Source organism: Procambarus clarkii, chromosome 68 (genome assembly GCF_040958095.1).
Source record: "Procambarus clarkii isolate CNS0578487 chromosome 68, FALCON_Pclarkii_2.0, whole genome shotgun sequence".
NCBI classification, from domain to species: domain Eukaryota; kingdom Metazoa; phylum Arthropoda; class Malacostraca; order Decapoda; family Cambaridae; genus Procambarus; species Procambarus clarkii.
Window position 1 is genome coordinate 18,399,125 of NC_091217.1, and position 72,089 is coordinate 18,471,213.

Below are 72,089 nucleotides of genomic sequence, written 5' to 3' on the forward strand. Positions count from 1 at the left end.
TAAAAAGTTATAAACTTCAGCTACTGGAATAGGGTAGTCTGTGCATTAAGCATTTGGCACTGAGTTTTCCCATATAACAGGAACCGATGAAAGAGCATCCGAGGTCCCACACTATCTCATCGCCTGGGAGAGGATTGGAATTTCTGGTTGGTTAAATACCCCAGAATTCCTACCTCTCTTAATGGCTTTGAAGTATAGCGTAGTGGATACAGCATGCAACTGCCACCTTGTTGGCCAGTGTTCGAGTCTCCTGGTGGGTTGAGTGTCTAAAAAGTTATAAACTTCAGCTACTGGAATAGGGTAGTCTGTGCATTAAGCATTTGGCACTGAGTTTTCCCATATAACAGGAACCGATGAAAGAGCATCCGAGGTCCCACACTATCTCATCGCCTGGGAGAGGATTGGAATTTCTGGTTGGTTAAATACCCCAGAATTCCTACCTCTCTTAATGGCTTTGAAGTATAGCGTAGTGGATACAGCATGCAACTGCCACCTTGTTGGCCAGTGTTCGAGTCTCCTGGTGGGTTGAGTGTCTAAAAAGTTATAAACTTCAGCTACTGGAATAGGGTAGTCTGTGCATATATATATATATATATAATGTGTGTGAATATTCTCGTGTATATATTTATTTATTTGTTTATTTATATATTAGAAGAAACATTGGGTTGAGAAAGTAAAAATGATAATATAATGATATAAACACCTTGTTACAATATACTGTTTCATCTTACATGATATATAAGTGTCATTAGTCTCGTAAATAAAGTTCTTATTTTGCTGGAGATACTCTTATTATTTAGTTAAGAATTACTGAACTGTAATTACTGTACTGTAATTACCTACTGTGTATTTAGTGTGGTGCTTACCAGTTGAAGATGCTAGGAGTTGATACAAGAGTGTGCAGAGAGAGTTAGCAATTTAGCCTAGCAGGAATTCATACCTGTGATATTGTACAGAATTATATTACTGTACCTGAGTTTACCTGAGATCCAGAAATACTAGTGGTCTTGAAAAAGACTGAAAGCCAGCTGCTTGTAGAAGGTCCCCTCATTTGCCTTGATGATCTATACTTTAAAAGTTAGTAGAGTTTTGCCATTTACGTATTCGGCGGGTAGGTAGTTCCATATGTTAATAATCATGTGGGTAAAAAAACATCTCTTGTTCTCAGATTTCTCCTATGTTGTGGCTTTTAATGCTTCAAACTGTTTTATCATATTAAACAGTTTAAATATTAAAATGGTATATATATGTTTTTTAGAAATCTTTCTCAAATTATATATTTTGAATTTTAAATTTCAACCTCCTTAAATACAACTAGGTGACTACATTACAACTAAGTGAGTACATTTTTTTGTACATGTATTAGCATGACTCTGGCATTTATTAACCTGACTCTGGCAGTTATATTAATTTGACTCTGGCATTGATATTACCCTGAATCAACACTGGCAAATATATTAGTCAGACTCTGGATATGAATTACTGTATATCTGTTTATTATTTAGTTACGACCTGGTGCTACCTCACTCAGCTAATTTAGAACTTAAAACATGACATTAAACTTCAACAATATATTTACCTGAGTTTACCTGGTAAATATATTGTTTATAGTCTATTATATCAATATTATATAACTCCCACTAATACCTCTGATGTTAATGACATTATTCATTCTCTTAAACCAAAGTCAGGTGCCCTGGCTGAGATACAAACTGTAACTTACAAAAAAAACTCCTGATTTCATGCTACAGCCATTGCATTGCTCTACAACAAATCACTTGAACTCCACACCTTTCCTGATATTAACAAAAAAAAGTTAACCCAGTCCCTAAAAGTTGTGATCTCACTTATGTCAACAATTACAGACCAATATCAATCTAGCCAAACTTGTCTAAATTATCTTAACAGTTAATATACAAGCAACTTTACTCGTATGTATCTAAACACAATATGCTCTTGCCAATATGGCTTTAGATCCAAAAAACGCATCAATGATGCACGGATTAGTATGAACTTGGTACATGCTGCTCTTGATAATAATGAGTACCTTGTTGGGTTATTTCCTGACCTATGTAATGTTTTGACACTGTTAACCACAATAACCTCGTTCTTAAACTACAATATTATAGAGTCAGATATCACTTCCTGCAATACCTTCAATCTTACCTTAGTGACAGGCTACAGTCACTAAGGTAAGTATCTTGTATGTTTTTGTGAACGAATTGAATTCTCCCACCCTACCCATTAACATTTGTGTTCCACATGTCAGTGTGTACTTATCCCTCTCTTCTTTCTCGTCTCCATTAATGACCTTCCAAATGCCTCTGAACACTAGCCAATTTTATTTGCCGATGACAAAACCTTCATTTTCTCCAGTCCTCATCCTCTTATTCTGAAAGACAGTTAATACTGAAGTCAATAAAATCCGTCTTTGGCTAACTGAATTGTGAAACTATTGTGATTTCGGTTTGTATTGAAGTCAGAGCGAAGTGGTAGAATAGCTTGTTGACAGAGCCCGAGTGCATGGGGAAATTGTGTAAAACCCTGGTTTGTGTCTCGGAGAGGATGCAGGAACCGAACTATAACAAACTTTGTTGTCAGATAACACACAGCCCCGCTACCTTGACCATGAGGGTTACCTTCAGGTGCTTCCAGGGCTTAGCGTCCCCGCGGCCCGGTCGTTGACCAGGCCTCCTGGTTGCCGGACTGATCAACCAGGCTGTTGGACGCGGCTGCTCGCAGCTTGACGTATGAGTCACAGCCTGGTTGATCAGGTATCCTTTGGAGGTGCTTATTCAGTTCTCTCTTGAACACTGTGAGGGGTCGGCCAGTTATGCCCTTTATGTGTAGTGGAAGCGTGTTGAACAGTCTCGGGCCTCTGATGTTGATAGAGTTCTCTCTCAGAGTACCTGTTGCACCTCTGCTTTTCAACGGGGGTGTTCTGCACATCCTGCCATGTCTTCTGGTCTCATGTGATGTTATTTCTGTGTGCAGGTTTGGGACCAGCCCCTCAATTATTTTCCACGTGTAAATTATTATATATCTCTCCTGCCTGCGCTCAAGGGAGTACAGATTTAGGCTCTTTAGTCGGTCCCAGTAATTTAGATGTTTTACTGAGTGGATTCTAGCAGTAAAGGATCTCTGCACGCTCTCCAGGTCAGCAATTTCTCCAGCTTTGAAAGGGGGCTGTCATTGTGCAGCAGTACTCCACTCTAGAGAGCACAATTGTTTTGAAAAGTATCAGCATCGGTATAGCATCTCTAGTGTGAAAAGTTCTTGTTATCCAACCTGTCATTTTTCTTGCAGGTGTGACGGCTACTTTATTGTGTTCTTTAAAGGTAAGGTCTTCCGACATGAGTACACCCAGATCCTTTACATTGCCTTTTCATTCTATGTTATGATTTGCCTGAGTTTTGTACGTGGTTTTCGTTTTTATATTTTCATTTTTTCCATAGCACATGAGCTGGAACTTATCTTCGTTAAACACTATATTATTTTCTGTAGCCCATAGAAAGACCTGATCCTTTAAGATCTTCTTCGCTATTTAAGTCCCTTGACATGCTAAACATGCACTCACTCCACACATTCTCCTGTGCAATGTACATGTACAAAACATTGTTCCTAAATCTAATGTTGATCTGAAACTTTTTCACTATTTATTTAATAGAACTAATGAGCACCATACCGGAAATAAATATCGCTTATATATCCTCAGAGTAAGACTAAATCTGTGCAAACACTCCACGCAAATAAAAGGGCCCAGTCTTTGGAATTTTCTCACTGATAAATTAAAAAAGTTTCCAAATCATGCCTAGTTCAAAAGTAAATTAAAAAAAAAGAACCTTATTTCATCCTCATAGTTTCCAACATGGTGCTTCAAACTCACACTGGATCTTTTACAACCCCTACTTGACTACTTTTTGCCTAATTCTTTATGTAAAAGGAATATTAATCAAAACACAGAGCATTAGCATTAATTAGTGGTTTTACTTTATTACTTTTTCATGGTACAGGCAAACACTTGCTAAGAGAGGTTTTTATAGAAACTTAATAAAAGGATATCCTGACTTCATTAATTACTTTACCCTGACTGACATTTATAATTATTTAAGCCTGGCTGGCAATGTTTTTTTTTAAATCCTGGAAAATCAAAAATTTTCCTGAATTTTGGGGGTTTCTCCTCCTCCCAAATATCTGGGGTTGATGAATCATCATCTAGCTGCTGTATTCCAGATTCTTCCATGTCTGTTGTCTTGTCATTAGCAGATCCAATGCCATTAGAATCTAGAAAAGATAGAATATATATTAATAATAATAATAATAATAATGGAAAAAATATATAATAAATTTATAATTAAAAATGAGAAAATTCCATGTTATAATTCGCTCACATCTATAACTAAAAATTTAACTGCAAGCATCAGGAAGAAGGGCTCCAATGTTGAAGCCGGCTGATCAACTATGAACCATTACTTTTTGCTCTATAAACACTGGCCAATAATAAGGCCAGTGTTTTCTGCTATGCAAAGTATCTAGTATGGCAAACACACACTTTCCCAAGGGAGGAAGATATTAAATGTTTGATATGCAGTACCTAGAACACCTGGAGTCATAACATAATATTGGACACAGTATTGTTTTCTAACAGGAAGATGAAGTGAAACAAATCTACTTAGTTGTCATGATAGAGTCACAGATATATTACAAGAAAAAGGTTGTTGGATTTACTGTCTATCTAAACATAAAAAAGTTTTTGACAGTCCCACACAACATGTTGTACACTACACACAAGGGGCATAACTAGCTGACCCTCCAAAGAATACCTGATCAACCAGGCTGTGATTCATTCGTCAGGCTACGAGCAGCCGCGTCAAACAGCCTGGTTGACCAGTCCAGCAACAAGATGGCCTGGTCGACGACCATGGGAAGGCTAAGCCCCGGAAACACTTATAAAGGTAAGGGTGGTTTTAGATAGTAAGCTACTGCCAGTGGAACAAAAAGCTCCTCTCACATAGTAAGAGGAGCTTGTGCATTACTTAACAACTTCAGATCTGCTTTTAATTATAAGGATGGTGAAAGACTAAAGAAAATGTTCATGACTTTTGTGAGACCAAAGCTGGAGCATGCAGCAGTTGAATGGTACCCAAATCTCAAGAAGCACATAAATAAACTTGAAAAGGTGCAACGGTATGCAGCAAAACATGGCTCCTGGAACTGAAAAACAAAGAGTTACGAGGCGACACTAGAGGCGTTAAACATGCCATCAGTAGAAGATAGAAGAAATAGAGGTAATATGATCACCACTAACAAATTACTAACAGAAATTGTTCAAATTGATATGATATATATGCAAATGCAAATATGCTGTGCTTACTATATTAACCTGCATTTTTAAATGGGATACATGTACTGTATTGTGATTTGTGTATTTGTACTCAATGAATTTGTGCGCCCCTTGAGGGACTTGAAGTGGAGGGGTGTAGAAATAGCCTAAGCTACTCAATCACTTTGAGATGTATTTTTTTTCTTGTCTCAATAAACTTACTTGAACTTGAAAGAATTACCACGTAACAAAAGTAGGACCCCTTGAGTATTTAAAGAGTTGGTTAGACATATATATGAATGAGATTGGGTGGATATAAATAGGAGCTGCCTCATATTGGTTAATAAGCCTTCTGCAGCTACCTTAATCATGTTCAGTTTTCTGCCTTATTCAAAAGTAAAACCCCAAAATACCTAATTTCATCCTCATTTACCTACCTACCTTGTGCTTCAAACTCCCACTGTATGTGTGTGTGTGTGTACTCACCTAATTGTACTCACCTAATTGTGCTTGCGGGGGTTGAGCTTTGGCTCTTTGGTCCCGCCTCTCAACTGTCAATCAACTGGTGTACAGATTCCTGAGCCTACTGGGCTCTATCATATCTACATTTGAAACTGTGTATGGAGTCAGCCTCCACCACATCACTTCCTAGTGCATTCCATTTATTAACTATTCTGACACTGAAAAAATTCTTTCTAACGTCTCTGTGACTCATCTGGGTACTAAGTTTCCACCTGTGTTCCCTTGTTCGTGTCCCACACGTGCTGAAGAGTTTGTCTTTGTCCACCCTGTCAATTCCCCTGAGAATTTTGTAGGTGGTTATCATGTCTCCCCTTACTCTTCTGTTTTCCAGGGATGTGAGGTTCAGCTCCTTTAGCCTTTCCTCGTAGCTCAATCCTCTCAGTTCCGGGACGAGCCTGGTGGTATACCGCTGAATCTTCTCTAACTTTGTCTTTGTCTTTTCTTATTTTTGAAATATGAAGTTCAACTTTGTCTTTGTGTGTGTGTGTGTGTGTGTGTGTGTGTGTGTGTGTGTGTGTGTGTGTTTACTAGTTGTGTTTTTGCGGGGGTTGAGCTTTGCTCTTTCGGTCCGCCTCTCAACTGTCAAAAATTAAAGAAAATATATTAATTCAGGAAAACTTGGCTTATTAGGCAAATCGGGCCCTGCATAGTAGGCCGAGAAGTGCGTTCTGGCTACTAGGTACGACATATATATATATATATATATATATATATATATATATATATATATATATATATATATATATATATATGTATATATATATATATTGGGGAATATAAACCTGGATATGCGTATGGAAATGTCAAGACGCACAAGCCTGGAAACCCACTTCGGCCAATCATTAGCCAGATACCCACACCCACGTACAGACTGGCGAAGCGACTCAACGGCCTGCTGACTCCTTATGTTCCTTGCGCCTTCAGCCTAAAGTCTCCAAAGGAATTTGTGGACTTACTGCGGGGCACACGGGCCACAGGGATAAGAGCCTCGTTGGACGTAGAATCGCTGTTTACCAACGTACCTATGGACGAGACAATCGGAATGATAGCCGACAGAGTGTATCGTGATCCAGCCTGTACTCCTCTTGACATGCCAGAAAGTATTCTGAGGAAACTACTCCAAGCTTGTACTAAAGAGGCACCCTTCTTGAGCCCGGATGGGCACATGTATAAGCAAGTAGATGGGGTCGCCATGGGTTCTCCCCTAGGTGTCCTGTTTGCAAACTTCTACATGGGTACCATCGAGCAAAAAGTCTTAGTCGACATGAACTTGAAACCGGCCATATACTGCAGGTATGTTGACGACATTTTTACACAGGTACCTGATGTCAGACATCTGCAGGAGCTGAAGGAGGCATTTGAGCAGAGTTCCGTGCTGCGTTTCACTTACGAGACGGAAAAGGATGGGAAGCTGCCTTTTCTAGATGTAACAGTCATGGAAAAGGGCGGAGGTTTCCACACTGCAGTCTACACTAAGGAAACAAACATAGGAATGTGCCTAAATGCCAACAGCGACTGCCCTGACAGGTACAAGAGGAGTGTTGTTAACGCATACGTCGACCGTGCTCTCAGCCACAGCTCAGAATGGAAGCAAGTCGACGAAGAACTCTGTAGGGTAAGGCAGGTCTTAGTCAATAACGGCTTCTCCAATGGTTTCATCGAAGACATCATAAGAAGGAAAGTGAAAAGCCATGAAACCTCTGAAGAGACAACTAACACAACACCTATACCCCCTATTAGACTATTTTACAGGAACTTCTTTTCCACAGCTCATAAAACGGAGGAAAGGGTCCTGAAAGATATTGTTAATAGAAACGTTATCCCTACAGACAAAAATCAGAGAATACAACTGACGATTTACTATAAAACCAGAAAAACGGCCAGCCTACTCATGAGAAACTCTCCAGACACAAAACAGAACGCTTTAAAAGAGACTAACGTCGTCTATGCCTTCAAATGCCCACTTGGGGACTGTAAGCTCCAAAAAACCCAGTATATAGGCAAGACAACAACATCTCTTTCTAGGCGTTTAACGATGCATAAGCAACAGGGCTCCATTAAGGAACATATAATCTCTTCCCATAACCAAACCATCGCCAGAGAAATCCTAGTAAACAACACAGAAATCATCGATAGATACAGCGATAGCAGGCGGCTTGACGTTTGCGAGGCACTACACATCAAGAAGTCAACACCAGCAATCAACAGCCAATTATTGCACAACTATATTCTACCCACCTCAAGACTCCGCTCCAATATAGAAGCATCAAGAAATATGGACCAATAGGCTTTCTACAAACACTTCTATTCAATACCCATTGTTTCTGTTCTGTCTTGTGTTGATACTTTTAATACCCTATTAATATCCCCTCTTGTTCTGTCTTCTGTTAATGCCACATCACCCCTCCCACCTAACTCAAATGTAGATATAAAATCAGAGATACGTAAGTTCTAATCAGTTGTGTATTTGTGAAGTCTTTGAAAATGTAATAAGTTTTACGAAACGCGCCCGTGTCGCGTCAGACTAGAAATAAAAATGAATTTTGGAGAAGTGATTTTTGATTTACCTCCAACAGTGAAGCGTAATGTACGAAAGATTGAGAAAATTCGTGTTAGAATTATTAATCTTACTTTTTCGGTCATATTTAATAATATATGTCTACAGGAAAGACTGCTACCAAAATATACTAATATATATATATATATATATATATATATATATATATATATATAAATTTTTATTTGTAGATCGCAAGAGGAAGTTGGAGGCTGCAGAAGTAAACCAACTCACTGTTGAACATAATGATTCTGTGACACCATTGACTAGAGGTCAGTAAAATAAATAAATAAATTATGTATATATATATATATATATATATATATATATATATATATATATATATATATATATATATATATATATATATATATATATATATATATTTATTTATTTATTTTACTGACCTCTAGTTAATGGTGTCACAGAATCATTATGTTCAACTGTGAGTTGGTTTACTTCTGCAGCCTCCAACTTCCTCTTACGATCTGAAAATAAAAATTTCTATTATAATTTAATTATTAAATTATCAGCAAAAATATGTTGGCAATATACCTTTCATGGGAGGTGTGCTTATCATGTATTGGGATGTGAATCTGGCAACAGGCAAGGTAACAAGGAATTGTTTTTATATTCAATATTTAACATTTAAACTTATTTTTAGCATAAAACAGTAATATAGTATATAATATAAGTTTATCAGTTCAGATAATAGTGACCCCAAATGTATAACAATGTGGTTAAGAACCTTGTATGCATGATATTTTGTCCAACTAGTCAGAAAAGTTAAACATAAAATGTGAAAGGAAAGGAAAGCAAAACTATGAATTCATATTTCAAAAATAAGAAAAGCAAAGACAAATCCTAGAGGGTTATTTTATTTATTGCATTAAGGTCTATGCATTATTTTTATTACATTATATTAAAATATAATACATTAGTATATGCAATTATATTATATTAGATTATATTATATAATATTGCATTAGTATATTCAGTACAGTACTTTCACAAATGGAAGATATTGCTAATCGATTTACAGTCTGCTGCTGTTAGGCAATCTGCTGGCAAAATGCCTTGAGTAGCTTTATGGAGTCCTTTCTTGTAATAGATGAACACGGTTTCATACCCAGCACCACGCATTTTTGCCATCTGAAAAGAAAGGGTAAAATCCTAATGAACAAAAGGCCTCGTGACGATCTCGTCTTCATAAAGACATATCTCTTTTGAGAAAGATCAACACTGGGGGATTCTCATACTCAAATTTCCTAACACTTTGGAAGATATATATCTACATTACTTCTTTAAGAGGGCCAGATGTAACAAACCAGGAGCAAATATTTAAAGATCACCAAGCCACAATGTAGGATAGGAAACAGGTGTTATATGATATATATATATATATATATATATATATATATATATATATATATATATATATATATATATATATATATATATATATATGTCGTACCTAGTAGCCAGAATGCACTTCTCAGCCTACTATGCAAGGCCCAAATTGCCTAATAAGCCAAGTTTTCCTGAATTAATATATTTTCTCTAATTGTTTTCTTATCAAATGATAAAGCTACCCATTTCATTATGTATGAGGTCAATTTTATTTATTGGAGTTAAAATTAACGTATATATATGACCGAACCTAACCAACCCTACCTAACCTATCTTCATAGGTTAGGTTAGGTTAGGTAGCCGAAAATGTTAGGTTAGGTTAGGTAGGTTAGGTAGTCGAAAAAGCATTAGTTCATGAAAACTTGGCTTATTAGGCAAATCGGGCCTTGCATAGTAGGCTGAGAAGTGCGTTCTGGCTACTAGGTACGACATATATATATATATATATATATATATATATATATATATATATATATATATATAACTGAAAACTCACACCCCAGAAGTGACTCGAACCCATACTCCCAGAAGCAACGCATCTGGTATGTACAAGACGCCTTAATCCACTTGACCATCACGACCGGACATAATGAGGTGATAGCCGAGGCTATTTGAACCACCCCACCGCCGGCACTCGGATAGTTATCTTGGGCATAGCATTTTACCAAATCACCTCATTCTTTGGGGCAACACGTGAGGAACACAAATGCGAACAAGCCTGAATGGTCCCCAGGACATATGCAACTGAAAACTCACACCCCAGAAGTGACTCGAACCCATACTCCCAGAAGCAACGCATCTGGTATGTACAAGACGCCTTAATCCACTTGACCATCACGACCGGACATAATGAGGTGATAGCCGAGGCTATTTGAACCACCCCACCGCCGGCACTCGGATAGTTATCTTGGGCATAGCATTTTACCAAATCACCTCATTCTTTGGGGCAACACGTGAGGAACACAAATGCGAACAAGCCTGAATGGTCCCCAGGACATATGCAACTGAAAACTCACACCCCAGAAGTGACTCGAACCCATACTCCCAGAAGCAACGCATCTGGTATGTACAAGACGCCTTAATCCACTTGACCATCACGACCGGACATAATGAGGTGATAGCCGAGGCTATTTGAACCACCCCACCACCGGCACTCGGATAGTTATCTTGGGCATAGCATTTTACCAAATCACCTCATTCTTTGGGGCAACACGTGAGGAACACAAATGCGAACAAGCCTGAATGGTCCCCAGGACATATGCAACTGAAAACTCACACCCCAGAAGTGACTCGAACCCATACTCCCAGAAGCAACGCATTTGTGTTCCTCACGTGTTGCCCCAAAGAATGAGGTGATTTGGTAAAATGCTATGCCCAAGATAACTATCCGAGTGCCGGCGGTGGGGTGGTTCAAATAGCCTCGGCTATCACCTCATTATGTCCGGTCGTGACGGTCAAGTGGATTAAGGCGTCTTGTACATACCAGATGCGTTGCTTCTGGGAGTATGGGTTCGAGTCACTTCTGGGGTGTGAGTTTTCAGTTGCATATGTCCTGGGGACCATTCAGGCTTGTTCGCATTTGTGTTCCTCACGTGTTGCCCCAAAGAATGAGGTGATTTGGTAAAATGCTATGCCCAAGATAACTATCCGAGTGCCGGCGGTGGGGTGGTTCAAATAGCCTCGGCTATCACCTCATTATGTCCGGTCGTGATGGTCAAGTGGATTAAGGCGTCTTGTACATACCAGATGCGTTGCTTCTGGGAGTATGGGTTCGAGTCACTTCTGGGGTGTGAGTTTTCAGTTGCATATGTCCTGGGGACCATTCAGGCTTGTTCGCATTTGTGTTCCTCACGTGTTGCCCCAAAGAATGAGGTGATTTGGTAAAATGCTATGCCCAAGATAACTATCCGAGTGCCGGCGGTGGGGTGGTTCAAATAGCCTCGGCTATCACCTCATTATGTCCGGTCGTGATGGTCAAGTGGATTAAGGCGTCTTGTACATACCAGATGCGTTGCTTCTGGGAGTATGGGTTCGAGTCACTTCTGGGGTGTGAGTTTTCAGTTGCATATGTCCTGGGGACCATTCAGGCTTGTTCGCATTTGTGTTCCTCACGTGTTGCCCCAAAGAATGAGGTGATTTGGTAAAATGCTATGCCCAAGATAACTATCCGAGTGCCGGCGGTGGGGTGGTTCAAATAGCCTCGGCTATCACCTCATTATGTCCGGTCGTGACGGTCAAGTGGATTAAGGCGTCTTGTACATACCAGATGCGTTGCTTCTGGGAGTATGGGTTCGAGTCACTTCTGGGGTGTGAGTTTTCAGTTGCATATGTCCTGGGGACCATTCAGGCTTGTTCGCATTTGTGTTCCTCACGTGTTGCCCCAAAGAATGAGGTGATTTGGTAAAATGCTATGCCCAAGATAACTATCCGAGTGCCGGCGGTGGGGTGGTTCAAATAGCCTCGGCTATCACCTCATTATGTCCGGTCGTGATGGTCAAGTGGATTAAGGCGTCTTGTACATACCAGATGCGTTGCTTCTGGGAGTATGGGTTCGAGTCACTTCTGGGGTGTGAGTTTTCAGTTGCATATGTCCTGGGGACCATTCAGGCTTGTTCGCATTTGTGTTCCTCACGTGTTGCCCCAAAGAATGAGGTGATTTGGTAAAATGCTATGCCCAAGATAACTATCCGAGTGCCGGCGGTGGGGTGGTTCAAATAGCCTCGGCTATCACCTCATTATGTCCGGTCGTGATGGTCAAGTGGATTAAGGCGTCTTGTACATACCAGATGCGTTGCTTCTGGGAGTATGGGTTCGAGTCACTTCTGGGGTGTGAGTTTTCAGTTGCATATGTCCTGGGGACCATTCAGGCTTGTTCGCATTTGTGTTCCTCACGTGTTGCCCCAAAGAATGAGGTGATTTGGTAAAATGCTATGCCCAAGATAACTATCCGAGTGCCGGCGGTGGGGTGGTTCAAATAGCCTCGGCTATCACCTCATTATGTCCGGTCGTGATGGTCAAGTGGATTAAGGCGTCTTGTACATACCAGATGCGTTGCTTCTGGGAGTATGGGTTCGAGTCACTTCTGGGGTGTGAGTTTTCAGTTGCATATGTCCTGGGGACCATTCAGGCTTGTTCGCATTTGTGTTCCTCACGTGTTGCCCCAAAGAATGAGGTGATTTGGTAAAATGCTATTCCCAAGATAACTATCCGAGTGCCGGCGGTGGGGTGGTTCAAATAGCCTCGGCTATCACCTCATTATGTCCGGTCGTGATGGTCAAGTGGATTAAGGCGTCTTGTACATACCAGATGCGTTGCTTCTGGGAGTATGGGTTCGAGTCACTTCTGGGGTGTGAGTTTTCAGTTGCATATGTCCTGGGGACCATTCAGGCTTGTTCGCATTTGTGTTCCTCACGTGTTGCCCCAAAGAATGAGGTGATTTGGTAAAATGCTATGCCCAAGATAACTATCCGAGTGCCGGCGGTGGGGTGGTTCAAATAGCCTCGGCTATCACCTCATTATGTCCGGTCGTGATGGTCAAGTGGATTAAGGCGTCTTGTACATACCAGATGCGTTGCTTCTGGGAGTATGGGTTCGAGTCACTTCTGGGGTGTGAGTTTTCAGTTGCATATGTCCTGGGGACCATTCAGGCTTGTTCGCATATATATATATATATATATATATATATATATATATATATATATATATATATATATATATATATATATATATATATATATATATATATATATTTATATATATATTTTTTATATATATAGAAGGGAGTACCACCTCTAGCTGGAAGAAGGGGGACCCATAGCCTCGGAGGAAACCACGCATAACGCATTAGAGGGAATGTTTAGATCCCATCCAATACAGATTCTGTGTGCTTTTCTCCTACCACCCCCTTCCTTTTTTATTTTTTGTGCTTTATTATGCATTTGATGGTTACAAGATATACATGGGTTGATACAAAAATAATAATGCAAAAAGGTGCTTAAAGGTTATGGATCTCTTGAAAAACACAACAATGGGAAACATTGATGAACGTCACAGACGGGTTCGATCATTGTTGCAGGTCAAACACTTCTTCGAATTCCTCTGAAGTTGGACTAGTGCCAAATACGCAACAGGCATTTCCCCTCTGAATCGCAACACTGAGGCGCTGGAACAAGAAACTTTTTGCTCTCTGGTCTTTTGTAACGCTGATCAATTTGTCCCCCAATTCCTTCAGGAACTTCAATGCACATTTTCCCCACGAACCGAGGGTTTCCGAGCCGATCGGAACAAAGCTGTAGCAGTGTGCTAGACCTCTGTATTTAATAATTTTCTGCGATTCCCTGAAAGAAGCAGCACCACCGCTTTCACGTGTGCTGTAGTGGAGGTAGGTACTGGCCAGTGTGGCAGCGCACGTGTAGTCCCATACCACTTGCTTACCATAATTCCAAGGTAGCAAGGTGACCCCATCAGGGCGCTTCTGAGGGTCGTTAGGTCTGGATAAGTGTGGTTCTCTTTGTGCAGGGCAGCGGGCTGTGGCGAGGCTCCTCTTAATGATGTCGTTGACTTCTTCATGTCTTGAGATTTTACCCTGTGATTTACGACATACCAGACCATGACGACCATATTGGTCTGCCATCGCAGTTCCGCAGATGCACCTATGTTCGGTGAGGATGGGGACGGCAAGGCGAAGGGCAACTCCAATGCGGAGAGCGTCATGACTGAGGCGAGTTCCCAGGGCTGCATTGGGCACAGCAAATCCCCGGCGTGGGGTGCTGTTACCGCTAGGAAGCGGGCTTTGTTTTCAGCATCAGCGTTGTCAATCATTGCTGTGACAGTCTTTTCCATTATGGGGCTATCCCAGTGGGCCTGCTTGTGGTCTTTTGGGACTTGTGGTCGGGGTTGAGGGTGTGCAATGGTGTCCCATTGTCTGGCTGCTTCGATGAACGTTTGATCATGAGTTCCCGCTGTCTCTCTCATACGCTCTGGTGGGATCTGCCCTACCAATTCGTTGGCTGCTGTACATGAGGATAAGAATGCTGGAAGTGCTACCTCAGTTGCCTTTCGTATGCCTATCCCTCCAAATCTCACTGGTAGTGTTGCTTGGTCCCACTGACTGTCATCTAGATCTAGGTTGAGCGCCTTCCTGAATATTGACCTGAGGAGCTCATCATATTGATTTAGAAGTGGGTTGCCAAAAGTTGGTGCACACCTTAAGAAGTATGTTAGCCTGGGCAAGGTAAGGCACTTTGTGAGAAGGTAGAGGGCATCGTGGGAGTCCAAGTCCCCAATCCTCTCTTCCATCCTCTTTAGGTCTCTAAACTTTTCGTCAAGGACTGCAGCAATGGCATTGTGGCCCAGAGGTGCTCCGAGTAGTGTGCTGTCGGTAGGTTTAACGACTGAGGCTTCTGGTAAAACTGATTTCACTGCTCTAATGATTACTTCACTGGATGCAATAATTTCGCACTTGGAGGGATTAAGAACGAGACCCATGGACTCCCCCCGTGTCTTCACCAGCTGTAGGTCTTCTAGCAGGGAATCTTGTTTGCCTGCCAGAGTGCCATCATCCAGGAACCAGATGTTGAGCTCACTGGACAGTCTGGTTGTAATTTCTCGAACCGCTATGCAAAAGAGGAACGGTGCAAGTGGGTCACCCTGTTGAATTCCCTCTGCTGAGGTGACTTCATGTTTGCCAAACAGGAGGGTTGAGTCTTTGCTGCAGCTTGCTGACACAAACGGGAGAATGCTTGGGCAATGTTCCTGGACTGCAGTGAGGATTGCTTCCCTTTTGACCGAGTTGAAAGCGTTGTTAAAATCTAATTTTACTACTGCCTGGTCTTCAGTAAGAGAGCTAATGTAGGCTCGTGCGGCATGGGCCGCTGCTTCACAGCCTTGGGGGACTCCAAACCCCAGCTGGTTGGGTTGCAGCATGGTGGCTGCTTCCATTCGGATACTTCTGACAGCAGCCCTTGCAACTAGGCGGCGAAGGGTATTACCAACGGCAATGGGTCTGATCCCTCCCCCCTTCTTTTTCAGGGCACATAGGGATGCACCAAAGAAGAATGGTTTGATTTCATCAGGGATTAACCCAGCGAGGCAGTTGTTGACAAACGTTGTGATTTCTGTCAGGAGCGCTTCTGCAGCTGGGCCAAGAACAGGGTTCACCATTTCCTTCACATGTTGAGGTCTTACCCCTGTGTAGCCTCCTGAGGAGCCCGGGGGAAATGAAACGATAGCTTTATAAACCTCTGACTCCCGGAGGACGAGAGGTTCCTGGCTAGGGGCGAGCCTGACCTGTGGGGGAGGTCCACCTACGGCCCTGAGGGGGTGTTTTCCTCTCAGTGCTTGGGCTGTGGTTTCATCCCTGGGCAAAATTTTGTCCTCACTTGTGATCAACCTGAGTGCCCCGACTGTATTGCCCTCTTCAATTTTCTTGCTGACTTGGGTACCTAATTTTCTGTTGTCGTTGATTGTCGTACTTGGTCTGCCTCGGCGGTGTTTGGTGTGTTTGGGGAGGCGGACTAGGTTGTCAGCCCTAGGAAAATCCCTAATTGCTTTATTGACGGATGAGGCCAGTGTCTTGCCTCCTCTGTCTGGTACACCTAAGCATGCATTGCCAAAAAGTAACAGATTGTGCCAGGCTTTGATGGTATCAGGTGCATCAAGGTTATTTGACCCTCTGTTGACTTTTGCGATGAGGTCCGTGTATTTCCCGGCAGCAAATGGGCGAGAGGCCTTTGGGATGTGGGTGAGTGTCCTGGTTGACGTTGCTTTAATTGCCTCTAGCAGATCGTCTGTTGCAATGTAATCTATTGCGATTTGTACTGGTGCAACAGGCTCCTGAGTGCTGCCTCCTCCCACAGGAGGCCTCCCTGACCCAGGACAGTCGCCATGCTGGCGTATGACTCTGGAGACAGAGTTGATGCTGATGTAGCTCCCACAAACACTGCATGTGCCTTTCCTTTGATTGGCTTCGGGAGGGGTGAGCTGGCTGGTAGCGGCTTCTTCTGCCATCCCCTTAGGTAAAGTGAATGTCACCTTGCACTGGAGTATTTGTCTCTCCCTCCTGGCTGGGGGGGACGAGGTTGTCCCCTATACTATGCGTCATGTCTGGGCAGATGTCTGGGGTGGGTGGGCTCGTGGAGGTGGTGGGTGGGGGTTGGGAGGCTGCGCTGGCCCCGTCTGGGAGGGGGGGGCCGGGGAGGGGAAGGCGCGAACACCTGATCGTGGGAGGTGGGGGCGGGGGAGCGGAAGACACTGCACCACACGGAGGGGGGTGGGGAGACACTACACAAGTGGAGTGGGCGAGCGGGAGACACTACACTCACTGGGGGGGAGGCACTACACTCAGGGGGTGGGGGGAGGGTTGATGTGGCACGTAACACTTGGATAATTTCCTTTTGTCACTAAACACTGGTGAATGTGTCCTGGCTCACTGGGTGTGGTGCTCTCAACTCGATACTCACAATGGTCCAGTCACCACAGGACTGGACTCAACTAATTTTTTTCAAGCACTTATTGGCACACTGGTGACCCAGTCTCTTGACCCCACCACATGTCTCCTTCCACCCTTTCCTGGTGAGGGAGCCGTGGGGCGTGTGACGTGTGTGGGCTGACGGTGGGCGTGGGGTGGCTGTGGGCGTGGGATGCCGGTGGGCGTGGGGTGGCGGTGGGCGTAGGGTTGTGTGGGGTGGCGGTGGGCGTAGGGTTGCGTGGGGTGGCGGTGGGCGTAGGGTTGCGTGGGGTGGCGGTGGGCGTAGGGTTGTGTGGGGTGGCGGTGGGCGTAGGGTTGCGTGGGGTGGCGGTGGGCGTAGGGTTGCGTGGGGTGGCGGTGGGCGTGGGGGTGCCGGTGGGCGTGGGGTGGCGGTGGGCGTAGGGTTGCGTGGGGTGACGGTAGGCGTGGGGTGCCGGTGGGAGTGGGGTAACGGTGGGCGTTGGGTGACGATGCGTGGGAGGTGATGGTGGGCGTTGGTCGACAGTGGGCGTGGGGAGGACGATAGGCATCGGGTCAGCCGCCGGGAGAGGGTAGCTGGGTGGGCTGGCGAGGCCTGTGGGAGGCTAGGGAGAGGGGGGGGGAGGTGTCCCGGTCACACACAATTAACACAAAGTTTCACAGGTGCATTATGTTTATCACTACAAACTCACCGTTCATCTGAAAAGACGCACACATTCACTTATAAGTCTGCTGGAATACAAGCAGGTTTGTGAGCCTTCCCTTCACGCCCCCCCCCCTCCACATGAGGCCTCCTCCCCACATGGAGGCTGTTGTTTATGGAGGCACTGAGATAACCCTCAGCCAGGGCTGTGTCCTTCCCCTCCCTAGCACGCCTCCCGCCAGGACAACACACCTTTTACAGTTGATTCTGTTGCACTGCTGGAGAGGTAGGCTTCCTCGACCCACTAAGAGTCTTCAGCAGGTATTAACACAGACATGAGTCGATTCTTGACTTCCTCAAGCACTGTTATCCTTGTTGAATGGGCACAAATGTGGGACCCAACCCCCTGCACGACCGACTGCTACGGCTGCCACACCGTACTCTGTATATATATATATATATATATATATATATATATATATATATATATATATATATATATATATATATATATATATATATATATAAAACTGAAAACTCACACCCCAGAAGTGACTCGAACCCATACTCCCAGAAGCAACGCAACTGGTATGTACAAGACGCCTTAATCCACTTGACCATCACGACCGGACAAAATGAGGTGATAGCCGAGGCTATATGAACCACCCCACCGCCGGCACTCGGATAGTTATCTTGGGCATAGCATTTTACCAAATCACCTCATTCTTTGGGGCACACGTGAGGAACACAAATGCGAACAAGCCTGAATGGTCCCCAGGACATATGCAACTGAAAACTCACACCCCAGAAGTGACTCGAACCCATACTCCCAGAAGCAACGCAACTGGTATGTACAAGACGCCTTAATCCACTTGACCATCACGACCGGACAAAATGAGGTGATAGCCGAGGCTATATGAACCACCCCACCGCCGGCACTCGGATAGTTATCTTGGGCATAGCATTTTACCAAATCACCTCATTCTTTGGGGCACACGTGAGGAACACAAATGCGAACAAGCCTGAATGGTCCCCAGGACATATGCAACTGAAAACTCACACCCCAGAAGTGACTCGAACCCATACTCCCAGAAGCAACGCAACTGGTATGTACAAGACGCCTTAATCCACTTGACCATCACGACCGGACAAAATGAGGTGATAGCCGAGGCTATATGAACCACCCCACCGCCGGCACTCGGATAGTTATCTTGGGCATAGCATTTTACCAAATCACCTCATTCTTTGGGGCACACGTGAGGAACACAAATGCGAACAAGCCTGAATGGTCCCCAGGACATATGCAACTGAAAACTCACACCCCAGAAGTGACTCGAACCCATACTCCCAGAAGCAACGCAACTGGTATGTACAAGACGCCTTAATCCACTTGACCATCACGACCGGACAAAATGAGGTGATAGCCGAGGCTATATGAACCACCCCACCGCCGGCACTCAGATAGTTATCTTGGGCATAGCATTTTACCAAATCACCTCATTCTTTGGGGCACACGTGAGGAACACAAATGCGAACAAGCCTGAATGGTCCCCAGGACATATGCAACTGAAAACTCACACCCCAGAAGTGACTCGAACCCATACTCCCAGAAGCAACGCAACTGGTATGTACAAGACGCCTTAATCCACTTGACCATCACGACCGGACAAAATGAGGTGATAGCCGAGGCTATATGAACCACCCCACCGCCGGCACTCGGATAGTTATCTTGGGCATAGCATTTTACCAAATCACCTCATTCTTTGGGGCACACGTGAGGAACACAAATGCGAACAAGCCTGAATGGTCCCCAGGACATATGCAACTGAAAACTCACACCCCAGAAGTGACTCGAACCCATACTCCCAGAAGCAACGCAACTGGTATGTACAAGACGCCTTAATCCACTTGACCATCACGACCGGACAAAATGAGGTGATAGCCGAGGCTATATGAACCACCCCACCGCCGGCACTCGGATAGTTATCTTGGGCATAGCATTTTACCAAATCACCTCATTCTTTGGGGCACACGTGAGGAACACAAATGCGAACAAGCCTGAATGGTCCCCAGGACATATGCAACTGAAAACTCACACCCCAGAAGTGACTCGAACCCATACTCCCAGAAGCAACGCAACTGGTATGTACAAGACGCCTTAATCCACTTGACCATCACGACCGGACAAAATGAGGTGATAGCCGAGGCTATATGAACCACCCCACCGCCGGCACTCGGATAGTTATCTTGGGCATAGCATTTTACCAAATCACCTCATTCTTTGGGGCACACGTGAGGAACACAAATGCGAACAAGCCTGAATGGTCCCCAGGACATATGCAACTGAAAACTCACACCCCAGAAGTGACTCGAACCCATACTCCCAGAAGCAACGCAACTGGTATGTACAAGACGCCTTAATCCACTTGACCATCACGACCGGACAAAATGAGGTGATAGCCGAGGCTATATGAACCACCCCACCGCCGGCACTCGGATAGTTATCTTGGGCATAGCATTTTACCAAATCACCTCATTCTTTGGGGCACACGTGAGGAACACAAATGCGAACAAGCCTGAATGGTTCCCAGGACATATGCAACTGAAAACTCACACCCCAGAAGTGACTCGAACCCATACTCCCAGAAGCAACGCAACTGGTATGTACAAGACGCCTTAATCCACTTGACCATCACGACCGGACAAAATGAGGTGATAGCCGAGGCTATATGAACCACCCCACCGCCGGCACTCGGATAGTTATCTTGGGCATAGCATTTTACCAAATCACCTCATTCTTTGGGGCACACGTGAGGAACACAAATGCGAACAAGCCTGAATGGTCCCCAGGACATATGCAACTGAAAACTCACACCCCAGAAGTGACTCGAACCCATACTCCCAGAAGCAACGCAACTGGTATGTACAAGACGCCTTAATCCACTTGACCATCACGACCGGACAAAATGAGGTGATAGCCGAGGCTATATGAACCACCCCACCGCCGGCACTCGGATAGTTATCTTGGGCATAGCATTTTACCAAATCACCTCATTCTTTGGGGCACACGTGAGGAACACAAATGCGAACAAGCCTGAATGGTCCCCAAGACATATGCAACTGAAAACTCACACCCCAGAAGTGACTCGAACCCATACTCCCAGAAGCAACGCAACTGGTATGTACAAGACGCCTTAATCCACTTGACCATCACGACCGGACAAAATGAGGTGATAGCCGAGGCTATATGAACCACCCCACCGCTGCACTCGGATAGTTATCTTGGGCATAGCATTTTACCAAATCACCTCATTCTTTGGGGCACACGTGAGGAACACAAATGCGAACAAGCCTGAATGGTCCCCAGGACATATGCAACTGAAAACTCACACCCCAGAAGTGACTCGAACCCATACTCCCAGAAGCAACGCAACTGGTATGTACAAGACGCCTTAATCCACTTGACCATCACGACCGGACAAAATGAGGTGATAGCCGAGGCTATATGAACCACCCCACCGCCGGCACTCGGATAGTTATCTTGGGCATAGCATTTTACCAAATCACCTCATTCTTTGGGGCACACGTGAGGAACACAAATGCGAACAAGCCTGAATGGTCCCCAGGACATATGCAACTGAAAACTCACACCCCAGAAGTGACTCGAACCCATACTCCCAGAAGCAACGCAACTGGTATGTACAAGACGCCTTAATCCACTTGACCATCACGACCGGACAAAATGAGGTGATAGCCGAGGCTATATGAACCACCCCACCGCCGGCACTCGGATAGTTATCTTGGGCATAGCATTTTACCAAATCACCTCATTCTTTGGGGCACACGTGAGGAACACAAATGCGAACAAGCCTGAATGGTCCCCAGGACATATGCAACTGAAAACTCACACCCCAGAAGTGACTCGAACCCATACTCCCAGAAGCAACGCAACTGGTATGTACAAGACGCCTTAATCCACTTGACCATCACGACCGGACAAAATGAGGTGATAGCCGAGGCTATATGAACCACCCCACCGCCGGCACTCAGATAGTTATCTTGGGCATAGCATTTTACCAAATCACCTCATTCTTTGGGGCACACGTGAGGAACACAAATGCGAACAAGCCTGAATGGTCCCCAGGACATATGCAACTGAAAACTCACACCCCAGAAGTGACTCGAACCCATACTCCCAGAAGCAACGCAACTGGTATGTACAAGACGCCTTAATCCACTTGACCATCACGACCGGACAAAATGAGGTGATAGCCGAGGCTATATGAACCACCCCACCGCCGGCACTCGGATAGTTATCTTGGGCATAGCATTTTACCAAATCACCTCATTCTTTGGGGCACACGTGAGGAACACAAATGCGAACAAGCCTGAATGGTCCCCAGGACATATGCAACTGAAAACTCACACCCCAGAAGTGACTCGAACCCATACTCCCAGAAGCAACGCAACTGGTATGTACAAGACGCCTTAATCCACTTGACCATCACGACCGGACAAAATGAGGTGATAGCCGAGGCTATATGAACCACCCCACCGCCGGCACTCGGATAGTTATCTTGGGCATAGCATTTTACCAAATCACCTCATTCTTTGGGGCACACGTGAGGAGCACAAATGCGAACAAGCCTGAATGGTCCCCAGGACATATGCAACTGAAAACTCACACCCCAGAAGTGACTCGAACCCATACTCCCAGAAGCAACGCAACTGGTATGTACAAGACGCCTTAATCCACTTGACCATCACGACCGGACAAAATGAGGTGATAGCCGAGGCTATATGAACCACCCCACCGCCGGCACTCGAATAGTTATCTTGGGCATAGCATTTTACCAAATCACCTCATTCTTTGGGGCACACGTGAGGAACACAAATGCGAACAAGCCTGAATGGTCCCCAAGACATATGCAACTGAAAACTCACACCCCAGAAGTGACTCGAACCCATACTCCCAGAAGCAACGCAACTGGTATGTACAAGACGCCTTAATCCACTTGACCATCACGACCGGACAAAATGAGGTGATAGCCGAGGCTATATGAACCACCCCACCGCCGCACTCGGATAGTTATCTTGGGCATAGCATTTTACCAAATCACCTCATTCTTTGGGGCACACGTGAGGAACACAAATGCGAACAAGCCTGAATGGTCCCCAGGACATATGCAACTGAAAACTCACACCCCAGAAGTGACTCGAACCCATACTCCCAGAAGCAACGCAACTGGTATGTACAAGACGCCTTAATCCACTTGACCATCACGACCGGACCAAATGAGGTGATAGCCGAGGCTATATGAACCACCCCACCGCCGGCACTCGGATAGTTATCTTGGGCATAGCATTTTACCAAATCACCTCATTCTTTGGGGCACACGTGAGGAACACAAATGCGAACAAGCCTGAATGGTCCCCAGGACATATGCAACTGAAAACTCACACCCCAGAAGTGACTCGAACCCATACTCCCAGAAGCAACGCAACTGGTATGTACAAGACGCCTTAATCCACTTGACCATCACGACCGGACAAAATGAGGTGATAGCCGAGGCTATATGAACCACCCATACTCCCAGGAGCAACGCAACTGGTATGTACAAGACGCCTTAATTGTCTTGTCCGGTCGTGATGGTCAAATGGATTAAGGCGTCTTGTACATACCAGTTGCGTTACTCCTGGGAGTATGGGTTCGAGTCACTTCTGGGGTGTGAGTTTTCAGTTGCATATTGTCCTGGGGACCATTCAGGCTTGTTCGCATTTGTGTTCCTCACGTGTTGCCCCAAAGAATGAGGTGATTTGGTAAAATGCTATGCCCAAGATTACTATCCGAGTGCCGGCGGTGGGGTGGTTCAAATAGCCTCGGCTATCACCTCATTTTGTCCGGTCGTGATGGTCAAGTGGATTAAGGCGTCTTGTACATACCAGTTGCGTTGCTCCTGGGAGTATGGGTTCGAGTCACTTCTGGGGTGTGAGTTTTCAGTTGCATATTGTCCTGGGGACCATTCAGGCTTGTTCGCATTTGTGTTCCTAACGTGTTGCCCCAAAGAATGAGGTGATTTGGTAAAATGCTATGCCCAAGATTACTATCCGAGTGCCGGCGGTGGGGTGGTTCAAATAGCCTCGGCTATCACCTCATTTTGTCCGGTCGTGATGGTCAAGTGGATTAAGGCGTCTTGTACATACCAGTTGCGTTGCTCCTGGGAGTATGGGTTCGAGTCACTTCTGGGGTGTGAGTTTTCAGTTATATATATATATATATATATATATATATATATATATATATATATATATATATATATATATATATATATATATATATATATATATATATATACATGTTTCATTGAATATGACCGCATATTCTGTATTTATTATTTTCTGGTTTAGCGCTTCTATCCCTCTAACTATTGTCTTAGCATCAGGGCTTAATTGAAATAGGCGTTCTCCAAAACTCATTTTCGTACTTTTAAGGTGAAGAAAAGAAGTGATTTACTATAGAGTGTATTACACTTATTTATATAATTTGCACAACGTTTCGAACCTCCATGGTTCATTCTCAAGTGAACAGATCTTACAATACTAGTTGATTTTATACCCGCACTGGGTCAGGTGATAATACAATAGAGGTGAAAACATGGGGGGATACATAAGGGATAAATGTGAGGTAAAACATAGAGGTAACTGCAGCAGGCTTATTGGCCCATACGAGGCAGCTCCTATCTTAACACAAAGATTAATCCAGTGTAATTGGCATATTATGTTGGACATTGTCTTCTGTGTTGGCATCGATATGTTCTTGTCTTGTCCTTACTCTCATGGTGGGTAGAGTAAATAGTTCCGTGATTTGGGTGTTCATGGTAGGTCGCTCTATTCTAATGTGAATTGCCTCAAGAATTTGTAATCTTCTTGCATCTTGGGTTTTGTCTATTATGCAGGTATTCTTGTTCAACATTTCTCTTGTTAGAGTAATGTCATGGGCTGGTCTCATGTGATTCCTAGGGGCACCGGATTGAAGATGGCATGTCAAACGCCCCGTCAGCTTGGTCGACGTCATACCTATGTACTTACATTGAAGGTTACATCCTTCGTGGGGACAAGTGTGCATGTATACAACGCTTACATTGGGATCAAACTCAACCCCTCAAAGTCAAAGGCCATGCCCATAAAAATAGCGAAGCCCAACATCCAACTCACAGTACAGGGTCAACCAATAGAATGGGTCGACACCTATCAGTATCTAGGAATCATCCTGGACACACACATGAATTTTAATGCTGAGGTCACTTACTTGAGAGAGCGAACTGCGGCCCGGACGGCAATCCTCAGGTCGCTAACCTCCCTTTCTGGAAGAGCCAATCTGCAAGTCCTTCGCACATACTATGTACAGGCAGTCAGATCAGTGATCGATTATGCCGCACCTGCACTCACAAATCTATCACACCAACAGTGGAAAAAGCTTGAAGTTGCCCAAAACAATGCTATGAGAGCTGCACTGGGAGCCCCCATGTGGACCAGGCTTGAAACTCTTAGACTGGAGACGGGTTTGCCCTCTCTACAAGAAAGAATATCACAAAGGACAGCTACAATTATCAGTAAGATAATTATTTTTTCTGATCCAATCCCAGTACGGCAGGCCTTGGTGGTTGAACTAGGCCAAAACAATAGAAACTCTTGGGTTGCAAGAGCAGGAAAAGTCCTAAACAGACTACATTTAAAAAACATGATTCTTGATAGAGAGGGTGATCATCCACACCCAAATTACACTCCTTCCGCGCCGTGGGAAGAGCCTACTTTCAAAATAGTAATAGAAAGTCTCCCAATGAAAAAGGCTGCCTATGATCCGACAATCCAAAGGCGCATAATAGAAGAGCAAATGTATAGCATAGCAGTAGCAGGAGCCACCCACATCTTCACTGACGGATCGGTGGACACAGAAAATGAGTGCTGGCGCTGTTCCTGGCAGTATGGGTTCGAGTCACATCTGGGGTGTGAGTTTTCAGTTGTATATAGTCCTGGGGACCATTCAGGCTTGTTTGCATTTGTGTTCCTCACGTGTGCCCCAAAGAATGAGGTGATTTGATAAAATGCTATGCCCAAGATTACCATCCGAGTGCCGGCGGGGAAGTGGTTCAAATAGCTTCGGCTATCACTTCCTTTTGTCCGGTCGTGATGGTCAAGCGGATTAATGCGTCCCTGTACATACCAGTTGCGTTGCTCCTGGCAGTATGGGTTCGAGTCACTTCTGGGGTGTGAGTTTTCAGTTGTATATAGTCCTGGGGACCATTCAGGCTTGTTTGCATTTGTGTTCCTCACGTGTGCCCCCAAAGAATGAGGTGATTTGATAAAATGCTATGCCCAAGATTACCATCCGAGTGCCGGCGGGGAAGTGGTTCAAATAGCTTCGGCTATCACTTCCTTTTGTCCGGTCGTGATGGTCAAGCGGATTAAGGCGTCCCTGTACATACCAGTTGCGTTGCTCTTGGCAGTATGGGTTCGAGTCACTTCTGGGGTGTGAGTTTTCAGTTGTATATAGTCCTGGGGACCATTCAGGCTTGTTTGCATTTGTGTTCCTCACGTGTGCCCCAAAGAATGAGGTGATTTGATAAAATGCTTTGCCCAAGATTACCATCCGAGTGCCGGCGGGGAAGTTGTTCAAATAGCTTCGGCTATCACTTCCTTTTGTCCGGTCGTGATGGTCAAGCGGATTAAGGCGTCCCTGTACATACCAGTGGCGTTGCTCCTGGCAGTATGGGTTCGAGTCACTTCTGGGGTGTGAGTTTTCAGTTGTATATAGTCCTGGGGACCATTCAGGCTTGTTTGCATTTGTGTTCCTCACGTGTTCCCCAAAGAATGAGGTGATTTGATAAAATGCTATGCCCAAGCCCAGCAAACAATTTTAGGTTGCCACAACATATCTGGAAAGTATTTGAAAGTATTGGAAACGTTTGTTTTATCGTATCAGATACGATATTGTGTGTGGACTTAAATAGGTTTCCAAAACTTATAACCAAGACATATGTATCTAACACTAATTTGAGATGTTGTGGCAACTTTACACTCCTAACATGAGTCATTCATAATCCATTCATATACCAATATGAATCTCTTATGAAAGGTTTGAGCCAATAATCTGAACCCTTTTTACATCTTTGTGTTTAAAGTTAAATTTCTTGAAATTAAATTATATTTTATATTATATTATTTTTATTATATTTTATATTATATTATTATTTTCAATTTAAATATTAAAACCAATTTAAGGGTAAAAAAATCTAATAATTTATATTTCTTTTATTATTTACTAACAATTATAATTATTTACTAACGGAGAGAGGGGAGGCTGTACGGTAGAGAGTGGCGGCTGTGGCGGACAGTGGCGGCGGTGGCGGACAGTGGCGGCGGGCGGACAGTGGCGGCGGCGGGCGGACAGTGGCGGCGGGCGGACAGTAGCGGCGGTGGCGGACAGTGGCGGCGGGCGGACAGTGGCGGCGGTGGCGGACAGTGGCGGCGGTGGCGGACAGTGGCGGCGGGCGGACAGTGGCGGCGGGCGGACAGTGGCGGCGGGCGGACAGGGGCGGCGGGCGGACAGTGGCGGCGGGCGGACAGTGGCGTCGGGCGGACAGTGGCGGCGGTGGCGGATAGTGGCGGCGGGCGGACAGTGGCGGCGGGCGGACAGTGGCGGCGGTGGCGGATAGTGGCGGCGGGCGGACAGGGCGGCGGCGGGCGGACAGTGGCGGCGGGAGGACAGTGGCGGCGGGCGGACAGTGGCGGCGGGCGGACAGTGGCGGCGGGCGGACAGTGGCGGCGGGCGGACAGTGGCAACGGGCGGACAGTGGCGGCGGTGGCGGATAGTGGCGGCGGGCGGACAGGGCGGCGGCGGGCGGACAGTGGCGGCGGGAGGACAGTGGCGGCGGGCGGACAGTGGCGGCGGGCGGACAGTGGCGGCGGGCGGACAGTGGCGGCGGGCGGACAGTGGCGTCGGGCGGACAGTGGCGGCGGTGGCGGATAGTGGCGGCGGGCGGACAGTGGCGGCGGTGGCGGATAGTGGCGGCGGGCGGACAGGGCGGCGGCGGGCGGACAGTGGCGGCGGGAGGACAGTGGCGGCGGGCGGACAGTGGCGGCTGTGGCGGATAGTGGCGGCGGGCGGACCGTGGCGGCGGTGGTGGACAGTGGCGGCGGGCGGACAGTGGCGGCGGCGGGCGGACAGTGGCGGCGGCGAGCGAACAGTGGCGGCGGCGGGCGGACAGTGGAGGCGGCGGGCGGACAGTGGAGGCGGCGGGCGGACAGTGGAGGCGGCGGGCGGACAGTGGAGGCGGCGGGCGGACAGTGGAGGCGGCGGGCGGACAGTGGAGGCGGCGGGCGGACAGTGGAGGCGGCGGGCGGACAGTGGAGGCGGCGGGCGGACAGTGGAGGCGGCGGGCGGACAGTGGCGGCGGCGGGCGGACAGTGGCGGCGGCGGGCGGACAGTGGCGGCGGCGGGCGGACAGTGGCGGCGGCGGGCGGACAGTGGAGGCGGCGGGCGGACAGTGGAGGCGGCGGGCGGACAGTGGAGGCGGCGGGCGGACAGTGGAGGCGGCGGGCGGACAGTGGAGGCGGCGGGCGGACAGTGGTGGCGGCGGGCGGACAGTGGTGGCGGCGGGCGGACAGTGGTGGCGGTGGCGGACAGTGGCGGCGGTGGCGGACAGTGACGGCGGTGGCGGACAATGGCGGCGGTGGCGGACAGTGGCGGCGGTGGCGGACAGTGGCGGCGGTGGCGGACACTGGCGGCGGTGGCGGACACTGGCGGCTGTGTCTGGCGGGCGGTGGCGGGGTCTGTGATGAGTGGTGGCGGGTGGCGGTGGTGGGTGGTGGCGGCGGTGGTGGTGGGTGGTGGTGGCGGTGGCGGCGGCTGGTGGTGGCGGCGGTGGTGGTGGGTGGTGGTGGTGGTGGTGGTGGCGGCGGCGGCGGCGGGTGGTGGGTGGCGGCGGCGGCTGGTGGTGGTGGGTGGTGGCGGCGGGTGGTGGTGGGTGGTGGCGGCTGTGGTGGGCGGTGGCGGGCGGCGGCGGCTGTGGTGGGTGGTGACGATCGGCGGTGGGGGGGGCTGGTGGCGGCTGGCGGTGGCGGCTTGCGGTGGCGACTGTGGCAACGGGCGGTGACTGCTGATAGCGGGCGGTGGTGGCAGCTGGTGGCAGGTGGTGGTGGCAGGTGGTGGTGGCGGTGGTGGCGGCTGGTGGTGGCGGCTGGTGGTGGTGGCAGCTGGTGGCGGTGATGGCGGCTGGTGGTGGTGGCAGCTGGTGGCGGTGATGGCGGCTGGTGGTGGTGGTGGTGGCGGCTGGTGGTGGTGGCAGCTGGTGGCGGTGATGGCGGCTGGTGGTGGTGGTGGTGGTGATGGCGGCTGGTGGCGGGCGGTGGCGGGCGGTGGCGGCTTGTGGCGGCTGGTGGTGGCGGCGGTGGTGGGTGGGGGTGCCGGCGGTGATGGGTGGTGGCGGCGGCGGTGGTGGTGGGTGGTGGTGGCGGCGGCGGTGATGGGTGGTGGCGGCGGTGGTGGTGGGTGGTGGTGGCGGCGGCGGCTGGTGGTGGTGGGTGGTGGTGGTGGGTGGTGGCGGCGGGTGGCGGTGGTGGGTGGCGGCTGGTGGTGGGTGGTGGCGGCGGGTGGTGAGTGGCGGTGGTGGGTGGCGGTGGCTGGTGGCGGGTGGTGGTGGGTGGCGGTGGCTGGTGGCGGGTGGCGGTGGCTGGTGGCGGGTGGCGGCTGGTGGTGGGTGGTGGCGGCTGGTGGTGGGTGGTGGCGGGTGGCGGGTGGCGGTGGTGGGTGGCGGTGGCGGGTGGCGGCTGGTGGTGGGCGGTGGCGGGTGGCGGCTGGTGGTGGGTGGTGGCGGGTGGCGGCTGGTGGTGGGTGGTGGCGGGTGGCGGCTGGTGGTGGGTGGTGGCGGGTGGCGGCTGGTGGTGGGTGGCGGCGGGTGGCGGCTGGTGGTGGGTGGCGGCGGGTGGTGGGTGGCGGCGGGTGGCGGGTGGCGGCGGGTGGCGGCGGGTGGCGGCTGGTGGTGGGTGGCGGCTGGTGGTGGGTGGTGGCGGGTGGCGGCTGGTGGTGGGTGGTGGCGGCGGGTGGTGAGTGGCGGTGGTGGGTGGCGGTGGCTGGTGGCGGGTGGCGGCTGGTGGTGGGTGGTGGCGGGTGGCGGCTGGTGGTGGGTGGTGGCGGGTGGCGGCGGGTGGCGGCGGGTGGCGGCTGGTGGTGGGTGGTGGCAGGTGGCGGCTGGTGGTGGGTGGCGGCGGGTGGCGGCTGGTGGTGGGTGGCGGGTGGCGGCGGGTGGCGGCGGGTGGCGGCTGGTGGTGGGTGGTGGCGGGTGGCGGCTGGTGGTGGGCGGCAGGTGGCGGCTGGTGGTGGGCGGCGGGTGGCGGCTGGTGGCGGCCAGCTGGGACACACCCTTCTCCACTGTAGGTCTGAGTACAACTAACCATATGTCTCTCTCACCCACCAGAACAGTGTTGCCAGCTTGCGCTCTCAAAATGTTTCCTTCAAAGATTGTATATTATCTTTGAACAACAAGTTTGATTATCAAGGAAATAATGCATATATTATTGTCTCATTAATACTGTGCAATATCTTATTACATTCCTGCTAAATAATTATAATTTGAAACAGGACAAAAAATCCCACATATATATAAAAACCAACATTAGAGATCACGAGGCCTAGGCCTCGCCTGTGACCACACATCCTGCCTCCCTGGCCTGCTACACTCACACACCTCACACTCTTAACTCTCTCATAATCACTCTCACTCTCTTACTCTGTCACTCTTACTCTGTCACTCTTACTCTCTGTCACTCTTACTCTGTCACTCTTACTCTCTGTCACTCTTACTGTCACTCTTACACTCTGTCACTCCTACTCTCTGTCACTCTTACTCTGTCACTCTTACTCTCTGTCACTCTTACTCTCTGTCACTCTTACTCTCTGTCACTCTTACTCTCTGTCACTCTTACTCTGTCACTCTTACTCTGTCACTCTTACTCTCTGTCACTCTTACTCTCTGTCACTCTTACTCTCTGTCACTCTTACTCTCTGTCACTCTTACTCTGTCACTCTTACTCTGTCACTCTTACTCTCTGTCACTCTTACTCTCTGTCACTCTTACTCTCTGTCACTCTTACTCTCTGTCACTCTTACTCTGTCACTCTTACACTCTGTCACTCTTACTCTGTCACTCTTACTCTCTGTCACTCTTACTCTCTGTCACTCTTACTCTGTCACTCTTACTCTCTGTCACTCTTACTCTCTGTCACTCTTACTCTGTCACTCTTACTCTGTCACTCTTACTCTCTGTCACTCTTACTCTCTGTCACTCTTACTCTCTGTCACTCTTACTCTCTGTCATTCTTACTCTCTGTCACTCTTACTCTGTCACTCTTACTCTCTGTCACTCTTACTCTCTGTCACTCTTACTCTCTGTCACTCTTACTCTGTCACTCTTACTCTCTGTCACTCTTACTCTCTGTCACTCTTACTCTGTCACTCTTACTCTCTGTCACGCTTACTCTGTCACTCTTACTCTGTCACTCTTACTCTCTGTCACTCTTACTCTCTGTCACTCTTACTCTCTGTCACTCTTACTCTGTCACTCTTACTCTCTGTCACTCTTACTCTCTGTCACTCTTACTCTGTCACTCTTACTCTCTGTCACGCTTACTCTGTCACTCTTACTCTGTCACTCTTACTCTCTGTCACTCTTACTCTCTGTCACTCTTACTCTCTGTCACTCTTACTCTGTCACTCTTACTCTCTGTCACTCTTACTCTCTGTCACTCTTACTCTCTGTCACTCTTACTCTCTGTCACTCTTACTCTGTCATTCTTACTCACTCTCAGTCACCCTTACCCATTCATACTCACTCTCTCACTCTTACTCTCATACTCTTACTCTCAATTACTCTTACTCTCAATCACTCTTACTCCCAATCACTCCTACTCCCAATCACTCCTACTCTCAATCACTCCTACTCTCATTCTTACTCTTACTCTTACTCCCAATCACTCTTACTCTCAATCACTCTTATTCTCATTCTTACTCTCACTCTTACTCCCAATCACTCTTACTCCCAATCACTCTTACTCTCAATCACTCTTACTCTCAATCACTCTTACTCTCAATCACTCTTACTCTCATTCTTACTCTTACTCACTCTTACTCTCAATCACTCTTATTCTCATTCTTACTCCTACTCTCACTCTAACTCCTACTCCCAATCACTCTTACTCCCAATCACTCTTACTCTCAATCACTCTTACTCCCAATCACTCTTACTCTCAATCACTCTTACTCTCAATCACTCTTACTCTCAATCACTCTTACTCTCAATCACTCTTACTCTCACTAACTCTCAATCACTCTTACTCTCACTCTAACTCTCAATCACTCTTACTCTCATACTCACCCTTACTCTCAATCACTTTACTCTCACTCTTACTCATTCTGTCACTCTTACTCTCACTCTTACTCACTCTGTCACTCTTACTCACTCTCAGTCACTCTTACTTATACTCACTCTTACTCACACTTACACACTCTCTGGCACTCTCACTCACCTTCATTCACTCTTACTCACTCTTACCCACTCTCGCTCACTCTTACTCACTCTAGTTAATAAGAACACGCCAATATAAGACAACAAAACGTTTTCAGATTCGTTCTCACCACTTTCCAGCAACTTTTATAATTTATATAAATTATCTTAGGGAATAATACATAAATTATATATTTAAACATGATATTAGTGTTTAGTGGAATGCATAAGGAGTCAAATTGTGTTAAAAAGAGCGATTTTTAGAAAATTTGGAAAACTACTTTTTTCTGTTCATATTATAACTAAATGGATTTTAAAGGTTTCACTCAGCCAATATATATCATTCACAATTTATTAATGAATTTTACAAAAAAACACCATAAATTTTATATTTAAACATGTAAAAACTATTTGTTTTACATTTGGAAGAAAATAATTGTAGAAAAACAATTTATAATTAAACCTTTGTGTTTGGATTTTTTGAGTAAAAGTTTCTCAAAGGCTCTCCTGCACCATTCTCAATGCAAATCATTCCCACACCTATGGGAAGAGATATGCGAACGTTGTGTAGATGATTTGTGTTTGCTGGGAGATTACCATCCGAGTGCCGGCGGGGAAGTGGTTCAAATAGCTTCGGCTATCACTTCCTTTTGTCCGGTCGTGATGGTCAAGCGGATTAAGGCGTCCCTGTACATACCAGTTGCGTTGCTCCTGGCAGTATGGGTTCGAGTCTCTTCTGGGGTGTGAGTTTTCAGTTATATATATATATATATATATATATATATATATATATATATATATATATATATATATATATATATGTATATATATATATATATATATATATATATATATATATATATATATATATATAATGCGAACAAGCCTGATGGTGGGTAGATTACAAATTCTTGAAGCAATTCACATAAGAATAGAACAACCTACCATGAACACCCAAATCATGGAACTATTTACTCTACCCACCATAAGTGTAAGCACAAGACCAGAACATAACTTTCTCACTTCTCCCTTTTTCTGTTCATTGTCTGCTCCTACGCTCCCTTGCTATCCTCTTCTTATTCCAATTACTATCTCCTTCTTATTCGGTGGTTATAATAGGAGCTGCCTCGTATGGGCCAATAGGCCCTCTGCAGTTCTTATTATTACTACTATCCCCTCTACTACACCTTACTTTGTTGCCAAGAGCATATAAGCAGCAGAATAGCAAATATTAACTAATCTACTTTACTGCTCCTATTTCTATTGAAAGCTTTCTACTCTGCATATTTCAGCCTCAAATATCCGTTGCCTCCATCTCCCCATTTCTCTCTCTTTCCTTCCCTCTCAAGCAATCATGAAATGTGACACCCAAACCTTGCCCGAAACGCTGTGCACATCAATGGGTTTAGGTATTGTATGCACTAGCTCTATCTATAAATCCAACATTATGTTTGTAACTCATCTATGTATGTACATTTACCTGAATAAACATTTTGACTTGATTTTTTACCATCCCAAACAATAAAGCCCAGTACTTGTCCTCCATACCTACTCAACTTTTAAGTCACACATCAATACACAACACTCACTTGAGTGTTTAAGGTATTTTATATTGAGAGTATGCATGCCTTTGTATTATGAAATCATATTGATGTGATGTATCATTGAGAATTGGATATAATCAGAGGATTCAGTGGTATCCCACGTGGCATTAATTTTCACAAAGTAGTTGCATGGTGGTCTACAGTGCTAGCTTGAGAGTACCAAGTGAGGGGTTCGAATCCTCCTCTTGGCTACCACGTTTTTTTCCAGTGTGAGTTTCAGAGGGTTGAGAAAAACACAGCATGAGGAAAATATTTTCATATAATCCAGTTTTATTGTATTAAAAGACAAATGTATATGCATATAAAATATTAGTTTAGTTTATTTATTATGCACAACATACCCATCCTGTGAGTGGCAGTGGAAATTTTTAGAGGCACATAATGGGCTTATAAATGAACAACAAAATTCATGTAGTTATAAGAATCTCTGTAACTAAGCAACATAATTTGTGTGGTCAATTCATGTAACCAAGCAACAGGACAAAAGTAAGTAAAAATTTAAAAATTTAAAAGCCTATCTTGTATCTATTTGTTAAACACAGAAATCACAGTAGCGTGATGCCTTAAATCTATGATTGAGGTCAGTTGAACTCCCGGTTGGAATTCTTTTGCCATGTCGTAACACAGTCCATTAAGGCTCGTGTGGGATCCTCTCGGACATAGGTTCGAACCCTCATCATGGCCCTTGTGGATTTGTTCATTTGTATCTATTCATTTTGTAAATACATGTCTTCATCTTCATCACTTTCTAAGAGCTCCAAGAAAGGCTCATAGACCTCATTTGGCTGGTAGGAACTAAATAAATGTTTTGCTTCAGTAAGCTTGTCAGCACATTGCTTTTGACCCTGATTGAGAAGAGCCAATAATCCACGTTTCTCTTCTTCTGACAGAATTGGGTATTCAATGGTGTACGTGTTAGAATCCTGGAATATAATATTTAAAACGTCTTAGAGTCAAATATATACTGTACCTATTTAGTTGTACATAATGCAAATATATAAAAGTATAGATTAAGTAAAACAAAAGGATACAAATAATAATAAAAGCCATATTCTCCACAGTACCACTCTTGAAAATGGAAGTGTTTCATAGTTTAAATGTGAAAGGTGATGGCAATATTACTCTGACTAATTGAACACATTTAAGTGAGTTGTGTGTTTTGAAGATCTGAATTGCAAAAAGTATTTTGAATTTCTTACCTTGCAGAGACATGAAGGGAAAGAATCACATTGTAATTCTTGAATATACTCGGATAGTTTGTCCTTTTTCTTTTTGTAGTACTGTAACCATGTTATCATTTCTTGAATGGTTAGTGATTCCTCCTCTCTAGATCTCTTCTGGAGCTCAAACTTTTCCACTGCACTTCTTTTTTCAGTCAGGGACACTAAAATGCAAAATGAAAATACAGTATGTGATTGACAAATTATGATAATGGGAATCATTTGTGAATTAAACATCATTAAAAATTGTATCTATAAAATTTACCTTTAGAAAACAAACTCAATTTAATGGTATTGCAGTCTTTCCATATATAAAAGTACAATTAATACAAATAATATATAAATATTTGAAAATGCTGAGAAAACTAATGAATCATTAGATCTTGTGTAAATACCACTTGTGTTTTGATGAAGCAATAAATTGTGCCATGGAAGGATGCCAGTTAAAACATCTGCTTCAGACAAATCCGGATGGTTCTGATTGTAGATTTTTATGAGATCTCGTAGTTTATTTTCTCAACTTCATTTTTGTTTCTCAATACAGCTCTCATTTTAGATGAAACTGTAAAGTTTCAGGTTGTTATCAAATATTTGATTTGCACCAATAGTATTTTACATAGAAAAACTAATTTAACAACTGTGTACTGTATTAATGTTTAGGTTTCAGTGAACAAACAAAAAAGCAATTAATGTCTACCTGCATAAGTGGTAATCTGATTTTTTGCGATGCCTTATATTCTCTCCATATGCCTCGATAGTATGCTCAATGTTATTGGCAGAGGATCTGTTATTTAAGAATCTTGCAATGATCAGTAATTCTGATCTCCATTTCTCAATAACAGATTCGGGGACATTAAGCCTGTGAATCTCATTTGAAACTGCTGCAGCTGTCTCTGTTGCCTATTTAAAAATAAATGCCATCATATTTATTGTAAAATTTATGTTCAGAGTTAAACAAAGTCTTTTGAACTATCCTTAGTGCTTTGTCAAGGTCTGAGTATGTGTTTTTCAGATTCAGACCTTGACAAAGCACCAAGGAGTGTGTGAAAGACTTGGTGTAATTCTTTACATAAATTTCCCAAATACACAAGTGGGTTTTTATCCAATTTTACTTTGTCTATGAAAAGAAAATACCATTAGTGTCTTATAATAAGATTAAAGATAAATAAAAACATGTATATACACTTGATTCATTATATAGAACAATTGTATATTTATATATAATTCTATATTTTCATTGTATAGAACAATTCATATGTTAATACCTTTCTGAATCTGGCAACTAATGCCCGAGGCATTCCATTAATTTTTCTGTGATTCCAAAAGAGTGCCCCCTCTGTCAGTTCTTCTGTACGCTCTGTGGAAATAAATTTAGTTATTCATTGACATCTTAATACTGTGTGTCTCAAAATACTGATTGGAAAGTAAAAGGATGATGATATTGATGCTGTCTTAAGTGGAATGAATTAATTGTTATTTCAGAGGAAACAAAGAGCTCAAGTAAGTAAGTAATTATCAAAAGAAGGCACCAAACCGGGAAGGCTATGTAGCACCATCAAATACGCAAAATAATCAGAAGGCGCTAAATATCACCAAGGATGCCAATACGAGAACAAAAACGCATAAGGCGAACGATATCAAAAGTATCCGAGTCACCAAGAATTCTATCGAGGGACAAGTGACCGCGAGGGGCGGTCGGAAAGCGAGACACACGCTCGTCCTGGAAGTCAGGACATGCACGACCGTAAGAGGGACAATGCAACTAGGACAATAAGGAGCAGGGCGGCGCTCCATCAAGTGGCCATGGGTTAAGCAAGTATGGCCAATACGCAACCTCGCCAGAGCTGTTTCCCACCGCCGGTTACGGTGGAAGGAGGACGGCCACGAGGAAACACAACATTTAAGAGTACATAGCTTGTTACCAGTAACAGACAACCAAGAAGCCTGCCAACGGGTAAGGACTGAGGAATGGATAACCGGGTAAAAGTCGGAATACGGAATGCCTTTACGAGAGATGGGACAAGAGCGGACAGCTTCCTTGGCGGCAGCATCCGCACGCTCATTTAAAGACACACCAATATGGCTGGGAACCCAACAAAACTCAACCGACTTAAATTTACTGTGAACGAGAAACAGCCAATGCTGGATCTCGACAACTACTGGATGAACTGGATTAAAGGACCCGAGAGCCACTACGAGAGTCAACAGCAACTACAAAGGAAGACTGACAACGAGAAAGCAGGAGACGAAGAGCATAGAGAATAGCATAAAGTTCCGCTGTAAAGATGCTAGTCTCCGGAGGCAAGCGACACATATAAGTGCGATCAGGAAAAACAACAGAGTAGCCAACACCGTCCGCTGACTTAGACCCATCGGTGAAGACAGAAACGGAGCGGGAGTGAGAAGAAAAGTGCTCGAGGAAAAGGCGTTTTAGAACCGTAGGAGGGGTAAAAGCTTTAGTGATACGGGTCAAGGATGTACAAAACCGCGGAAGAGGGACCCTCCACGGGGGCAAAGAAGGAACAACACGAGGAGAAACATCAGAAATACGAACGGAAAGAGAATCCTGTAGGCGAGATAACCGGACAGAAAGAGGGAGGTGGTGAAGAGGAACAGGAACCACAGGAGGGGTAAAAGTTAAAGCACGACAGAGGCGAGAGGAAGGATGTTGCAAGGACCGTGCAAGATAGCGAAGACAGTAGCGATCACGGCGGTCCTGGAGAGACAGGAAGCCAGTGTCAACATACAAGCTAAGGACGGGAGTCGAACGAAAGGCACCAGAACTGAGGTGCAACCCAGTATGGTGCAAAGCATCAAGACGGCGAAGAGTAGAAGGAGAAGCAGACGAGTAAGCAGCGCAACCATAATCGAGCTTAGACAGGACGAGAGAGGAATGAAAAGCAAAGAGAGTGCGCCTATCTGCTCCCCAAGAAGTATGGGACAAGACCCGAAGGAGGGTAAGGGCCTTAGAGCACTCAACACGGAGGTAAGAGATATGGGGAGACCAAGACAAACGAGTGTCAAGGAATAACCCCAAAAGCTTCGCGGAATCTTTGTACTCAAAGGGATGACCATAAAGGGACAAAGAGGGACGAAGAACAACCCGTTTCCGCGTAAATGTCATGGCACAAGTCTTAGAAGTAGAGAACTTGAAGCCATGATCTGTGGCCCAAGACGACACGGCATTAATTGCAAGTTGAAGATGGCGTTGAAGGAGAGGCGAATCATCACCCTGACAACAAAGGGTAAGATCATCGACATAGAGAGCGGAGAAGACACCAGAAGGAAGAGAGGAAAGAAGACCATTGAGGGCAACCAGAAAAAGAGTAGTGCTCAGAACACTACCCTGGGGCACATCTTCGTATTGCTGAAAAGAGGGAGAGAGAGCGGTACCAAGGCGCACCCGAAAGGAACGACGAGAGAGGAAGCTGCAGAGAAAGAGAGGGAGATGACCACGAAGGCCAAATGAATGAAGTTGAAATAGGATATGATTACGCCAAGTGGTGTCGTAAGCCTTTTCCAGGTCAAAAAGGACGGCAACAACGGAGGTCTTCGCAGCAAAAGCAGTACGAATATAGACCTGCAAGTTCACCAGCACATCTGTCGTGCTGCGGCACTTGCGGAAACCAAATTGAGAAGGGGAGAGGAGGTGATGGTGTTCCTGGAACCACATCAGACGAACGTTAACCATACGTTCAAAGAGTTTGCAGACACAACTTGTGAGAGCAGTAGGGCAAAAGTCCTTAGGGGGAAGTACCCAGAGACCTGTACATACCAGTTGCGTTGCTCCTGGCAGTATGGGTTCGATTCACTTCTGGGGTGTGAGTTTTCAGTTGTATATAGTCCTGGGGACCATTCAGGCTTGTTTGCATTTGTGTTCCTCACGTGTGCCCCAAAGAATGAGGTGATTTGATGAAATGCTATGCCCAAGATTACCATCCGAGTGCCGGCGGGGAAGTGGTTCAAAGAGCTTCGGCTATCACTTCCTTTTGTCCGTTCGTGATGGTCAAGCGGATTAAGGCGTCCCTGTACATACCAGTTGCGTTGCTCCTGGCAGTATGGGTTCGAGTCACTTCTGGGGTGAGTTTTCAGTTGTATATAGTCCTGGGGACCATTCAGGCTTGTTTGCATTTGTGTTCCTCACGTGTGCCCCAAAGAATGAGGTGATTTGATAAAATGCTATGCCCAAGAATAGCATCCGAGTGCCGGCGGGAAGTGGTTCAAATGGCTTCGGCTATCACTTCCTTTTGTCCGGTTGTGATGGTCAAGCGGATTAAGGCGTCCCTGTACATACCAGTTGCGTTGCTCCTGGCAGTATGGGTTTGAGTCACTTCTGAGGTGTGAGTTTTCAGTTGTATATAGTCCTGGGGACCATTCAGGCTTGTTTGCATTTGTGTTCCTCACGTGTGCCCCAAAGAATGAGGTGATTTGATAAAATGCTACGCCCAAGATTACCATCCGAGTGCCGGCGGGGAAGTGGTTCAAATAGCTTCGGCTATCACTTCCTTTTGTCCGGTCGTGATGGTCAAGCGGATTAAGGCGTCCCTGTACATACCAGTTGTGTTGCTCCTGGCAGTATGGGTTCGAGTCACTTCTGGGGTGTGAGTTTTCAATTGTATATAGTCCTGGGGACCATTCAGGCTTGTTTGCATTTGTGTTCCTCACGTGTGCCCCAAAGAATGAGGTGATTTGATAAAATGCTATGCCCAAGATTACCATCCGAGTGCCGGCGGGGAAGTGGTTCAAATAGCTTCGGCTATCACTTCCTTTTGTCCGGTCGTGATGGTCAAGCGGATTAAGGCGTCCCTGTACATACCAGTTGCATTGCTCCTGGCAGTATGGGTTCGAGTCACTTCTGGGGTGTGAGTTTTCAGTTATATATATATATATATATATATATATATATATATATATATATATATATATATATATATATATGTATGTATATATATATATATATATATATGTATGTATGTATATATATATATATATATATATATATATATATATATATATATATATATATATGTATGTATATATATATATATATATATATATATATATATATATATATATATATATATATATATATATATATATATATATATATATATATATATATATAACTGAAAACTCACACCCCAGAAGTGACTCGAACCCATACTCCCAGGAGCAACGCAACTGGTATGTACAAGACGCCTTAATCCACTTGACCATCACGACCGGACAAAATGAGGTGATAGCCGAGGCTATTTGAACCACCCCACCGCCGGCACTCGGATAGTAATCTTGGGCATAGCATTTTACCAAATCACCTCATTCTTTGGGGCACACGTGAGGAACACAAATGCGAACAAGAGTTCAGGCTTGTTTGCATATATATATATATATATATATATATATATATATATATATATATATATATATATATATATATATATATATATATATATATATAATGCGAACAAGCCTGATGGTGGGTAGATTACAAATTCTTGAAGCAATTCACATAAGAATAGAACAACCTACCTAGAACACCCAAATTACAGAACTATTTACTCTACCCACCATGAGTGCAAGCACAAGACCAGAACATAACTTTCTCACTTCTCTCTTTTTCTGTTCATTGTCTGCTCCTACGCTCCCTTGCTATCCTCTTCTTATTCCTATTACTATCTCCTTCTCATTCGGTGGTTACAATAGGAGCTGCCTCGTATGAGCCAATAGGCCCTCTGCAGTTCTTATTATTACTACTATCCCCTCTACTACACCTTAATTTGTTGCCAAGAGCATATAAGCAGCAGAATAGCAAATATTAACTAATCTACTTTCAAGTGTGGTCTAGAACACACTTGCGAGATACTGTACCGACTCTCAGTGCGCTCAACTCACACCATTGTTCAGCAAGGTTTCACCTACATACATCTGTATGCTCGACTAAATATGCCACATATAATCAGGATTCCTTCCTTATGTTGACCAATCCACACACTAGAAAATGAAGGAATGACGACGTTCATTCGTCCTCCAGCACGGTGAATGGTTGGAAGTCCTTATGATATCTGTAGGCAGTCTTCTTACGACCCCTGTCCTTTATGACACTTCAGGACGAATTTTTACTGCTCCTATTTCTATTGAAAGCTTTCTACTCTGCGTATTTCAGCCTCAAATACCCGTTGCCTCCATCTCCCCATTTCTCTCTCTTTCCTTCCCTCTCAAGCAATCATGAAATGTGACACCCAAACCTTGCCCGAAACCCTGTGCACATTAATGGGTTTAGGTATTGCATGCACTAGCTCTATCTATAAATCCAACATTATGTTTGTAACTCATATATGTATGTACATTTACCTGAATAAACATTTTGACTTGATTTTTTACCATCCCAAACAATAAAGCCCAGTACTTGTCCTCCATACCTACTCAACATTTAAATCACACATCAATACACAACACTCACCTGAGTGTTTAAGGTATTTTATATTGAGAGTATGCATGCCTTTGTATTATGAAATCATATTGATGTGATGTATCATTGAGAATTGGATTTAATCAGAGGATTCAGTGGTATCCCAGGTGGCATTAATTTTCACAAAGTAGTTGCATGGTGGTCTACAGTGATAGCTTGAGAGTACCAAGTGAGGGGTTCGAATCTTCCTCTTGGCTACCACTTTTTTTTTCCAGTGTGAGTTTCAGAGGGTTGAGAAAAACACAGCATGAGGAAAATATTTTAATATAATCCAGTTTTATTGTATTAAAAGACAAATGTATATGCATATAAAATATTAGTTTAGTTATTTATTATGCACAACATACCCATCCTGTGAGTGGCAGTGGAAATTTTTAGAGGCACATAATGGGCTTATAAATGAACAACAAAATTCATGTAGTTATAAGAATCTCTGTAACTAAGCAACATAATTTGTGTGGTCAATTCATGTAACCAAGCAACAGGACAAAAGTAAGTAAGTAAAAATTTAAAAATTTAAAAGCCTATCTTGTATCTATTTGTTAAACACAGAAATCACAATAGCGTGATGCCTTAAATCTATGATTGAGGTCAGTTGAACTCCCGGTTGGAATTCTTTTGCCATGTCGTAACACAGTCCATTAAGGCTCGTGTGGGATCCTCTCGGACATAGGTTCGAACCCTCATCATGGCCCTTGTGGATTTGTTCATTTGTATCTATTCATTTTGTAAATACATGTCTTCATCTTCATCACTTTCTAAGAGCTCCAAGAAATGTTCATAGACCTCATTTGGCTGGTAGGAACTAAATAAATGTTTTGCTTCAGTAAGCTTGTCAGCACATTGCTTTTGACCCTGATTGAGAAGAGCCAATAATCCACGTTTCTCTTCTTCTGACAGAATTGGGTATTCAATGGTGTACGTGTTAGAATCCTGGAATATAATGTTTAAAACATCTTAGAGTCAAATATATACTGTACCTATTTAGTTGTATATAATGCAAATATATAAAAGTATAGATTAAGTAAAACAAAAGGATACAAATAATAATAAAAGCCATATTCTCCACAGTACCACTCTTGAAAATGGAAGAGTTTCATAGTTTAAATGTAAAAGGTGATGGCAATATTACTCTGACTAATTGAACACATTTAAGTGAGTTGTGTGTTTTGAAGATCTGAATTGCAAAAAGTATTTTGAATTTCTTACCTTGCAGAGACATGAAGGGAAAGAATCACATTGTAATTCTTGAATATACTCGGATAGTTTGTCCCTTTTCTTTTTGTAGTACTGTAACCATGTTATCATTTCTTGAATGGTTAGTGATTCCTCCTCTCTACATCTCTTCTGGAGCTCAAACTTTTCCACTGCACTTCTTTTTTTAGTCAGGGACACTATAATGCAAAATGAAAATACAGTATGTGATTGACAAATTATGATAATGGGAATCATTTGTGAATTAAACATCATTAAAAATTGTATCTATAAAATTTACCTTTAGAAAACAAACTCAATTTAATGGTATTGCAGTCTTTCCATATATAAAAGTACAATTAATACAAATAATATATAAATATTTGAAAATGCTGAGAAAACTAATGAATCATTAGATCTTGTGTAAATACCACTTGTGTTTTGATGAAGCAATAAATTGTGCAATGGAAGGATGCCAGTTAAAACATCTGCTTCAGACAAATCCGGGTGGTTCTGATTGTAGATTTTTATGAGATCTCGTAGTTTTTTTCTCAACTTCATTTTTGTTTCTCAATACAGCTCTCATTTTAGATGAAACTGTAAATTTTCAGGTTGTTATCAAATATTTGATTTGCACCAATAGTATTTTACATAGAAAAACTAATTTAACAACTGTGTACTGTATTAATGTTTAGGTTTCAGTGAACAAACAAAAAGCAATTAATGTCTACCTGCATAAGTGGTAATCTGATTTTTGCGATGCCTTATATTCTCTCCATATGCCTCGATAGTATGCTCAATGTTATTGGCAGAGGATCTGTTATTTAAGGATCTTGCAATGATCAGTAATTCTGATCTCCATTTCTCAATAACAGATTCTGGGACATTAAGCCTGTGAATCTCATTTGAAACTGCTGCAGCTGTCTCTGTTGCCTATTTAAAAATAAATGCCATCATATTTATTGTAAAATTTATGTTCAGAGTTAAACAAAGTCTTTTGAACTATCCTTAGTGCTTTGTCAAGGTCTGAGTATGTGTTTTTCAGATTCAGACCTTGACAAAGCACCAAGGAGTGTGTGAAAGACTTGGTGTAATTCTTTACATAAATTTCCCAAATACACAAGTGGGTTTTTATCCAATTTTACTTTGTCTATGAGAAGAAAATACCATTAGTGTCTTATAATAAAATTAAAGATAAATAAAAACATGTATATACACTTGATTCATTATATAGAACAATTGTATATTTATATATAATTCTATATTTTCATTGTATAGAACAATTCATATGGAAATACCTTTCTGAATCTGGCAACTAATGCCCGAGGCATTCCATTAATTTTTCTGTGATTCCAAAAGAGTGCCCCCTCTGTCAGTTCTTCTGTACGCTCTGTGGAAATAAATTTAGTTATTCATTGACATCTTAATACTGTGTGTCTCAAAATACTGATTGGAAAGTAAAAGGATGATGATATTGATGCTGTCTTAAGTGGAATGAATTAATTGTTATTTCAGAGGAAACAAAGAGCTCAAGTAAGTAAGTAATTATCAAAAGAAGGCACCAAACCGGGAAGGCTATGTAGCACCATCAAATACGCAAAGTAATCAGAAGGCGCTAAATATCACCAAGGATGCCAATACGAGAACAAAAACGCATAAGGCGAACGATATCAAAAGTATCCGAGTCACCAAGAATTCTATCGAGGGACAAGTGACCGCGAGGGGCGGTCGGAAAGCGAGACACACGCTCGTCCTGGAAGTCAGGACATTCAAGAAGGACATGCACGACCGTAAGAGGGACAATGCAACTAGGACAATAAGGAGCAGGGCGGCGCTCCATCAAGTGACCATGGGTTAAGCGAGTATGGCCAATACGCAACCTCGCCAGAGCTGTTTCCCACCGCCGGTTACGGTGGAAGGAGGACGGCCACGAGGAAACACAACATTTAAGAGTACATAGCTTGTTACCAGTAACAGACAACCAAGAAGCCTGCCAACGGGTAAGGACTGAGGAATGGATAACCGGGTAAAAGTCGGAATACGGAATGCCTTTACGAGAGATGGGACCAGAGCGGACAGCTTCCTTGGCGGCAGCATCCGCACTCTCATTTAAAGACACACCAATATGGCTGGGAACCCAACAAAACTCAACCGACTTAAATTTACTGTGAACGAGAAACAGCCAATGCTGGATCTCGACAACTACTGGATGAACTGGATTAAAGGACCCGAGAGCCACTACGAGAGTCAACAGCAACTACAAAGGAAGACTGACAACGAGAAAGCAGGAGACGAAGAGCATAGAGAATAGCATAAAGTTCCGCTGTAAAGATGCTAGTCTCCGGAGGCAAGCGACACATATAAGTGCGATCAGGAAAAACAACAGAGTAGCCAACACCGTCCGCTGACTTAGACCCATCGGTGAAGACAGAAACGGAGCGGGAGTGAGAAGAAAAGTGCTCGAGGAAAAGGCGTTTTAGAACCGTAGGAGGGGTAAAAGCTTTAGTGATACGGGTCAAGGATGTACAAAACCGCGGAAGAGGGACCCTCCACGGGGGCAAAGAAGGAACAACACGAGGAGAAATATCAGAAATACGAACGGAAAGAGAATCCTGTAGGCGAGATAACCGGACAGAAAGAGGGAGGTGGTGAAGAGGAACAGGAACCACAGGAGGGGTAAAAGTTAAAGCCCGACAGAGGCGAGAGGAAGGATGTTGCAAGGACCGTGCAAGATAGCGAAGACAGTAGCGATCACGGCGGTCCTGGAGAGACAGGAAGCCAGTGTCAACATACAAGCTAAGGACGGGAGTCGAACGAAAGGCACCAGAACTGAGGTGCAACCCAGTATGGTGCAAAGCATCAAGACGGCGAAGAGTAGAATGAGAAGCAGACGAGTAAGCAGGGCAACCATAATCGAGCTTAGACAGGACGAGAGAGGAATGTAAAGCAAGGAGAGTGCGCCTATCTGCCCCCCAAGAAGTATGGGACAAGACCCGAAGGAGGGTAAGGGCCTTAGAGCACTCAACACGGAGGTAAGAGATATGGGGAGACCAAGACAAACGAGTGTCAAGGAATAACCCCAAAAGCTTCGCGGAATCTTTGTATTCAAGGGGATGACCATAAAGGGACAAAGAGGGACGAAGAACAACCCGTTTCCGCGTAAATGTCATGGCACATGTCTTAGAAGTAGAGAATTTGAAGCCATGATCTGTGGCCCAAGACGACACGGCATCAATTGCAAGTTGAAGACGGCGTTGAAGGAGAGGCGAATCATCACCCTGACAACAAAGGGTAAGATCATCGACATAGAGAGCGGAGAAGACACCAGAAGGAAGAGAGGAAAGAAGACCATTGAGGGCATCCAGAAAAAGAGTAGTGCTCAGAACACTACCCTGGGGCACACCGTATTGCTGAAAAGAGGGAGAGAGAGCGGTACCAAGGCGCACCCGAAAGGAACGACGAGAGAGGAAGCTGCGGAGAAAGAGAGGGAGATGACCACAAAGGCCAAAAGAATGAAGTTGAGATAGGATATGATAACGCCAAGTGGTGTCGTAAGCCTTTTCCAGGTCAAAACGGACGGCAACAATGGAGGTCTTCGCAGCAAAAGCAGTACGAATATAGACCTCCAAGTTCACCAGCACATCTGTCGTGCTGCGGCACTTGCGGAAACCAAATTGAGAAGGGGAGAGGTGATGGTGTTCCAGGAACCACATCAGACGAACGTTAACCATACGTTCAAAGAGTTTGCAGACACAACTTGTGAGAGCAGTAGGGCGAAAGTCCTTAGGGGAAGTACCCAGAGACCCCAGTTTGCGAACAGGGAGGACAACGGCATCGAGCCAGTCCTCAGGGACTGACGACGACTCCCAGATCCGATTATACAGACTCAGTAAATACTGAGACGTGCTCGGAGGGAGATGGCGAAGCATCTCATAATGAATACCATCGGAGCCCGCCGCCGTAGAACCTCAGAGGGCCAATGCAGAACGAAGTTCAGAGAGAGAGAAGGGATCATTATAGGGAAGCTGAAGATGAGTGCAGAAATCTAAAGGACGTGACTCAAGGACAGGTTTTCGAAGAAGGAAAGATTGGGGAAGATGAAGACCAGAGCTAACAGAAGAAAAGTGGGAACCCAGTTCGGAAGCGACCTGCAACGGGTCCGCCACAAGAGTATCATGGAGGTGAAGGACCGGTGAAACATCGGGAACGAACTTACCCGCTATCTTGCGGATACGCTTCCAGATCTGGGCCAGAGGGGTTTCGGACGTAATTGATGAGACATAAGATGCCCAACATTCACGTTTAGCCGTACGGATGGCCCTACGGGCCACCGCACTCGCTTTCCGAAAGAAAAGAAAAGAATCGGTCGTCTGCCTACGGCGGTGCCTCTTCCAGGCTGCACGCTTACAGCGGACAACCCGAGCACAGTCCGCATTCCACCAGGGAACGCACTTCCGTGGACCCCGGGAGGAAGAGCGAGGGATAGAGCGGAGGGCAGAGTTGAAGACAGTGTCATGAAAAAGGAGGAGAGTGCGAGAGAGAGGCAGAAGGGAGAGGTCAGAGAGAGTAGCACTGAGGGAAAATAGGGTCCAGTCCGCCTTAGCAAACTGCCACCTAGGGAAAGAGAGGGAAGGGCGAAAAGAGAAAAAGGAAACAAGGATGGGGAAATGATCACTTCCATGGAGGTCATCAAGAACCTGCCACGTGAAATCTAAGTAAAGAGAAGAAGAGCAGAGAGAAAGATCAAGACAAGAAAGGGTGCGAGTCCAAGAGTCCAAATGAGTGGGCTCACCAGAATTCAGAAGAAACAGGGAAGAAGAGAGGAGAAACGGCTCAAGAAGGCGACCCCGGGTATTCGTCAGAACGTCACCCCAAAGAGAATGACGACAATTGAAGTCACCCAGCAGGATCACAGGCTCCGGCAAGGAGTCTAGGAGGTGTTTCAAATCAGGAAGAGAAAGCGGGACACTCGGGGGGAGATAAATGGAACAAACAGTGTACCATTTCCCCACAAAGACACGAGCAGCAGAACAATGGAGAGGTGAAGGAAAAAGTAAAGGAACAAAGGGAACATCAGCACGAATCAAAAGAGCAGAAGAATTAGAAGCCCCAGCAACAGCTGGGGGGGGGGGAGAGAAAGGAATAGCCACGAAAACGACCAGGACGAGCACCAAGCATCGGCTCCTGGAGACAGACAAAGGGGCGAAAACCGCGAAATCAGAAGTTAGAGTTCGAGGAAATTAGCGTAACAACCTCGAACGTTCCATTGAAGAATGGACAACGACGAGAAGAGAAAGGACAAAAAGAGAGAACAAGGAAGAAACAAAGGCGAAAGAGCAACAGAGCACGTTAAAGAATATCAGGGTCGGGATCAGGGTCAGCAAAGTCAGGGTTAGGGGGCATGGGTAAACTGAGCAAAGACGGAGGGAAAGAAGCGGGAGAACAGATCAGAGGTGGGCGGGCGGGGTCCGGAGGAGGAGGAGGAGGAAGAGGAGGAGACAACGGAGAGGAGCAGGCAAGGACAGCAGCAGGAAGAGGAGGGGTAGAAAGAAGGGAGCGTACCTCAGCAAGGAAAGCAACTGAGAGGGAAGCGGGGGCTAAAGAAACCTCCATAGCAGGAACAGGGGGCGCAACCACTGAAATGGGAGGGGAAGGAGCGAGAGAGGCAGAAGTAGGGGCCGAGGAAGAAAGCGAAACCTTCTTACCCGCCGGGGAGGAGGAAGGAGAGGAGCCAGGTTTACGCTTAAGACGTAAAGAGACAGGTGTCCCAGCAACCACGTACTGGGCAACGGATTCTAGCGTCTCAACAGAAGCTGAACGAAAGCACACATGATGGCCGTTTGGAGAGCGATGGACATCAGCCCGCACCGACAGGCGGCGGGGAGAGTCAAGAGACGGAGGGGAAGGATGGGAAGGAGGAACGGAGGGAGACGAGGAAGAAGACACAGGAGACAAGACAGACCGGGTAGAAAGAAGGGGAACCCCAGACAGAGGACCAGGAGGAGGATCCTTCGGGAGAGAACCCAAAGGAACAGAGGAGGGGGCAGTGGGCGTATCAGGGTCCGAGGCCCGGAAACGGTTGTGAGTCTGAGGAAGGCGGGAAGGACGAGGAGAGGAAGAGCGCAACACGCGAGCATAAGAGATATTAGCATAAGGCGGGAGCCGGCGAACCTGGCACCTCGCCTCAGGAAAGGATAAACGCTCCCGCTGCTTCAAGTTGAGGACGACTGCCTCAAGCTTGTAATGGACACACGCACGGGAGAAGGTAGGATGGGCCTCACCGCAGTTGAGGCAACGAGCCTGGGGAGAAGTGCACTCCGACTTAGAGTGACCTTCGCCACCACACAAAGGACAGAGAGAGACAGTCCCGGAGCAGCGGAGGGCACCATGCCCAAACCTCCAGCACTTGTTACAGAGCCGAGGAGAAGGAATGTACTCCTGGATAGAGCACCTGGCACCAGCAAGAATGACAGAGGGTGGAAGGGTCCTACCATCAAAGGTAATCTTCACAACCCGGAGGGGTTGACGGCGACTACCACGAGGGGGACGAGTAAACGTGTCCACCTGGAGAATAGAATGGCCCTGGGCAGCAAGGATATGTCGAATATCGTCGTGGTAGTCGCGCAGGTCCCGAACACCGGTCGCAACATGGGGCGGGAGCAAAATAGTGCCAACACTGGCATTCAACTGAGCGTTCTTCGAGACCCGAACAGGGGTCTCGCCAAGGCAGGATAAGGCAGCCAAGCGGGAAGCAGCATCCTGAGAAGGAGCAGCAACGACACGTGTACCGAGACGAGTGGGGTTGAAGGTAATGGAGGCATCCACGGAATCAACGAGATGTCGATGGAGGGAGAAATCGTCAGGAGGCGCAGAATCAAGAGGGAGGAGATCAAAATATTTGGCCCACGAAGCGGGACCAAACAAGGCTTGATAGGTAGCAGAACTGGAAGGAATCGAGCGAGGGCGGCCGTGAGAACCCCCAGAGAGAGAGGGGTTAAAAGGCGCAGTAGTTACAACTAGAGAAGGAGCCGCGCCAGGGGACGAGGTAGTCACCACTGGGGGCTTGGGGCTCGACCCATCCACAGAGGAGGGAGGGGAGCCAGGGGAAGGAGTCAGAGAGGCCAAAGAAGGAGCAAGGTCGGGGCCCAATGCAGCGGAGGCTACAGAGCCCGGTCTTCCAATACGGACCGACTCGGGGGCTTGGTCGCCCACCCCACGAGCCTGAGAAGGTAAACCAGAAGCAGCCGAAACAGGGGTTATCATTATTACGAAAAGAAGAATTCATTCACGAATGTGCCCCCACACCCACCATGGAGCCACATTTAGAGGCAGGACACCCAACAAGAAGCTATCGCCGATCTTGCCGGGGCCTCCTAGGGGTGCGTTGTGAGTATACGCCCCACAAACGCCACCTTAAGAAACCGACAGTCCGTCGAGATCGGGTTCAGTGACGAAAGAGGGATTGACAATAAAAGGTTCCCCTCGCTCTCGACGTTGGGTACTACAGTTCTACGGGTGCAAGAGTATGTCTCCTCAAGCACCCGGGCGTCAAAATAGAAGAAGTCCAAGGGAAGAACCAGAACGAGCAAAAGGTCGGCAGGAAACGGCAAGCAGATAGGAGAAGAGGGGGGAGAAAAACGAAACAGAAAGAAAAGGAAAAGATGCCCAGCAGAATTGGAGAGGACGGCAGCAGGAGCACAAGGCTAGAAAAGGAAAGAGGACTGACCCAAGGAGCATCACACTCCGACCGCCGCCCACTAAGCCCCCACACGGCGACAACGAGCTGAGCGGGGAGGGGACAAAGAGCTCAAAAATAGTGGTAGAGTAATAAGATTAAAAATATCAGATGTGAAAGAAAGCATAAAAACAGGGACAACTTGATTTTTCAAACAAGGATTATACATGTATATGTTGGTTGCATATGAGTTTAATGCTACTTTATATGAGTCAAAATGCCTTTCTGCAATTTCCTATATTCTTATATTATTTTATAACATTATCTGGATATATATAACCATCAAATATTACCATTGTACTGATTTGATTGAAAGGTACAAAATTTAGAACTAGATTAAACAAAAATTAACACATACCAGCTTTAAGCATGTTCTTTGTGTTGTTGTTATATCTTGAAAGGTAGGAAAATACTTGCTCTGCCTCCTCCCCAGATGTCAGGCCACTTCTTGCCACCGCCCTCCATACAAAACCTTTGACATAATAGCATAACGTTTGTTAAAAACTACCTACTGTATTAACAATATGCATTTAACATAGATAAATCCTTACATATAAGAGTTTAAAAGAAATTATATTTTCCAACTTACAGTAAAACGAAGTCAAAATATTATTACAGTATTAGATTATTTACCTGACAATACCAAGAATGTCCTTTGGCATGTAGAACTCCTAAAAAAGGCTTTCCTTGCCCAAGTGAGAACTTCTGTTCTCCTGATGAAATCTATAAGGCCCATGGCCAGTATTTACAGATGATATCCTGGCATATGAAGGACACATTTTGTAAACGGTTCATTTGCAAATAGTGGGCATAACTGTAGAGCTCTCCCTGATACATATTTAATGCAGCAAGAATAATTCCATGTCGACAGGAAGCCATGCTTATGCCGGTTTCATCCAAACTTCTAAATGAAACAGGTTTATTTTTGGCAGCTTTCAATGTCGACACTCCACACATATGGCTACTCTGTTGGACAAAAGTAAAATTATATATATATATATAATATATATATATATATATATATATATATATATATATATATATATATATATATATATATATATATATATATATATATATATATTTATATATATATATATATATATATATATATATATAGATATATATATATATATATATGTGAGGAACACATATTAGTATATTTTGGTAGCAGTCTTTCCTGTAGACATATATTATTAAATATGACCGAAAAAGTAAGATTAATAATTTTAACACGAATTTTCTCAATCTTTCGTACATTTCTTTTCACTGTTGGAGGTAAATCAAAAATCAATTCTCCAAAATTCATTTTTATTTCTAGTCTGACGCGACACGAGCGCGTTTCGTAAAACTTATTACATTTTCAAAGACTTTAGTTTACAAATACACAACTGAATAGAACTTACGCATCTCCGTTTTTATATCTACATTTGAGAGAGGTGGATGGGGTGAGGTGGCATTAATAGGGTATTAATTTCATCAACACAAGACAGAACAAGAGGTGGTATTAATAGGGTATTAATTTCATCAACACAAGACAGAACACGAAACAATGGGTATTGAATAGAAGTGATTGTAGAAAGCCTATTGGTCCATATTTCTTGATGCTTCTATATTGGAGCGGAGTCTTGAGGTGGGTAGAATATAGTTGTGCATTAATTGGCTGTGGATTCCTGGTGTTGACTTCTTGATGTGTAGTGCCTCGCAAACGTCAAGCCGCCTGCTATCGCTGTATCTATCGATGATTTCTGTGTTGTTTACTAGGATTTCTCTGGCGATGGTTTGGTTGTGGGAAGAGATTATATGTTCCTTAATGGAGCCCTGTTGCTTATGCATCGTTAAACGCCTAGAAAGAGATGTTGTTGTCTTGCCTATATACTGGGTTTTTTGGAGCTTACAGTCCCCAAGAGGGCATTTGAAGGCATAGACGACGTTAGTCTCTTTTAAAGCGTTCTGTTTTGTGTCTGGAGATTTTCTCATGAGTAGGCTGGCCGTTTTTCTGGTTTTATAGTAAATTGTCAGTTGTATCTTCTGATTTTTGTCTGTAGGGATAACGTTTCTATTAACAATATCTTTCAGGACCCTTTCCTCCGTTTTATGAGCTGTGGAAAAGAAGTTCCTGTAAAATAGTCTAATAGGGGGTATAGGTGTTGTGTTAGTTGTCTCTTCAGAGGTTGCATGGCGTTTCACTTTCCTTCTTATAATGTCTTCCACGAAACCATTATATATATATATATATATATATATATATATATATATATATATATATATATATATATATATATATATATATATATATATATATATATATATATATATATATGCGAACAAGCCTGAATGGTCCCCAGGACATATGCAACTGAAAACTCACACCCCAGAAGTGACTCGAACCCATACTCCCAGAAGCAACGCAACTGGTATGTACAAGACGCCTTAATCCACTTGACCATCACGACCGGACATAATGAGGTGATAGCCGAGGCTATATGAACCACCCCACCGCCGGCACTCGGATAGTTATCTTGGGCATAGCATTTTACCAAATCACCTCATTCTTTGGGGCACACGTGAGGAACACAAATGCGAACAAGCCTGAATGGTCCCCAGGACATATGCAACTGAAAACTCACACCCCAGAAGTGACTCGAACCCATACTCCCAGAAGCAACGCAACTGGTATGTACAAGACGCCTTAAACCACTTGACCATCACGACCGGACATAATGAGGTGATAGCCGAGGCTATATGAACCACCCCACCGCCGGCACTCGGATAGTTATCTTGGGCATAGCATTTTACCAAATCACCTCATTCTTTGGGGCACACGTGAGGAACACAAATGCGAACAAGCCTGAATGGTCCCCAGGACATATGCAACTGAAAACTCACACCCCAGAAGTGACTCGAACCCATACTCCCAGAAGCAACGCAACTGGTATGTACAAGACGCCTTAATCCACTTGACCATCACGACCGGACATAATGAGGTGATAGCCGAGGCTATATGAACCACCCCACCGCCGGCACTCGGATAGTTATCTTGGGCATAGCATTTTACCAAATCACCTCATTCTTTGGGGCACACGTGAGGAACACAAATGCGAACAAGCCTGAATGGTCCCCAGGACATATGCAACTGAAAACTCACACCCCAGAAGTGACTCGAACCCATACTCCCAGAAGCAACGCAACTGGTATGTACAAGACGCCTTAATCCACTTGACCATCACGACCGAGTGCCGGCGGTGGGGTGGTTCATATAGCCTCGGCTATCACCTCATTATGTCCGGTCGTGATGGTCAAGTGGATTAAGGCGTCTTGTACATACCAGTTGCGTTGCTTCTGGGAGTATGGGTTCGAGTCACTTCTGGGGTGTGAGTTTTCAGTTGCATATGTCCTGGGGACCATTCAGGCTTGTTCGCATTTGTGTTCCTCACGTGTGCCCCAAAGAATGAGGTGATTTGGTAAAATGCTATGCCCAAGATAACTATCCGAGTGCCGGCGGTGGGGTGGTTCATATAGCCTCGGCTATCACCTCATTATGTCCGGTCGTGATGGTCAAGTGGATTAAGGCGTCTTGTACATACCAGTTGCGTTGCTTCTGGGAGTATGGGTTCGAGTCACTTCTGGGGTGTGAGTTTTCAGTTGCATATGTCCTGGGGACCATTCAGGCTTGTTCGCATTTGTGTTCCTCACGTGTGCCCCAAAGAATGAGGTGATTTGGTAAAATGCTATGCCCAAGATAACTATCCGAGTGCCGGCGGTGGGGTGGTTCATATAGCCTCGGCTATCACCTCATTATGTCCGGTCGTGATGGTCAAGTGGATTAAGGCGTCTTGTACATACCAGTTGCGTTGCTTCTGGGAGTATGGGTTCGAGTCACTTCTGGGGTGTGAGTTTTCAGTTATATATATATATATATATATATATATATATATATATATATATATATATATATATATATATATATATATATATATATATATATATATATATATATATATATATTAGTCATATATATATGTAATTTTTTTATGTAATATTTTTCATCATTCAATATGCATTCCATATATTTTATAGATTTTTTTGAACATGATATAGTTAGGAACCGTCCAATTAATATACATTATTGATAATGTCTCAAGCTAATGTATAAAGGTAATCTTCAAATATTGTATGGGTAAAAACCTGGTATTAGGTCTTAGGTTTCTATTTGAAAACCTATTTTTAGGCTTTAGAACAGATGTAAAAATATTCTTACTTGAGTTTTAAGGTTCTGAATAGTGGAAACGTGATCTTGAACTTCTTTGTCACAAGCGAAGATACCACCAGAACAATATGAGTTTCTGATCCCTCTGAAATGATATTAAATTATTGAATGTTCATTGTGTGAGACATTTTGATGACAGTTAAACATCATTTCACTTAAAACTAATTCAACTACCCAAGCTGGCATTCACATCATAATCCCTCCTATTCTAAATGAATGTATATAGTGAAATAAATATTTTTTAATTAGTAAAGCCTTAGTCCAAATAAAAAAATTCAACTGAAGTTGAAAGGCAAGTAATAAAGGTGTAATCAGTTAACAATTAAAAAAATCTTATTAAAAGTAGCATGACACTATATAAATATTATACAGTGCTGTGTTTATAGTACTACAAACATATTACTACACATTACATTATACCTTAACAATAATGAGCAGCATTAAATATTTTCACTTGAATATTTACCTCCCAACTTTGTTGTAACGATACAGTTTCTTGTTGCCATCAATATGTACAGCTACAGGTGTTGTATCACATGCAGGGCACCCCTTGACAAATTCTCCTTTTATTCTCCCAAGTTCATAATAATGGAAACGCCATTCAAAGAAAACTCTTTTTGTTGTCTCAAAATTGATGGGACCATGCTAAGATGTAAAATGTGTGTAAGTAATTATCAAAAAGTGCCAAGCAGTGGCATGTTAAGCAACAGACTATAAATACCTGCAGGAAATTAAAATAAACTTACATGAGCATTACATAAAAAGAGAAATTGTTATAGATTGGTAATCCATTTCCATTTCTTATGATATTAGACATATATAAAATATATATTTTTAGAATATTCATGCTATTTATTAATTTAATAATATTTAACCCTATTTCTTAAATAATGACAATGCATTTGCTTAGTAACAAACTTAATTTTTAAGTTTATACACCAATTTAATACTTGCACTATTAAAGCAGTAATGGTATGAAAACTTACACGCCCTCGAGAAGCACCAAATAATTCCAGTGCACTAACTAATGCGTGAAGAGAAGTTCCAGGGCTGCTTCTCTTGAGAAAATGCCAGGAATCAAATAGATTTATGCTGTAGAAAGTGCTACTATTTCTTCCAGTTGAATAAAAACCAGACTGGTGCATGGCTTTCCCAAGTTCTGCATCTACATATCCGCACTTGCACCTAAATATTGGGGTATACAGATCATACCTTCCTGCCCCCCACAAAAAAAAAAAAAAAATTGAAGTAAAACAATTTTATTTGGCAAGGGATCCAAGTGTGGCTATCAATATATGTGTAAACCAACCCATAAACAATTCTCTGTATGGTTATAAATACGTATGTGATATAAATACGTCTTCATAAGTGAAGATACAGTGGTAAAGAGAGTGAAGTATAAATGGTTATATTGATGAAGACTGTAGCCTGGGTCACCTGAGCAATGCCAGCTACCAATACTAGTATCAAATAAATGTTTCTTAAAGTAACCTACCACTTAAAGTTACAAAGATGCACAAATTATTGGAGCTTAAAGTTGTGAACTTGCTCTCATTGCAGTTCGGGCAGGAATTAGGTGGATGTGATGGTACAACAGGCTCTGGTAACAATTAAATTTACAAGATCAGCTATGCAGCAAAATAAATACATGTTTCAATCATTACATTTTAAATTACTAATAATTTATTTAGCATTAACTGGAGTTATATGAAAGATTTATATTTAATAACAAATAAAAATTCCTTTATTTAACTAAAAATCTGTAATTAATGAGGTAATCAATAATTAATGAGGAAAATGACCAGTACAAAAACTACTAAAAAAATTACGTGAACTAAATAAAATTTTAAAACACTGCTTGGTTCACGATAGAAATGAGAGTATAAGAAACAGACTACAGGTACATTACTTACTCCAGTGAATGACATTCCCATCTGAACACACAGTTTGTGTTGGGTCTAAAGGCTCGAAGAACCCATTTTTCCAGCAGAATCGCTGGTGGAAAGGCATTACAAAATGCTGCTGCTGATCACATTTATGACACAAAAAATAAAAGCAGTCTTCACATTTTATGCTTGCCTCACAACTTCTACATTGTACACAACATTTGCCTGGTTTTCCAAAAAATAATGTAATTATGTACTTTGAATGGTAATACTGGATTTAGAAATATTGTATGCCAAGTTTAAAAATGACAAACATCTAAGTGTATTCAGAGATTGACATTAATCATGCATTTCATAATTACATTGAAATTTATCCATAATTACACACTAAAGATGTTATTTACCTTTATCTGGAACACCCAACTTCGACAATGTCCAGCTAAACAACATTGACCTACGTTCTCCCCATTTAATCTCACTAGTTTTTCTTCTTTTTTGCCAATCAGAAATGTTTGCTTGAGAATCATAAATTTCCTTCAGTTCTGCAGCAAGTACTTTGAAATATGGGATTCTAAATTAGTCAGGAAAATCTTCAGGAGCAAATAGATGTAATAAATAAAAGTGTATTTTATACATATTATATAAGCATCTAGAACAACTGACAGCTTTCAGTAATGTGTTAGTTAGACTATGAAATATATATATATATAGTAGATACTAGGTACTAAGATTATATTACATTACATAGTTCAAATAGGGACGTACCAGAATTCAATGATTTTGGTGTTTGTTCTGCAGCTGGTAAATATGTTTGAGTATATGTTGGTACACTAGTTGAGAAGTCAGAACTTTGAATGTGTGGAGGTGAAAGAGAAGCAGGCAGAATGGCTGTTTGGCAGAAAATCAACCTTTAAGTATGGTAATTCCACAACACTTTATCTATTTTTAATTTGTAAACTATCTACATTTTTTTGCTGTCTATGACCATCGCTGCCCCTATCTCCACCGAACACCGGTGTATTTGCGGCTATGCAAGGGCAGACCAATATGGCAGCCATCGCCTAATCTGTCATAAGACACAGGGAAAGATTGCCAGATATTAAGCAGTCAATGACATTATCAAAAAAAGTTTGGCTAGTTTGGTTCAGATGTACTACAAACAAAGAGCAACGGTTTCAAGTTCAACAAACCAAAATGTAGGGCTGACAACAGGAAATTATTTTTGACCCAGAGGGTTATTAACACATGGAACTGCCTACCCACCAGAGCTGTAACTGCCAAAACTGTGCTGAATTTCTAAATATACCCAAAAAAAGATCATAAAGGCAAATGGGGAGAATTTCGACAAGCCGCGGGCTTCCTGTACTCTTCTAGGCTACTAGAGTTTGTGGCATTCAGGTAAATATCTGTTTTCAAAGGAGAAGTTGACTATAACCTTGGATTATCTATAAACAAATTTTGAATAATAAAACACCAAAAACCTAAATAATTTTAAGTCTGAGGCAAAATGAAATCTACACTAGCAATTAAACCTATCATTATACTATGATATAGGAACACACAAACATGGGTCATGGAATAAATAACTAAATAAAAAATTACCTTCTGATAAGTTTGAACGTTGTGTTCGATTGATTTCAATAATCCTGCAGTAATTTTCTCCTTTTCCTTTCTTGTTTGAAGGCTTCAGATAATTTAGGTCCTCAATATTTAAACTTCGCGTCATATATTCACATTTTTTCTGGAGAGCTAAGTTTATTTTCAAATATTCACGATGAAGGTTCTCTTTAGCTAAAATTGCTAGTGTCTGGAGACCTTCTGTTAAAAAAATATACATTCTCAATAGGATACATTATAACTGTAGCAAGAGAAGCTACATTAAATGTTTTGATGTAATTGTCTAAACCAATGATCAAAGTGATAGAAATTATATAGAAAGAAAGAAAGAAATTTCTTTCTTTCTAAGATCAGATATTATGTACCCCGCCCTGCCCTGGTTACTCTCTATTACTCCCTCATCACTCCATACCTCAACTATGGTATTTGTGGTTGGGGTTCTACTACCCAAAATCATTTACGTCCTCTTATTACCCAACACAAAGCTGCTATTAGGACAATATCCAACTCTGGCCCCAGACATCACTCGGTACCCTTACTCAAATCTCTGAATATGTTTGATATTAAGTCACTGCACATTCTCTCTTGTGTATTATACATATATAAAACGCTGAACTGTAATGCCAATCCTGACCTCAAAAGCTTCATTCAAGGTTGTAACAGAACCCATGAGCACCACACCAGAAATAAATACAGTTTTGATATTCCTAGAGTACGACTTAATCAAACTAGAAATGCTCTACAAATCAAGAGACCCAGAATGTGGAATGACCTTCCCAACCATGTTAAAGACTGTACCTCTCTCAACCAGTTTAAGATAAAAACTAAACACTACCTAATAAATTCCCTGTAACCTAAATCACTCCTCTATTGTCAACCCATGTCTGTAATTTTTTTTTGTTTAATCAACACTGTTTGTCAACCTATTGTATTTGTGCTGCTTTTTCAGTCATGTTCCCCCTTTTTTTTTATCTTTATTTGTATTTGTTCTCAACACTTTTTATTCTTTATGCTCAATTAGTATTAAGTTCTAGATATTAATGTTTTTCTTGCCCAAAACGCATTGCGTAATAGTGGCTTTAGGCATTGTATGTACTAGCTCTATCTATATATCAATCCATTAATGTAACATCACTTGTATGTATGTATGTACCTTACCTGAATAAACATATTTATTTATTTATAATGGGATGATGGATTTCAAGCCAATTATGCTGAGCATAGAAAAAAAATTCTGTTATTATTGTTAAAACAAAGACTTACTGTATTACACAAGGTTGTAAACTTTGCAACCCATCCACCGAATAGACAGTACGTTTTAATACTAAATGTAATAAGTACATTTTCATACTTACGTATTTAGTACATAAATGCACTTATCGGGCTGTTCCAGTTACCGGCTGGCCTCCCTAGAATATTCTCCCCGAAACGAGGAATACGTTTTCTTTAATGTAACGGGTGTGCCGTTTTCTTTTCTTAATTTTTGCGGATACGCAGTCAATTTTGCTTATACTTGTATACTAGGCCCAAATTTTGCCTTTATAATTTAAGGTATCATGAAAATTGGCCGCTTTTGAGGCAATTGGGCATAGCAGAAGCACAGTCACTGACATTCAAAGGAAAGAAGGAATGAGATAACTATTTAAATTACGATTTAAATCCTCCTAATTTTTGCTCGTTCGTCAATGAGAACTGATGCCAACGCACTGGCCAATAAACTGCATAATACTGGCCACTAAACAGTAGATTGATTGATTGGTGATTGATGAAGATTAGGCCACCCAAAAGGTGGCACAGCCATGAATAGCCCGTAAGTGGATGCCCTCTTTGAGCCATTACCAGTATCAGTAGATGATACTGGAGATCTGTGGAGGTACGATCGCACCATGCCTGACGGGAGATGTCTCCCGTGACTAAACAATAAACTGAACCTATCATAAAGAAGAACGACGACCATTGACCGTCTAGTGCTCCAACAGAGTGTAACTGTAATTAACAATGCTCAAGTCCTGACCAACAGTCAAATATTAATCCATCAGCCACGAAGCAGAGCGTCTCCTAACATCAATTCTAGTGCAGGGTCCTATTGAAATTTTTTTCCGATTTTACATAGGTTTACCGTGACAGACACTAACAATAGTAGCCTTGAAGAGGAAAGGAAATCGGCAGATTGTCGAAGGTTTGCCTTGATATTTTCCAGCTATACAGTACTTTAAAAGAAAAGTTAACAGATGTTTGACTTTTATCCTTCTGTTTCACCAATATTTACCAACCATCGGGATGAATACTTATATGACACAAACTAGACATATTAGTATGAAAAAGAACTAAGAATTCTCCAAATAGTAGGACGTGATTCAGTTTTCATGGATATATTCATTTTCGGGTGTTCGACTTCAGTTTGGAAATATGAAAAGGCACAGTTTGGTGCATTCAGATGATAAAGCTTTATGACATTAATTACAAATGGCATAAGAAAGAAGCAAATATTAGTTATATTTAGAACCTATAACAGAAAGTAATTTATGTAAAACAGTTGATATAAAAAGCTGTATATAATTAAAAGTTGTTAGTTTCATCGCAATGAATGTAAACATGTGATCATTCGTTCAAAAACAATAACACACGTGATCCTAGATTTTCCAGTCATCGGGAGAACAAATCCTTCATGCAAACTGCACCTACTATCAAGAAGAAGAAGATCCTAGATTTGGGCATGGTATGTAAAGTTTTCTCGGTATTTATGTAAATAATTCCTTCATATTTAATATTTTACTAATTAAAAAGAATGCAAATGTTTCATTGCTGTTTAGTTAAATAATTTTCAAAAACTTGTTGCAGTATTAAAGTTTTGCTTGTTATGTGTAGGAAGAATATATTTTACTGCATATTGGTATACACATTCCAATACGTTTTTAGTATGCAGCATGTTGTTTTTATCAATTATGTTTTTTATAATAAGCTTCCTAGAAGGTTGTAACAGATCCCATGAGCTTCAACCCCACCAGAAACAAATACCTATTTGATATTCCAAGAGTACGACTTAGTTAAACTAGAAATGCTTTACAAATCAAGGGACCTCGAATGTGGCCTTCCCAATTATGTTAAAGACTGTACCTCTCCCAACCAGTTTAAGTTAAAAACTAAGTACTACCTAATTAACTCAATGTAACCTACCTCACCCCCAAAGTTTCAACCCATCTCTTCTATTTAAAACAATGCTGTTTGTTGACCAAATTGTATTTTACTTTTTTCTACCATGTTTCACCCCCCCCCCTCCCTTTTTTCCCATTTTTTTCTTATTTTTTCTCAACACAATTTATACTTTAATCTCTTTTAGTATTAACTTTTAGTCTTAGTGTTTTTCCTGCCCGAAACACTTTGCGTAATAGTGGCTTTAGGCATTGTATGTACTAGCTCTATCTATAAATCCATCTACTTTTGTATCTTACCTTGTATGTATGTACTTTACCTGAATAAATAATTGTATTTGTATTTGTAATAGGTAGATGATACAGAAAGCAGTACAATGTCTGTCACAAATCCTTTTACTGCGGCAGCATTAAGACCACAAGTCAGTAGAATAAATATGCCTGGAAGATCGACCCCAGCCAGCATACTAGCAGGTAAAAAAACATTTAATCAGCTTTTGACAAAATTACAAATAAAGATGTGTTATGTTATGTCATTGTGTTAGGTTAGCCTAGCTATTATTTCCAATTTGTTTTTTAATTTGTATTAGTATGCAGTACTAGGCTATTGTAACAAATTGGAATGTACAACGTCCAATATTTTTTTGGTAGATTCGTTCTTGGCTCCTGAAAACTATCTTTACTTACCAGATGTACCAAGAATAACTCCGGACAATAATGATGGTACTGTATTGTTTATAAAATCATTTGATTATGGCCTTTATAATACATTAATATCAAAGTTTACAACCTTGTGTAATACAGTAAGTCTTTGTTTTAACAATAACAACAGAATTTTTTTTCTATGCTCAGCATAATTGGCTTGAAATCCATCATCCCATTATAATTTCTATCACTTTGATCATTGGTTTAGACAATTACATCAAAACATTTAATGTAGCTTCTCTTGCTACAGTTATAATGTATCCTATTGAGAATGTATATTTTTTTAACAGAAGGTCCCCAGACACTAGCAATTTTAGCTAAAGAGAACCTTCATCGTGAATATTTGAAAATAAACTCAGCTCTCCAGAAAAAATGTGAATATATGAAGCGAAGTTTAATTATTGAGGACCTAAATTATCTGAAGCCTTCAAACAAGAAAGGAAAAGGAGAAAATTACTGCAGGATTATTGAAATCAATCGAACACAACGTTCAAACTTATCAGAAGGTAATTTTTTATTTAGTTATTTATTCCATGACCCATGTTTATGTGTTCCTATATCATAGTATAATGATAGGTTTAATTGCTAGTGTAGATTTCATTTTGCCTCAGACTTAAAATTATTTAGGTTTTTGGTGTTTTATTATTCAAAATTTGTTTATAGATAATCCAAGGTTATAGTCAACTTCTCCTTTGAAAACAGATATTTACCTGAATGCCACAAACTCTAGTAGCCTAGAAGAGTACAGGAAGCCCGCGGCTTGTCGAAATTCTCCCCATTTGCCTTTATGATCTTTTTTTGGGTATATTTAGAAATTCAGCACAGTTTTGGCAGTTACAGCTCTGGTGGGTAGGCAGTTCCAAGTGTTAATAACCCTCTGGGTCAAAAATAATTTCCTGTTGTCAGCCCTACATTTTGGTTTGTTGAACTTGAAACCGTTGCTCTTTGTTTGTATTACATCTGAACCAAACTAGCCAAACTTTTTTTGATAAAGTCATTGACTGCTTCATATCTGGCAATCTTTCCCTGTGTCTTATGACAGATTAGGCGATGGCTGCCATATTGGTCTGCCCTTGCATAGCCGCAAATACACCGGGGTTCGGTGGAGATAGGGGCAGCGATGGTCATAGACAGCAAAAAAATGTAGATAGTTTACAAATTAAAAATAGATAAAGTGTTGTGGAATTACCATACTTAAAGGTTGATTTTCTGCCAAACAGCCATTCTGCCTGCTTCTCTTTCACCTCCACACATTCAAAGTTCTGACTTCTCAACTAGTGTACCAACATATACTCAAACATATTTACCAGCTGCAGAACAAACACCAAAATCATTGAATTCTGGTACGTCCCTATTTGAACTATGTAATGTAATATAATCTTAGTACCTAGTGTCTACTATATATATATATATATATATATATATATATATATATATATATATATATATATATATATATATATATATATATATATATATATATATATATATATATATATATATATATATATATATATATATATATATCATAGTCTAACTAACACATTACTGAAAGCTGTCAGTTGTTCTAGATGCTTATATAATATGTATAAAATACACTTTTATTTATTACATCTATTTGCTCTTGAAGATTTTCTTGACTAATTTAGAATCCCATATTTCAAAGTACTTGCTGCAGAACTGGAGGAAATTTATGATTCTCAAGCAAGCATTTCTGATTGGCAAAAAAGAAGAAAAAATAGTGAGATTAAATGGGGAGAACGTAGGACAATGTTGTTTAGCTGGACATTGTCGAAGTTGGGTTTTCCAGATAAAGGTAAATAACAGCTTTAGTGTGTAATTATGGATAAATTTCAATGTAATTATGAAATGCATGATTAATGTTAATCTCTGAATACACTTAGATGTTTGTCATTTTTAAACTTGGTATGCAATATTTCTAAATCCAGTATTACCATTCAAAGTACATAATTACATTATTTTTTGGAAAACCAGGCAAATGTTGTGTACAATGTAGAAGTTGTGAGGCAAGCTTAAAATGTGAAGACTGCTTTCATTTTTTGTGTCATAAATGTGATCTGCAGCAGCATTTTGTAATGCCTTTCCACTAGCGATTCTGCTGGAAAAATGGGTTCTTCGAGCCTTTAGACCCAACTTAAACTGTGTGTTCAGATGGGAATGTCATTCACTGGAGTAAGTAATGTACCCGTAGTCTGTTTCTTATACTCTCATTTCTATCCTGAACCAAGCAGTGTTTTAAAATTTTATTTAGTTCATGTAATTTTGTTAGTAGTTTTTGTATTGGTCATTTTCCTCATTAATTATTGATTACCTTATTAATTACAGATTTTGAGTTAAATAAATGAATTTTTATTTGTTATTAAATATAAATCTTTCATAACTCCAGTTAATGCTAAAAAAATTATTAGTAATTTAAAATGTAATGATTGAAAAATGTATTTATTTTGCTGCATAGCTGATCTTGTAAATTTATTTGTTACCAGAGCCTGTTGTACCAGCACATCCACCTAATTCCTGCCCGAACTGCAGTGAGAGCAAGTTCACAACTTTAAGCTCCAATAATTTGTGCATCTTTGTAACTTTAAGTGGTAGGTTACTTTAAGAAACATTTATTTGATACTAGTATTGGTAGCTGGCATTGCTCAGGTGACCCAGGCTACAGTCTTCATCAATATAACCATTTATACTTCACTCTCTTTACCACTGTATCTTCACTTATAAAGACGTATTTATATCACATACATATTTATAACCATACAGAGAATTGTTTATGGGTTGGTTTACACATATATTGATAGCCACACTTGAATCCCTTGCCAAATAAAATTGTTTTACTTAAATTTTTTATATTTTTTTGTGGGGGGGGCAGGAAGGTATGATCTGTATACCCCAATATTTAGGTGCAAGTGCGGATATGTAGATGAAGAACTTGGGAAAGCCATGCACCAGTCTGGTTTTTATTCTACTGGAAGAAATAGTAGCACTTTCTACAGCATATATCTATTGGATTCCTGGCATTTTCTCAAGAGAAGCAGCCCTGGAACTTCTCTTCAGGCATTAGTTAGTGCACTGGAATTATTTGGTGCTTCTCGAGTGCGTGTAAGTTTTCATACCATTACTGTTTTAATAGTGCAAGTATTAAATTGGTGTATAAACTTATTATTATTATTGCTGCATTAAATATGTATCAGGGAGAGCTCTACAGTTATGCCCACTATTTGCAAATGAACCGTTTACAAAATGTGTCCTTCATGTGCCAGGATATCATCTGTAAATACTGGCCATGGGCCTTAAAGATTTCATCAAGAAAACAGAAGTTCTCACTTGGGCAAGGAAAGCCTTTTTTAGGAGTCCTACATGCCAAAGGACATTCTTGGTATTGTCAGGTAAATAATCTAATACTGTAATAATATTTGACTTCGTTTTACTGTAAGTTGGAATATATAATTTATTTTAAACTCTTATATGTAAGGATTTATCTATGTTAAATGCAAATTGTTAATACAGTAGGTAGTTTTTAACAAACGTTATTCTATTATGTCAAAGGTTTTGTATGGAGGGCGGTGGCAAGAAGGAAGTGGCCTGACATCTGGGGAGGAGGCAGAGCAAGTATTTTCCTACCTTTTAAGATATAACAGCAACACTAAGGACATGCTTAAAGCTGGTATGTGTTAATTTTTGTTTAATCTAGTTCAAAATTTTGTACCTTTCAATCAAATCAGTACAATGGTAATATTTGATGGTTATATATATCCAGATAATGTTATAAAATAATATAAGAATATAGGAAATTGCAGAAAGGCATTTTGGCTCATATAAAGTAGCATTATACTCATATGCAACCAACATATACATGTATAATCCTTGTTTGAAAAATCAAGTTGTCCCTGTTTTTATGCTTTCTTTCACATCCTGATATTTTTAATCTTATTACTCTACCACTATTTTTGAGTTCTGTGTTTCCTCTGAAATAACAATTAATTCATTCCACTTAAGACAGCATCAATATCATCATCCTTTTACTTTCCAATCAGTATTTTGAGACACACAGAATTAAGATGTCAATGAATAACTAAATTTATTTCCACAGAGCGTACAGAAGAACTGACAGAGGGGGCACTCTTTTGGAATCACAGAAAAATTAATGGAATGCCTCGGGCATTAGTTGCCAGATTCAGAAAGGTATTAACATATGAATTGTTCTATACAATGAAAATATAGAATTATATATAAATATACAATAGTTCTATACAATGAATCAAGTGTATACACATGTTTTTATTTATCTTTAATCTTATTATAAGACACTAATGGTATTTTCTTCTCATAGACAAAGTAAAATTGGATAAAAACCCACTTGTGTATTTGGGAAATTTATGTAAAGAATTACACCAAGTCTTTCACACACTCCTTGGTGCTTTGTCAAGATCTGAATCTGAAAAACAAATACTCAGACCTTGACAAAGCACTAAGGATAGTTCAAAAGACTTTGTTTAACTCTGAACATAAATTTTATAATAAATATGATGGCATTTATTTTTAAATAGGCCACAGAGACAGCTGCAGCAGTTTCAAATGAGATTCACAGGCTTAATGTCCCAGAATCTGTTATTGAGAAATGGAGATCAGAATTACTGATCATTGCAAGATCCTTAAATAACAGATCCTCTGCCAATAACATTGAGCATACTATCGAGGCATATGGAGAGAATATAAGGCATCGCAAAAATCAGATTACCACTTATGCAGGTAGACATTAATTGCTTTTTTGTTTGTTCACTGAAACCTAAACATTAATACAGTACACAGTTGTTAAATTAGTTTTTCTATGTAAAATACTATTGGTGCAAATCAGATATTTGATAACAACCTGAAACTTTACAGTTTCATCTAAAATGAGAGCTGTATTGAGAAACAAAAATGAAGTTGAGAAAATAAACTACGAGATCTCATAAATATCTACAATCAGAACCATCCGGATTTGTCTGAAGCAGATGTTTTAACTGGCATCCTTCCATGGCACAATTTATTGCTTCATCAAATCACAAGTGGTATTTACACGAGATCTAATGATTCATTAGTTTTCTCAGCATTTTCAAATATTTATATATTATTTGTATTAATTGTACTTTTATATATGGAAAGACTGCAATACCATTAAATTGAGTTTGTTTTCTAAAGGTAAATTTTATAGATACAATTTTTAATGATGTTTAATTCACAAATGATTCCCATTATCATAATTTGTCAATCACATACTGTATTTTCATTTTGCATTATAGTGTCCCTGACTGAAAAAAGAAGTGCAGTGGAAAAGTTTGAGCTCCAGAAGAGATGTAGAGAGGAGGAATCACTAACCATTCAAGAAATGATAACATGGTTACAGTACTACAAAAAGAAAAGGGACAAACTATCCGAGTATATTCAAGAATTACAATGTGATTCTTTCCCTTCATGTCTCTGCAAGGTAAGAAATTCAAAATTCTTTTTGCAATTTAGATCTTCAAAACACTCAACTCACTTAAATGTGTTCAATTAGTCAGAGTAATATTGCCATCACCTTTCACATTTAAACTATGAAACACTTCCATTTTCAAGAGTGGTACTGTGGAGAATATGGCTTTTATTATTATTTGTATCCTTTTGTTTTACTTAATCTATACTTTTATATATTTGCAGTATGTACAACTAAATAGGTACAGTATATATTTGACTCTAAGATGTTTTAAATATTATATTCCAGGATTCTAACACATACGCCATTGAAAACCCAATTCTGTCAGAAGAAGAGAAACGTGGATTATTGGCTCTTCTCAATCAGGGTCAAAAGCAATGTGCTGACAAGCTTACTGAAGCCAAACATTTATTTAGTTCCTACCAGCCAAATGAGGTCTATGAGCCTTTCTTGGAGCTCTTAGAAAGTGATGAAGATGAAGACATGTATTTACAAAATGAATAGATACAAATGAACAAATCCACAAGGGCCATGATGAGGGTTCGAACCTATGTCCGAGAGGATCCCACACGAGCCTTAATGGACTGTGTTACGACATGGCAAAAGAATTCCAACCGGGAGTTCAACTGACCTCAATCATAGATTTAAGGCATCACGCTATTGTGATTTCTGTGTTTAACAAATAGATACAAGATAGGCTTTTAAATTTTTAAATTTTTACTTACTTACTTTTTTCCTGTTCTTTGGTTACATGAATTGACCACACAAATTATGTTGCTTAGTTACAGAGATTCTTATAACTACATGAATTTTGTTGTTCATTTATAAGCCCATTACCCCCTCCCCGCTCAGCTCGTTGTCGCCGAGTGGGGGCTTAGTGGTCGGCTGCCGAAGTGTGATGCTCCTTGGGACAGTCCTCTGTCCTTTTCTAACCTTGTGCTTTTGCTGCCATCCTCTCCAATTCTGCTGGGCATCTTTTCCATTTCCTTCTGTTTCGTTTTTCTCCCCCCTCTTCTCCTATCTGCTTGCCGTTTCCTGCCGACCTTTTGCTCGTTCTGGTTCTTCCCTTGGACTTCTTCTATTTTGACGCCCGGGTGCTTGAGGAGGCATACTCTTGCACCCATAGAACTGTAGTACCCGACGTCGAGAGCGAGGGGAACCTTTTATTGTCAATCCCCCTTTCGTCACTGAACCCGATCTCGACGGACTGTCGGTTTCTTAAGGTGGCGTTTGTGGGGCGTATACTCACGACGCACCCCTAGGAGGCCCCGGCAAGATCGGCGATAGCTTCTTGTTGGGTGTCCTGCCTCTAATTGTGGCTCCATGGTGGGTGTGGGGGCACATTCGTGAATGAATTCTTCTTTTCGTCATGATGATAACCCCTGTTTCGGCTGCTTCTGGTGTACCTTCTCAGGCTCGTGGGGTGGGCGACCAAGCCCACGAGTCGGTCCGTATTGGAAGACCGGGCTCTGTAGCCTCCGCTGCATTGGGCCCCGACCTTGCTCCTCCTTTGGCCTCTCTGACTCCTTCCCCTGGCTCCCCTCCCTCCTCTGTGGTTGGGTCGAGCCCCAGGCCCCCAGTGGTGACTACCTCGTCCCCTGGCGCGGCTCCTTCTCTAGTTGTAACTACTGCGCCTTTTAACCCCTCTCTCTCTGGGGGTTCTCACCGCCGTCCTCGTCACGGCCCCCCTCGCTCGATTCCTTCCAGTTCTGCTACCTATCAAGCCTTGTTTGGTCCCGCTTCGTGGGCCAAATATTTTGATCTCCTCCCTCTTGATTCTGCGCCTCCTGACGATTTCTCCCTCCATCGACATCTCGTTGATTCCGTGGATGCCTCCATTACTTTCAACCCCACTCGTCTCGGTACACGTGTCGTTGCTGCTCCTTCTCAGGATGCTGCTTCCCGCTTGGCTGCCTTATCCTGCCTTGGCGAGACCCCTGTTCGGGTCTCGAAGGACGCTCAGTTGAATGCCAGTGTTGGCACTATTTTGCTCCCGCCCCATGTTGCGACCGGTGTTCGGGACCTGCGCGACTGCCACGACGATATTCGACATATCCTTGCTGCCTAGGGCCATTCTATTCTCCAGGTGGACACGTTTACTCGTCCCCCTCGTGGTAGTCGCCCTCAACCCCTCCGGGTTGTGAAGATCACTTTTGATGGTATGACGCTTCCACCCTCTGTCATTCTTGCTGGTGCCAGGTGCTCTGTCCAGGAGTACATTCCTTCTCCTCTGCTCTGTAACAAGTGCTGGAGGTTTGGGCATGGTGCCCTCCGCTGCTCCGGGACTGTCTCTCTCTGTCCTTTGTGTGGTGGCGAAGATCACTCTAAGTCGGAGTGCACTTCTCCCCAGGCTCGTTGCCTCAACTGCGGTGAGGCCCATCCTACCTTCTCCCGTGCGTGTGTCCATTACAAGCTTGAGGCAGCCGTCCTCAACTTGAAGCACCGGGAGCGTTTATCTTTTCCTGAGGCGAGACGCCAGGTTCGCCGGCTCCCGCCTTATGCTAATATCTCTTATGCTTGCGTGTTGCGCTCTTCCTCTCCTCGTCCTTCCCGCCTTCCTCAGACTCACAACCGTTTCCGGCCTTGGACCCTGATGCGCCCACTGCCCCCTCCTCTGTTCCTTTGGGTTCTCTCCCGAAGGATCCTCCTCCTGGTCCTCTGTCCGGGGTTCCCCTTCCTTCTACCCGGTCTGTCGTGTCTCCTGTGTCTTCTTCCTCGTCCCCCTCCGATCCTTCTTCCCATCGGCTCTCCCCACCGCCTGTCGGTGCGGGCAGATGTCCATCGCTCTCCTAGCGGCCGTCGTGTGTGCTCTCGTTCGGCTTCTCCTGTTGAGACACTGGAATCCGTTGCCCGGTACGTAGTTGCTGGGACACCGGTCTCTTTAAGTCAGAAGCGTAAGCCTGGCTCTTCTCCTTCCTCTTCCCCGGCGGGTAAGAAGGCTTCGCTTTCTTCCTCAGCTCCTACGTTTGGTTCTGTTGCTCCTTCCCCTCCCGTTTCAGTGATTGCGCCCCCTGTTCCTGCTATGGAGGTTTCTTTGGCCCCTGCTTCCCTTTCGGTTGTTGCTCTTGCTGGGGTGCGCTCCCCTCTTTCTACTCCCCCTCTTCCTGCTGCTGTCCTTGACTGCTCCTCTCCGTTGTCTCCTCCTCTTCCTCCTCCTCCTCCGGACCCCGCCCGCCCACCTCTGATCTGTTCTCCCGTTTCCTTCCCTCCGTCTTTGCTCAGTTTACCCATGCCCTCTAACCCTGACTTTGCTGACCCTGATCCCGACCCTGATATTCTTTAACGTGCTTTGTTGCTCTTTCGCCTTGGTTTCTTCCTTATTCTCTGGTTTTGTCCTTTCTCTTCTCGTCGTTGTCCATTCTTCAATGGAACGTTCGAGGTTATTATGCCAATTTCCTCGAACTCCAACTTCTGATTTCGCGGTTTTCGCCCCTTTCTGTCTGTCTCCAGGAGCCAATGCTTGGTGCTCGTCCTGGTCGTTTTCGTGGCTATTCCTTTCTCTCTCCCCCCCCCCAGCCATTGCTGGGGCTTCTAATTCTTCTGCTCTCTTGATTCGTGCTGATGTTCCCTTTGTTCCTTTACTTTTTCCTTCGCCTCTCCATTGTTCTGCTGCTCGTATCTTTGTGGGGAAATGGTACACAGTTTGTTCCATTTATCTCCCCCCGAGTGTCCCGCTCTCTTCCTGATTTGAAACACCTCCTAGACTCCTTGCCAGAGCCTGTGCTCCTGCTGGGTGACTTCAATTGTCGTCATTCCCTTTGGGGTGACGTTCTGACGAATACCCAGGGTCGCCTCCTTGAGCTGTTTCTCCTCTCTTCTTCCCTGTCTCTTCTGAATTCTGGTGAGCCCACTCATTTGGACTCTCGGACTCGCACCCTTTCTTGTCTTGATCTTTCTCTCTGCTCTTCTTCTCTTTACTTAGATTTCACGTGGCAGGTTCTTGATGACCTCCATAGCAGTGATCATTTCCCCATCCTTGTTTCCTTTTTCTCTTTTCGCCCTTCCCTCTCTTTCCCTTGGTGGCAGTTTGCTAAGGCAGACTGGACCCTATTTACCCTGAGTGCTGCTCTCTCTGACCTCTCCCTTCTGCCTCTCTCTCGCGCTCTCCTCCTTTTTCATGACACTGTCTTCAACGCTGCCCTCCGCTCTATTCCTCGCTCTTCCTCTCGGGGTCCGCGGAAGTGCGTTCCCTAGTGGAATGCGGACTGTGCTCGGGCTGTCCGCTGTAAGCGTGCAGCCTGGAAGAGGCACCGCCGTAGGCAGACGACCGATTCTTTTCTTTTCTATCGGAAAGCGAG

The 72,089-nt window shown here is 43.2% G+C and overlaps 2 protein-coding genes and 2 long non-coding RNA genes across 4 annotated transcripts; 2 read left to right on the top strand and 2 right to left on the bottom strand.

Annotated features, from left to right (window-relative positions):
• Nucleotides 1-34,460: 34,460 nt before the first annotated feature.
• Nucleotides 34,461-36,159, bottom strand: LOC138355698 (uncharacterized). Its single transcript, XR_011223986.1, has 3 exons — nucleotides 35,683-36,159; nucleotides 35,267-35,451; nucleotides 34,461-34,990 (listed from the first exon to the last, which is right to left on the bottom strand). It is a non-coding gene; the product is annotated as an uncharacterized lncRNA (long non-coding RNA).
• A 6,314-nt stretch (nucleotides 36,160-42,473) lies between these two features.
• On the bottom strand, nucleotides 42,474-43,897 carry LOC138355666 (uncharacterized). The gene is made up of 4 exons (XM_069310991.1): nucleotides 43,682-43,897; nucleotides 43,382-43,547; nucleotides 42,966-43,150; nucleotides 42,474-42,689 (listed from the first exon to the last, which is right to left on the bottom strand). Exons 2-4 carry the CDS (start codon nucleotides 43,509-43,511, stop codon nucleotides 42,474-42,476), a joined length of 531 nt encoding a protein of 176 aa, XP_069167092.1. The 5' UTR covers nucleotides 43,512-43,547; nucleotides 43,682-43,897.
• Nucleotides 43,898-61,101: 17,204 nt separating this feature from the next.
• LOC138355699 (uncharacterized) lies at nucleotides 61,102-62,333 on the top strand. Its single transcript, XR_011223987.1, has 3 exons — nucleotides 61,102-61,177; nucleotides 61,964-62,084; nucleotides 62,262-62,333. It is a non-coding gene; the product is annotated as an uncharacterized lncRNA (long non-coding RNA).
• A 1,752-nt stretch (nucleotides 62,334-64,085) lies between these two features.
• On the top strand, nucleotides 64,086-67,340 carry LOC123749395 (uncharacterized). Its single transcript, XM_069310992.1, has 8 exons — nucleotides 64,086-64,131; nucleotides 64,820-64,924; nucleotides 65,206-65,435; nucleotides 65,597-65,722; nucleotides 65,883-66,000; nucleotides 66,427-66,518; nucleotides 66,884-67,085; nucleotides 67,221-67,340. The coding sequence occupies exons 1-8, from the start codon at nucleotides 64,086-64,088 to the stop codon at nucleotides 67,289-67,291; spliced, it is 990 nt and encodes a 329-aa protein (XP_069167093.1). The 3' UTR covers nucleotides 67,292-67,340.
• Nucleotides 67,341-72,089: the final 4,749 nt, after the last annotated feature.

Coding starts and splice junctions, on each gene's coding strand:
- LOC138355666 (XM_069310991.1), bottom strand. CDS start 43,511: ATGAAGTTGAGAAAAAAACTACGAGATCTCATAAAAATCTACAATCAG. Junction 43,151..43,381: donor GCTTCATCAAAACACAAGTG/GTATTTACACAA, acceptor TTTGCATTATAG/TGTCCCTGACTAAAAAAAGA. Junction 42,690..42,965: donor TCCCTTCATGTCTCTGCAAG/GTAAGAAATTCA, acceptor ATTATATTCCAG/GATTCTAACACGTACACCAT.
- LOC123749395 (XM_069310992.1), top strand. CDS start 64,086: ATGTTGTTTAGCTGGACATTGTCGAAGTTGGGTTTTCCAGATAAAG. Junction 65,723..65,882: donor GACATTCTTGGTATTGTCAG/GTAAATAATCTA, acceptor ATTATGTCAAAG/GTTTTGTATGGAGGGCGGTG. Junction 66,001..66,426: donor TAAGGACATGCTTAAAGCTG/GTATGTGTTAAT, acceptor TTATTTCCACAG/AGCGTACAGAAGAACTGACA.